The 72,089-nt window shown below is 48.2% G+C and overlaps 1 long non-coding RNA gene across 1 annotated transcript; it reads left to right on the top strand.

The window, feature by feature from the left end:
* Positions 1–51,436: 51,436 nt before the first annotated feature.
* On the top strand, positions 51,437–59,775 carry LOC134935699 (uncharacterized). Its single transcript, XR_010180351.1, has 2 exons — positions 51,437–51,769; positions 59,475–59,775. It is a non-coding gene; the product is annotated as an uncharacterized LOC134935699 (long non-coding RNA).
* The last annotated feature ends 12,314 nt before the right edge of the window (positions 59,776–72,089 follow it).

Genomic DNA, 72,089 nt, shown 5'->3' with positions numbered 1-72,089 from the left:
TTCGTTTGGAAGACTGAGAGACAGCACCTTTGAGATGACAGCAGAAAAAGAAGAACAACAAGACTAGAGAACTTAATTATCGTAACAAGTTTCTCTCCCCCTCAAACTGTTTTTCTGTACCCCATTACAAATTTCTTCTTTTCTCCTCCTGTAAGATGGACTTGCCACAAGAGACTGTGATATGGATTTTCCTGTTGACCATGACGTTGACCAGAGCAGTCTGTTCCGGCGAGAGTACCATGGAGGTCGAGAGAGGTTCTGGAATGGGTTCTGATGACAGAGATGGAGGCGTAGTTTTCCGAGAACAACATAATCAACAAGCAAAGGCGAGTATCAGAAAACGATCCGATAGCATTGACCATAGAAGGAATTGTGAAGGATTGTTAGCTGAAGAAAACTGTATCTGTAGGCTCTGTGACAATGTAGTTGAGGATGGATGCATCAAGAAATGCCAATCCAGTTTTAATATCCACATGGACCGGCATCCCTTGAGTGACTATCACTCCTTAGTGGGTAGTGTGCTAAATCAAACAGATTGTTGGGTATGCTCTCAAGTACCTCAAGGTCATAGCAAATCAGGACTAGTACCATTTCCTTTAACGATAGGGGAGGTACTTGAGCTAAGTGGTGGGAGGCCGGTGGACAGGAGGTTTAATATCTCCAGTCCTCCTAGTTTGAAGCTCCACCAATATCATGTGGATAGATCCCTCATATGTTTTAACATTTCCAATCCCCGAAAGCCGGGAAATTGGGAAGTGTCATGGAGTAACCAAACCATGACCTTTTCATATAGAGCAGATAGAATGCCGACAGATACAGAGCTTATACGCCACATAGCCAGTAGAGGAAAATCTTTCCGATATAGGTATACCCTAGGAAATAGGATCACGAGAGTTGGAGAGGTATCACTAGGATACAGTGCACAGATCGTACAAACTGATAGGTGTACTAAACAGATGGGAGAATTAGGGTTAGGAGAGTTCACATGGAAGATGTGTAATATGGTAATGTCCTACTCCGTCCCATATGTTCTCCCCGATGATGCATATTTCATATGCGGGAGGAAGGCGTATAAAGTGGCTTGCCCCAAACTCTGAAGGATTGTGTTATATTGGAAAAGTACTACCTGAGGTAATGAGTCTAAGGAGTGAGGAAATTGTAATTCCAATAGATTTGATTTATGACCCAACTGTAGAAACAATGATGTGATGAAAATGCGATTATACGGTCCGTTTCTTTCACCTGTTTTTCCGTTTTCCTCCAAGGTAAAAAGACCCACTTGGACGAGGAATTTGATGAGCCGATATACAGACAACTGATGGATTAAAGAAGAAGTTTTGACAACCTTATACACAGATATTTGATGAACTATGCCATAGATCCCCAGTTTCCCTAGAAATTTTAAAACTACGCTAGCCCAACACTTTTGTAAATCTATGGACATTGACAAAGCTTTCTGCTCGCACCTTATGGGCAAAAGCAGAAAGAAGACTGCAATCAACAGACACCGAACAAGACTTCAACCGACAAATGTACATTAACCCGACATAGAATACCACTGCATTTACCATAAGTGTTCTTTATCTTAATTTCTACAACCCTCAGGTAGTGACACACATAGTCGATAGGGAATACAGGCACAGATATCAGCAATCACATACCTCCCCCATTCATGTATCATCAACTAAAATGTGCTCCCCCATTTTGTTACAACCACAGCCGAAAAAGAGCTCGGTAGAGTTTGACAGCCCATCCACAGACCCTTAATACGGGATAAGAAGGAATTCAAATGTATACTTCGCAATACCTCGAAGCTTGATTTACAACACGTACGGCACGATGATACATGACCCCCCAAACATGGATTCATACACACATGCTTCTGCTATCTCACTAGGTCATACCCTCTTCACACCTTCTCCTCTCTCCTCCCTTACCCAACCATGGAAATGTATTAACCCCTGACATATATTTTTCTCTTTTTGAAATGTTTTAGAAGGTGGCAGTTATTGTTGACTGCCAAAGGGTGGACTGTCAAAGTCAGAAAAATATCACGCTGCACGTTGCCATATATGCACCTCATGCGTGTGCACGCTACATATTTAATCAAAATAATGGATTTTATAAGTTAATATTCCCCTGAGTCCAGCAGGTATCAGTGGGTCTCAAATGGCTCTTTGACCTTAGAGATTCCCCAAACAATAGTTTGCATGTTGGGAGGGCTTCACATCTTCATATGCATAGGTAAGCACAGGAATAGTAATTGAAGATTAATTGTATTCCAAATCAGTATCTTTCCTGCAGACGGAGTACAATAGCCTTTAATTACACTGAGCTTTGAGACTCAATGAGGAGGGCCAACACCTGTGTTTACAAATGGGGCTGGATTTGTCTCCAGAAGAATGATTGCTGAGATGTCATTGTCTCAACTGAGAGTGGACAGTGAGATAGTATTCGCCAAACAATAGCTTCCCACAAGACAGGAATGTGTTGGTCATCACCCATTGTTTTGCATAACCAAGGCCACTGATGCAGCTGGCTCACATGCTGTGAGGGACACACACATCTTGTTGTTGACACACCCCCACAGCTGGAATGCAGGTATGATATTATCCACTGGAAATCACAGGGCTCACTCACTCACACAGCTACCTGGCACCCAGCAGCATGGCGGCTACATCCCCAGGACTGACCTCCAAACTAAAGGCTAAGTATTGAATTCACATGGCTAGATAAGGAAATATAGACAGATTGCTTTAAGGTCAATGGTGCTGGTTTAAATAGGATATTGTAACTTGGTTGTGTGATTGTTGGGTGTTTGTGTTGATACTCTGTGAAGTCTGTGATGAATTGGAACAGTAGACAATCTGTAGCATAGTATTTGTGGTATTTGTTTGCCTATGGTGATTTAAAATAGATTGTGCTGGTTAGTTATAATATATCTTGTTAATCATAAATACCACCATGCAGTTACGTTTGAACATGTGCTGGTAGCAATGGCAGGCTGATATGTGTGGTTACATTGTGATCTGGTCTTGTGATGAATATGCTCTGGTTATTGAGATACTGAAGTTGTTTGGAATGTGAAATTGAATAAGATGGTTCTAGGAAGTTGTTTGGGATGTGAAATTGAATAAGATGGTTCTAGGAAGTTGGATTGAAATTGTGAAAGGTGATTTAGATGGTTTGGAATTGTAAAATCAGAACATATGCATTGTTCTGAGGCTTGGACATTTTGGAATAAAATGGAGTCTTGTGTCTTCTGCTATGTGATTGTGGTGTAGCAGAGAGTGCCATGTGTTTGGACCTGCAAATCTAAAATGGCTGCTGTTGGGTATTTTCCCCTCCCCCTTTCAACCATGTGGTGCAGTCTTTGGAATCATGGGAGCTTTCCCAAAATGGAGTCTAGCTTCTGTCCCATGCGGTATTGTAGGGTTGTGTATATAGGGACAGCCAGTATGGGTAAGGTCAAGTATTTTCTCCACAAAGATTCTCAGCATTGACTAACTGCGCAGCGATTGTTCCTCACATGTGTAAGTTTTCTCCGCAATCATATTGATCTTACTGTTATTGTGAGCCATATCTCTCTCTCTCTCTCTTCTCCTCTTTCTCTCTTATTTTCCCTTAAAACGTAATTGTATTGTATTGTATTTCCCGTGTAGTTATCTGGTTAGTTAGTCTATGTTATATTGTAGTGTATGACTTGTATTGTATTAATTCTTTTGCAAGTATAACATTCATAATATATATATAAGGCGTTGGACCCTAAGCACGGTATCTGTGTATTTCTTATAGTGTTAAGTATTCTCAGAGCGTCTGTGACGCTCAAACAGCTTTGAAGTTAATAAGGTTACACTGTGTTGCATCTACACTCTACCACTACACAGAGGTTTACAGTATAAGTACATTCCTTAAGGTATAGTTATTCTAGTTTAATTCTGTAAGTATCTGCAATGCCTGTGTTCACACCCTGTGCACAGCGTCTGCACATACCCTTGCGGTACCTTTTGCGCCAATTGCGTACTGTGTTCTTTAACCTTTAACGTGTTTTTAATAGGACAAATATTATAGACATTGTCACTGTGTTCCTGTGCTGCCACTTGTCCATGTACTGCTGTGTTCCTGTTCTGCACTTGTCCATGTAGTGCTGGGTTCCTTTGCTGCAGTTGTCCATGTACTGCTACGTTCCTGTTCTGCACTTGTCCATGTACTGCTGTGTTCCTGTGCTGCCACTTGTCCATGTACTGATGTGTTCCTGTGCTGCACTTGTCCATGTACTGCTGTGTTCCTGTTCTGCCACTTGTCCATGTACTGCTGTGTTCCTGTGCTGCACTTGTCCATGTAGTGCTGTGTTCCTGTGCTGCCACTTGTCCATGTACTGCTGTGTTCCTGTTCTGCACTTGTCTATGTAGTGCTGGGTTCCTTTGCTGCAGTTGTCCATGTACTGCTGTGTTCCTGTTCTGCACTTGTCCATGTGCTGCTGGGTTACTGTGCTGCACTTGTCCATGTACTGCTGTGTTCCTGTGCTGCCACTTGTCCATGTACTGCTGTGTTCCTGTGCTGCACTTGTCCATGTACTGCTGTGTTCCTTTGCTGCACTTGTCCATGTACTGCTGTGTTCCTGTGCTGCCACTTGTACATGTACTGATGTGTTCCTGTGCTGCCACTTGTCCATGTACTGATGTGTTCCTGTGCTGCACTTGTCCATGTACTGCTGTGTTCCTGTGCTGCCACTTGTTCATGTACTGCTGTGTTCCTTTGCTGCACTTGTCCATGTACTGATGTGTTCCTGTGCTGCACTTGTCCATGTAGTGATGTGTTCCTGTGCTGCCACTTGTCCATGTAGTGATGTGTTCCTGTGCTGCCACTTGTCCATGTACTGCTGTGTTCCAGTGCTGCCACTTGTCCATGTACTGCTGTGTTCCTGTGCTGCCACTTGTCCATGTACTGCTGTGTTCCTGTTCTGCACTTGTCCATGTAGTGCTGGGTTCCTTTGCTGCAGTTGTCCATGTACTGCTACGTTCCTGTTCTGCACTTGTCCATGTACTGCTGTGTTCCTGTGCTGCCACTTGTCCATGTACTGATGTGTTCCTGTGCTGCACTTGTCCATGTACTGCTGTGTTCCTGTTCTGCCACTTGTCCATGTACTGCTGTGTTCCTGTGCTGCACTTGTCCATGTAGTGCTGTGTTCCTGTGCTGCCACTTGTCCATGTACTGCTGTGTTCCTGTTCTGCACTTGTCCATGTGCTGCTGGGTTACTGTGCTGCACTTGTCCATGTACTGCTGTGTTCCTGTGCTGCCACTTGTCCATGTACTGCTGTGTTCCTGTGCTGCACTTGTCCATGTACTGCTACGTTCCTGTTCTGCACTTGTCCATGTGCTGCTGGGTTACTGTGCTGCACTTGTCCATGTACTGCTGTGTTCCTGTGCTGCCACTTGTCCATGTACTGCTGTGTTCCTGTGCTGCCACTTGTCCATGTACTGCTGTGTTCCTGTGCTGCCACTTGTCCATGTACTGCTGTGTTCCTGTGCTGCCACTTGTCCATGTATTGCTGTGTTCCTGTTCTGCCACTTGTCCATGTACTGCTGTGTTCCTGTGCTGCCACTTGTCCATGTACTGCTGTGTTCCTTTGCTGCACTTGTCCATGTAGTGCTGTGTTCCTGTGCTGCCACTTGTCCATGTACTGCTGTGTTCCTGTTCTGCCACTTGCCCATGTATTGCTGTGTTCCTGTGCTGCACTTGTCCATGTAGTGCTGTGTTCCTGTGCTGCCACTTGTCCATGTACTGCTGTGTTCCTGTTCTGCACTTGTCCATGTAGTGCTGGGTTCCTTTGCTGCAGTTGTCCATGTACTGCTGTGTTCCTGTTCTGCACTTGTCCATGTGCTGCTGGGTTACTGTGCTGCACTTGTCCATGTACTGCTGTGTTCCTGTGCTGCCACTTGTCCATGTACTGCTGTGTTCCTGTGCTGCACTTGTCCATGTACTGCTACGTTCCTGTTCTGCACTTGTCCATGTGCTGCTGGGTTACTGTGCTGCACTTGTCCATGTACTGCTGTATTCCTGTGCTGCCACTTGTCCATGTACTGCTGTGTTCCTGTGCTGCCACTTGTCCATGTACTGCTGTGTTCCTGTGCTGCCACTTGTCCATGTACTGCTGTGTTCCTGTGCTGCACTTGTCCATATACTGCTGTGTTCCTGTGCTGCCACTTGTCCATGTACTGCTGTGTTCCTGTTCTGCACTTGTCCATGTACTGCTGTGTTCCTGTGCTGCCACTTGTCCATGTAGTGCTGTGTTCCTGTTCTGCCACTTGTCCATGTAGTGCTGTGTTCCTGTTCTGCCACTTGTCCATGTAGTGCTGTGTTCCTGTGCTGCCACTTGTCCATGTACTGCTGTATTCCTGTGCTGCACTTGTCCATGTACTGCTGTATTCCTGTGCTGCACTTGTCCCTGTACTGCTACTTTCCTGTGCCAACACTTGTCCCTGTATTGCTACTTTCCTGTGCCAACACTTGTCCCTGTATTGCTAATTTACTGTGCCAACACTTGTCCCTGTGTAAGAGGCACGGGGGTGGGGGACCTGTGGAAGGGCTACGGCGCGCTCACTTACCAGTACTACGTACTTCACGCCTCCCTTCCTCCACCTTCAGTCCGTCGAGGTAGCTCAGACGATACTGGCACACGTCCAGACACACTGAAGAACTTCCTGGGGTGACCTGAAAAGAATGGGGGACACACTACGCAGGGGTGGCCTACACTGGGCTCAGTGAAGGGTCATAATTGGCACTTGTGGCCTCAGACTGGGTGCCCCCGTAGTGGTGCGAAGCACCAGGGGCGACCCTGAACGAAAACGCCCAAAGGGGAGGTGGGGGAGGGGGCAACATACACCACGAACACACACGAAACACCTTTATGCTCACCAGCTATATACTCGGCTTCCGCCTAGCGCCGGATCAATAGATACCACGGCCTAGCGCCGACTTACCACACCTGCGGCGTAGCGCCGACTTCAGCGACCTGCGGCCTAGCGCCGACTTCAGCCACCTGCTGCGTATCGCCGACTTCCCATACACACAATTGCGTTGGGTTTCCTTGCCCTGGATGCCCCCTACCTATGGCTGCCTATCTGGGGGGTAATGGGGGCCTTGCGCCCTCTGCTACTCAGGCCATGGGCCTGCCTAACTGTGGGGGGTAATGGGGGGGGGGCTGGCGCCCTCTGCTGCTCAGGCCGTGGGGCTGCCTATGTTGCCTCAGGCCTAGTGCCTGCCTAACTGTGGGGGGTAATGGGGGGGCCTAGCGCCCTCTGCTGCTCAGGCCGTGGGCCTGCCTATGTTGCCTCAGGCCTAGTGCCTGCTTTGCCCCACAGGCCTAGTGCCAGAATACCTGGTGGTCTGGGGAAAGGGGGGGGGGGGGGAGGGGGCACCACCTGTACTTACCCGTCCAAAGGGCCACGTCTGGACCAAGCCTGGTCAAGCCGCGCCCACCGCGTTGTCTTCACCGGAGGCGGGATGGCTCCCACCACCTCCGGGCTTCACCTGGGCAGCGGTGGCCCGTGCAAGCTCTTTTGCGTTGCACACCGCTGGCCCAGGGCTTCCGACGTCTTCCCCGACGGGTGTCGGCTCTTTGTACTTCACCCGGCGGGCGGCGGCGTGTAACAGCTCTTTCGCAACCGCCGCCGCCCTCCAGGACTTCCGGCGCCGTCTTCTCGCTGCAGTCTTCAGGAGCTCTTCTCTGCTCCCTCCCGGCCGACGAACTGAGCCCTCGCGCCCGGCGCTGGCTAATACAAGCCAGTGCCAGGGGCGGGGCTATGACGCGGCGAGCCGGGATTGGCTCGCCGCCGCCACTCCTGATTGGCTGCCAGCTCACGAGCCGCGATTGGCTCGCGGCTGGCGCCAAATTCAAAAAGCTGCACGGTGATTGGCGGGGCCTGAGTCCCGGAGGATGCAGGCCCGCCGCCATCACCCGTGTGGAGCGGCGGTGGATACGCACTGCCGCCCCCACGCCCGCTGCCGAACTCTGCATTCCGCTGGGCAGGTGGAGACCGGACCAGGTCCGGTCCCCAGTGCCGCCCGAAGCCAGCGCTACCTCCGGCCCTATGGGACGGCGCCGGGCCGTCCCAGGTGAGGGGGACGCGCATGCTAGTAGCAGGGCCAGTGACCGCACGAGTACACTGGCCCTCGCTACATTCCTCCATGCTTTTTCCTTTGTGGTCCCCACAAAGCTGGCCATCACCCTGGTTCCGGCGTCGGAGCCTCCATCACCTGTCTTGGCGGTTGGCCCCTGTTCAGGTGCCCCATCCGGTGTATCTGCGCCTGCATCTGTGGAGGGAAAACTCACCTTCCCCCTTTGGCCTGGGGGTGTTATCCCCTCGGGGACCACCGTGGGTGGTAGACCCTCCATGGTGATGGCGGTGGCCTCCTGGAGCTGGTTCCGGCTCTCTAGGACAGAGAAATCCCCATCGGATGGCATATCCTCCCATCCGTTGTCGTCATCCGGGTTGTCTGCAGGTTGGTCAGCAACACTGGGTTCCTCATCTGATGACATAGTCTCCCACCCATCGTCGTCGGGGTCTTCCAGGTCTGTCCAGCTGGAGGATAGGCCATCCCTAGGCCAGGGGCACTCAGGCCGTTCGTGGTCGCGATCGCGGCAGCCCGTACATCTCTCTACCTCCCCTTCGCTCCGGTCGTCGTCCCAGGTGCAGCCCTTGTGGTCGCCGTTGTAGTCGTCACAGGCAGACCAGTTGACCTCCTGCTCCTCCTGGCACCTGTCCGACGCTCCCTTTCTCTCGGCTTGCCCTTGGCGCCAATTCCTAATCGCCCGGGATGAGGCGTGTGGGCAATCCGGCGATTCATGGTCCACTTCTCCACAGAGCGCGCACCAGGGCTAGTCCAAGCTCTGCTGGGTCCAGTGTGGCCCCTCCGATTGGACGGCTTGGTCACTGCACTCTCGGGGCCAATCCCTATGTTCCACGGGGATCGTTGATCTTGGGGGCTCGGATGTGAAGTAATGCCCGCTGCTATGGATCCCTGCGACCAACGGCTGCGTCTCGACATCCACTCTAGCAGCAGGTGGCCGGGGGTACTCCGCCGTCTGCTGGCCCGTAGTGGTGGCTTTCTGACGCTTCTTCTGGCGGCGCTCCTCTCGGTTACGCTTTACGGCTTGCTGCACTGCCCGTAGTAGGTCAGCGGACGTGAGGACGGGCCAGTTACTTCTATCCTCACATGCCAGGGGGTGGATCCGTTCTGGTGGCGTTCTCCACATCGTGTCTGTCGTCCGCAGATCCTGTCAGCTACGCCAAATGTAAGAGGCACTGGGGTGGGGGACCTGGGGAAGGGCTACGGCGCACTTACCAGGCCTACGTACTTCACGCCTCCCGTCCTCCACCTTCAGTCCGTCGAGGTAGCTCAGACGATACTGGCACACGTCCAGACACACTGAAGAACTTCCTGGGGTGACCTGAAAAGAATGGGGGACACACTACGCAGGGGTGGCCTACACTGGGCTCAGTGAAGGGTCATCATTGGCACTTGTGGCCTCAGACTGGGTGCCCGGGGAGGTGGGGGAGGGGCAACATACACCACGAACACACACGAAACACCTTTATGCTCACCAGCTATATACTCGGCTTCCGTCAGGCGACTGGCCCTTCTTCTTCTTTGCTCCTGTAAGAGAACACACAACACAGCCCACGGGACGTGGCGCTGCTTACGCTTTATGATGGAGAGACACTTATACAGAGGTTATAGCATGACACCGTAATACTGTTTCAACCTTGTGGTACTCACCAACGCGTACTTCCGACAGCCTACCTTTCATGGGGGCCTGGCTGTGGGGAAAACTGAGAACTCATCACACATGCGGCGTAGTGCCAACTTATGCGAACCGCGGCCTAGCGACGACTTCAGCCACATGCGGCGTATCGCCGACTTTACACACCCTGCGGCCTAGCGCCGGATCAATAGATACCACGGCCTAGCGCCGACTTACCACACCTGCGGCGTAGCGCCGACTTCAGCGACCTGCGGCCTAGCGCCAACTTCAGCCACCTGCGGCGTATCGCCGACTTTACACACCCTGCGGCCTAGCGCCGGATCAATAGATACCACGGCCTAGCGCCGACTTACCACACCTGCGGCGTAGCGCCGACTTCAGCGACCTGCGGCCTAGCGCCAACTTCAGCCACCTGCGGCGTATCGCCGACTTTACACTCCCTGCGGCCTAGCGCCGGATCAATAGATACCACGGCCTAGCGCCGACTTACCACACCTGCGGTGTAGCGCCGACTTCAGCGACCTGCGGCCTAGCGCCGACTTCAGCCACCTGCGGCGTATCGCCGACTTCCCATACACACAATTGCGTTGGGTTTCCTTGCCCTGGATGCCCCCTACCTATGGCTGCCTATCTGGGGGGGTAATGGGGGCCTTGCGCCCTCTGCTGCTCAGGCCATGGGCCTGCCTAACTGTGGGGGGTAATGGGGGAGGGGGCCTGGCGCCCTCTGCTGCTCAGGCCGTGAGCCTGCCTATGTTGCCTCAGGCCTAGTGCCTGCCTGTGGGGGGTAATGGGGGGGCCTAGCACCCTCTGCTGCTCAGGCCGTGGGCCTGCCTATGTTGCCTCAGGCCTAGTGCCTGCTTTGCCCCACGGGCCTAGTGCCCGAATACCTGGTGGTCTGGGGAAAGGGGGGGGGAGGGGGCACCACCTGTACTTACCCGTCCAAAGGGCCACGGCTGGACCAAGCCTGGTCAAGCCGCGCCCACCGCGTTGTCTTCACCGGAGGCGGGATGGCTCCCACCACCTCCGGGCTTCCTGGAGGCTTCACCTGGGCAGCGGTGGCCCGTGCAAGCTCTTTTGCGTTTCACACCGCTGGCCCAGGGCTTCCGACGTCTTCCCCGACGGGTGTCGGCTCTTTGTACTTCACCCGGCGGGTGGCGGCGTGTAACAGCTCTTTCGCAACCGCCGCCGCCCTCCAGGACTTCCGGCGCCGTCTTCTCGCTGCAGTCTTCAGGAGCTCTTCTCTGCTCCCTCCCGGCCGACGAACTGAGCCCTCGCGCCCGGCGCTGGCTAATACAAGCCAGTGCCAGGGGGCGGGGCTATGACGCGGTGAGCCGGGATTGGCTCGCCGCCGCCACTCCTGATTGGCTGCCAGCTCACGAGCCGCGATTGGCTCGCAGCTGGCGCCAAATTCAAAAAGCTGCACGGTGATTGGCGGGGCCTGAGTCCCGGAGGATGCAGGCCCGCCGCCATCACCCGCGTGGAGCGGCGGTGGATACGCACCGCCGCCCCCACGCCCGCTGCCAAACTCTGCATTCCGCTGGGCAGGTGGAGACCGGACCAAGTCCGGTCCCCAGTGCCGCCCGAAGCCAGCGCTACCTCCGGCCCCATGGGACGGCGCCGGGCCGTCCCAGGTGAGGAGGGACGCGCATGCTAGTAGCAGGGCCAGTGACCGCACGAGTACACTGGCCCTCGCTACACCTGTACTGCTGCTTTCCCGTGGCAACACTTGTCCCTGTACTGCTGCTTTCCCGTGGCAACACTTGTCCCTGTACTGCTGCTTTCCCGTGGCAACACTTGTCCCTGTACTGCTACTTTCCCGTGGCAACACTTGTCCCTGTACTGCTGCTTTCCCGTGGCAACACTTGTCCCTGTACTGCTGCTTTCCCGTGGCAACACTTGTCCCTGTACTGCTACTTTCCCGTGGCAACACTTGTCCCTGTACTGCTACTTTCCCATGGCAACACTTGTCCCTGTACTGCTACATTCCCATGGCAACACTTGTCCCTGTACTGCTGCTTTCCCGTGGCAACACTTGTCCCTGTACTGCTACTTTCCCGTGGCAACACTTGTCCCTGTACTGCTACTTTCCCATGGCAACACTTGTCCCTGTACTGCTACATTCCCATGGCAACACTTGTCCCTGTACTGCTACTTTCCCGTGGCAACACTTGTCCCTGTACTGCTACTTACCTGTGGCAAAACATACTGTGTCCCTGTGACCAATAGATCAAACTTCACAGTTTATTCCAGACTCCGGTTGTGCAACACTGATACCACCATTCCAGAATCAGCGCTGTGCCAGCTATCCAGAATTCCTGATCTACGGCAACCAGTCAGGAAGGATTCCGCCAGGGCAACCAGCAAAACAATTCTGCTGCTGCCAGACATTGCCCAAAAGGTGTCAGTGGTTCTAGGTGCTGGTGAAGTAGCCTGGTGGTGGCAACAATTACCAGAGTGATAAAGTGGAGAGAGATAAAGAATCAAACAATCAGCTCCTAACTGCCAGGTTACAGGTTGTGTTTGAAAAATGACAGTTAGGACCTGATTGTTTGATTCTTTATCTCTCTCCGCTTTTTCACTCGCTAAGGCTTAGTACATATGCCCATAGTCATTAAACTATTGGATGTGGGCACTGTCCTCCTGGAAGAACCCTCTCCTCTAAGAAAAGAAAAAACGCAAAACATATAAAGAATATGGTCATCTTTTCCTGTGATAGCCACCATAAGATTTAAAACAGTAAAACTCTTAACGCTTAGGGATAGATTTACTAAAGCTTCTAAACCAGACAAGTGGAAGTGTTGCCCATAGCAACCGATCAAATTCTATCTATCATTTCTCTATTGCATCCTAGAAAATGATAGCCAGAATCTGATTGGTTGCTACAGGAAACACCACTACTTGTCTGTCTTTGAAGCTTTACTAAAGCTACCCCTTATAGTCACCCACATCCTAGTAAATTATATACAGCATACATCAGGCGTTCTCTCTGCTTAATGTATTACCCTGGCATTTAGAAATTCACACCAGGACATACTGTCAGTGGTGCTGAGAGAGGGGGAAAGAGGTTACAAATTACCTGGGCCCAGGTCTGATGTAGGGGCCCAGTGAAGTCCCAGTGGGGGCCCACTGCTGAGTGCTGGGCTGCAGTGTGACCATGGAGGCACTTAAAATTCCTTTTTTTTAAATCAGTATATTTTTTTTAAGGGTGCATGACCACGCCTCCTGTGATTAGGCCACACCCCTGAAAAATACCTGGGCCCAGCCAGGCTCTCAACTGCCCTCCATACTGTAAGGGGTCAGTGTCAGTAATAATTAGCCCATGATCTCCCTTCCAGCTCAGAGGGATGCATTCATCCTCCCAGACTAAATAGAAAGGTAATCCTTCCCTTTCCTGTGCGCTGTTTTACATGAATTTCCCACAAAGAAACGTTTTATAAATACTCACAGAGTCACATTAGGAACTACTGTCTGGATTTCCTACACGCTACTCTCAGGTTGTGATAAATACTCCTTGGTTTATTCACTTACATGGTAAATGGATGCCTAGAACAGCAAGTAAAGAAACTACTGGAATTTAAAATATAAGTAGTAGGGAAAATATGGAAGCAGCATAAAATCACTTAAAAAGCAATGTATTCCACTGCAGCCAATACCAGTGCTGTATGTACAGTATATGGGGCCTACTTCAGACGTTTTTTTGCACTGCTGCGAACAGACAGTCGCCACCCAGAACTAGTTTGCAGGAATCTATGACCTGCAAACTGGATTTGTTCTAGGGAACGGACTGCCACCTAGCAACAGCAGGTGGGTAGGAAGCAAGCCTTCCTGGATTTTGCTGAGGCAGAGGGGAGTGAATAAAAAGAAAATTCACCCCCCTGCCTATAAAACGGACCGGGAGCGCGCGCATGCCCGCGGACACGTGCACGTTAGTCACAGGCACGCTCACGGCTACGTGCACGCGCACGTCGGGTCGGCTGATCAGATTTTTCCGGAAGCTCACTGGTGGCAAACCCTTTCCCTACAGAGATAGTAGAGAAGAACGGTAAGTGTTGGCCTGACAACTGACGCATTACTGAGTGTGTCTATCAGGACCGAAGGAAGGAAAGGACACAGTTATTACTACCATGTATGCAAGCAAGAAACAAAAGTTTATTAAACTTTAAATGCAAGCTAAAGGACTGAGATTGCATGTTTGTTCAAACTGGAAGGTAGAAGAACTGAGGAGACATCGTTGGCTTTAAACTGCGCGAAGTAGTCCCAATGCTGGGAAGTGAAGGTTATTTCTGCTCGTTACTGGTTGAGGCTTCTTTTGACACTTCGCTGCGCCTTCGAGAGTAATAAGAAAGATATTAGAGACTGACCCGGGTGTACCAGAGTACAGTAGGGTGGGAAAGGGTTAGCTGTTGCTAGGTGGCAATCCTTTCCCTAGAACAAATCCACGGCTGCTAAAACTAGCCAGCGAGCGATCAACTCGGAATGACCCCCATAGACCGAATCGGATTGTTCTTAGTAACCACCTGTCTGTGGTAATGTTCAACCATTCCGGATATGACACCCTGTGAGTACTGTGGGGAGAAAGGCGTATGGGTAAATTTACCATAGTTGTGGCCTTTTCTGGCATTGTTCCTTGCGCCTGAGGTTGATCCTCTAGAGTTGTCTCTAGGTCTGTTGCTGAAACCTCCTCTATGGCCTCCTCTTGTGCCTTGGAAGTCTCGGGCCGGACCTGCGGCTTTTGAAGTCCGACTACCTTGGGGAAAGAGCCTCTTGAAGCTCTCTTCGCCCTTTTTAAGGTCAGAAAAGTATTTTTGGGCTTTGTGGCGAATTTTGACCTCCTCTATAAACTGCGGATCGAATAGGTTGGCATCGGAGAGGTTTGAAAACTCCAGGGATTTTGGTGCTAAATCAGCAAACCCTGCGCTAGATAACCACCTAGCTCTGCGGGTATTGGTGATATTATTAAAAGTTTGGCCTATTATTAGAGTAGCTCTGCTAATGGCCTTAAGTAGGGCTAGTTTTGATGCCACTAAAGAATCTAGGGAGGTACTAGACTCACCCTCTCTTTCTGCTTTATCTAGCACAAATAGCAGAGGACCGGCTGCGTCCGCTATTTTATATTGTATCTTTTTTAATATACGGTCTGTGGCGTCATTTTGCCTTTTGTCTGCCACAATAGAGGTTAATGCCGGGTCAATGTTAGGGAGCAGGGGCGAATAACGCTGGTACATCGGGCAGCCCCGTATGGGAACGCATTACCAACTCCTCTTCTTTAACGAGAGTTGCTCTAAAAGCCAGTTGTGCAAACTTCTGGACTTCTGAGTCGGGTTTTAGGGCCCAGTGTGTGGAATACAATTATGATGGTGGAGCTTTCCTTGCTAAAGCTACTCTAGCCATTTGTATTTCACTAAATTCACCACGCTAGGATGAGGCAGATGTTCTCATGACTTCCTCTAATTCCCAGTCTACTGTGGAACTATATTTAGGGGAGAGGTGTGACTCTGGCGGGTGACCCCATAACCTGAGTACGGGCCCCTTTGTGCTGTTGGCTATGGACAGAAGTGGTTTGCCAGCTACAGGCAGAAAGCGTGTGCTTGCTCCGAGCACTAGATTGTTGTCTGCTCCGGACAATACCAGGCAATGGGGGAATATCACCTGAACAGTTGTCCCTGGGGTAAAGTTTACCTTTATTTTTACTTTTGTGCTTTCTCTTATGTGCCTTCAGGCTTTCCGAACTGGATGAAGAGATGGCAGCTTCCTGAGGTTTATTATTTACCTCAGACTCTGAGGAGCTGGAGGAGCACAGGTCCCTAGCTGGGACTACCTTTTTCCTTTTATAGCTAATAATTCCCTCAGAGGAGTCAGAAGAGGAAGGGGAAGACCTTGGCCTTTTATGGGCTCTCTTCCCCTTAACACTGCCAGCAACAGAGGACATATTAAATTAATCTGTCGCAGTGACAGAAACTGTGTCCTCCATTTGTGCTGACAGGAAAAATCTGATCAGCGGACCGGCGTGCACGTGCATGTAGCTGCAAGCATTCACGTGACCTAACGTGCATGTGCAGTCTCTGAGTAGCCCAGGACTTACTCAGCCGCTGCGATCACTTCAGCCTGTCCGGGACCGGAATTGACGTCAGTAACCCTCCATGCAAATGCTTGGACACGCCTGCGTTTTTCCAACCACTCCCAGAAAACGGTCAGTTGCCACCCACAAACGCCTTCTTCCTGTCAATCTCCTTGCGAACGCCCGTGCGAATGGATTCTTCATTGCTGAGCGGTGATCCTCTTTGTACATGTGCGACGCGCCTGCACATTGCGGTGCATACGCAGTTCTGACCTGATCGCAGCGATGCAAAAAACGCAAGCAAGCGATCAGGTCTGAATTACCCCCATGGTGTACAGGGGCTCATATGCCTCCATCCCGCCCACCCCCACACATACATACACTATTGCTCCAGGTGGCACCATCTTTCCTGTGATGTATTCGGAAAAGAGTCTGGGGTCTATTCATGAAGCAGTGAAAAGAGTGGAGAAGTGAGCCTGTGGAGAAGTTGTCCATGGCAACCAATCAGCTGCTCCGTACAACTGTATAGTATGCAAATTATAAATGTTACTTCAATGCTGGTTGCCATGGGCAACTTCTCCACTGGCTCACTTCTCCACACTTTTCACTGCTTCATGAATAGACCCCTATCTTCTTTGCAGGTGTCAACTTTCTGAATACATCACCGGAAAATATGGTTACACCGTGAGAAATAAGTATAGGTGGTGGTGTAATTGGCTTTGCATGGACCCCCCTGCCAACACAGGTATGTGTGGGCTCGCTGCCCAGTGTGAGTCTCACTGCACATGAACCCTTTCACCTCTTATAATGCCCCTGGACTAATGTCTCTAATTACACAGCAGAGATGCAGCAGTGATCTTCTAGGAAAACATCACAGATGAGTTCCTTATGTTCTCCTGTTTCTCCTAGATTTGCAGTATATTACAGTTAGTGCCGATAGAAAAAGTCTTTCTGTTTTGTATACATATATGGCATTAATACTGCCACGCAGCTGGTACCATGTACATTATGGGTAAATCTAAGTGCTGGCATATTTCTTTTCTATAACAGCAAATACTAGTGGAATCCAGATACAGGTACACCACCGTTATACACTCAGTGGATCTCAGATTGATTAGAAGAACATACAGAGAGGACTGTCATGTATGAGGGTAGCGGTGCAGCAATCTAGTGGTATTTGCAGGATACTAGCAGCAGGGTCTCTAGAGTAGAACACATCTAAAATGTGCATGCACAGAAGACAAATGGCAGCCATTTTGGTAAAGGAGAATGCTTTACTTATGGAGCATTCATGGAGGTAGCCCAGTAGACCACTCCATAGTTCAACAGATAAAAGTAACAGAGCTTGTTGTGTGTCAGGATTAGGTTGCAGTGAAACAACGGTGTCCACTCTACTGGCAGTCCCCACATGGGGGCAGGACTCAAAAATATCCATCACTGGGAAGATGGAGGTGCCCAGTATATGTAATGCTCAGGCAGGGATGCTTCTTGCCCCAGTAGATACTGCATCCACCCACTCCAGGCTCACATCCAGCTGATCGCAGCACCAGGGCACAGCAGCTGTAGTTATTATTGTTGGTGGTTATGAACTGAGCTGGAGCGCTGCCCACATTCTGTAAAGCGTGCTGTGTTCTGGAGTGCGCGACTTGCAGTTGTTTAGTCTACACAGCTTGGACTTGGTCATGGTCCAAAAATTAGAGATGAGCGCCTGAAATTTTTCGGGTTTTGTGTTTTGGTTTTGGGTTCGGTTCCGCGGCCGTGTTTTGGGTTCGACCGCGTTTTGGCAAAACCTCACCGAATTTTTTTTGTCGGATTCGGGTGTGTTTTGGATTCGGGTGTTTTTTTCAAAAAACCCTAAAAAACAGCTTAAATCATAGAATTTGGGGGTAATTTTGATCCCAAAGTATTATTAACCTCAAAAAACATAATTTACACTCATTTTCAGCCTATTCTGAACACATCACACCTCACAATATTATTTTTAGTCCTAAAATTTGCACCGAGGTCGCTGTGTGAGTAAGATAAGCGACCCTAGTGGCCGACACAAACACCGGGCCCATCTAGGAGTGGCACTGCAGTGTCACGCAGGATGTCCCTTCCAAAAAACCCTCCCCAAACAGCACATGACGCAAAGAAAAAAAGAGGCGCAATGAGGTAGCTGACTGTGTGAGAAAGATAAGCGACCCTAGTGGCCGACACAAACACCGGGCCCATCTAGGAGTGGCACTGCAGTGTCACGCAGGATGTCCCTTCCAAAAAACCCTCCCCAATCAGCACATGATGCAAAGAAAAAGAAAAGAAAAAAGAGGTGCAAGATGGAATTATCCTTGGGCCCTCCCACCCACCCTTATGTTGTATAAACAAAACAGGACATGCACACTTTAACCAACCCATCATTTCAGTGACAGGGTCTGCCACACGACTGTGACTGATATGACGGGTTGGTTTGGACCCCCCCCAAAAAAGAAGCAATTAATCTCTCCTTGCACAAACTGGCTCTACAGAGGCAAGATGTCCACCTCATCTTCACCCTCCGATATATCACCGTGTACATCCCCCTCCTCACAGATTATCAATTCGTCCCCACTGGAATCCACCATCTCAGCTCCCTGTGTACTTTGTGGAGGCAATTGCTGCTGGTCAATGTCTCCGCGGAGGAATTGATTATAATTCATTTTAATGAACATCATCTTCTCCACATTTTCTGGATGTAACCTCGTACGCCGATTGCTGACAAGGTGAGCGGCGGCACTAAACACTCTTTCGGAGTACACACTTGTGGGAGGGCAACTTAGGTAGAATAAAGCCAGTTTGTGCAAGGGCCTCCAAATTGCCTCTTTTTCCTGCCAGTATAAGTACGGACTGTGTGACGTGCCTACTTGGATGCGGTCACTCATATAATCCTCCACCATTCTATCAATGTTGAGAGAATCATATGCAGTGACAGTAGACGACATGTCCGTAATCGTTGTCAGGTCCTTCAGTCCGGACCAGATGTCAGCATCAGCAGTCGCTCCAGACTGCCCTGCATCACCGCCAGCGGGTGGGCTCGGAATTCTGAGCCTTTTCCTCGCACCCCCAGTTGCGGGAGAATGTGAAGGAGGAGATGTTGACAGGTCGCGTTCCGCTTGACTTGACAATTTTGTCACCAGCAGGTCTTTCAACCCCAGCAGACCTGTGTCTGCCGGAAAGAGAGATCCAAGGTAGGCTTTAAATCTAGGATCGAGCACGGTGGCCAAAATGTAGTGCTCTGATTTCAACAGATTGACCACCCGTGAATCCTTGTTAAGCGAATTAAGGGCTGCATCCACAAGTCCCACATGCCTAGCGGAATCGCTCCGTGTTAGCTCCTTCTTCAATGCCTCCAGCTTCTTCTGCAAAAGCCTGATGAGGGGAATGACCTGACTCAGGCTGGCAGTGTCTGAACTGACTTCACGTGTGGCAAGTTCAAAGGGCATCAGAACCTTGCACAACGTTGAAATCATTCTCCACTGCACTTGAGACAGGTGCATTCCATCTCCTATATCGTGCTCAATTGTATAGGCTTGAATGGCCTTTTGCTGCTCCTCCAACCTCTGAAGCATATAGAGGGTTGAATTCCACCTCGTTACCACTTCTTGCTTCAGATGATGGCAGGGCAGGTTCAGTAGTTTTTGGTGGTGCTCCAGTCTTCTGTACGTGGTGCCTGTACGCCGAAAGTGTCCCGCAATTTTTCTGGCCACCGACAGCATCTCTTGCACGCCCCTGTCGTTTTTTAAAAAATTCTGCACCACCAAATTCAAGGTATGTGCAAAACATGGGACGTGCTGGAATTTGCCCATATTTAATGCACACACAATATTGCTGGCGTTGTCCGATGCCACAAATCCACAGGAGAGTCCAATTGGGGTAAGCCATTCCGCGATGATCTTCCTCAGTTGCCGTAAGAGGTTTTCAGCTGTGTGCGTATTCTGGAAAGCGGTGATACAAAGCGTAGCCTGCCTAGGAAAGAGTTGGCGTTTGCGAGATGCTGCTACTGGTGCCGCCGCTGCTGTTCTTGCGGCGGGAGTCCATACATCTACCCAGTGGGCTGTCACAGTCATATAGTCCTGACCCTGCCCTGCTCCACTTGTCCACATGTCCGTGGTTAAGTGGACATTGGGTACAACTGCATTTTTTAGGACACTGGTGAGTCTTTTTCTGACGTCCGTGTACATTCTCGGTATCGCCTGCCTAGAGAAGTGGAACCTAGATGGTATTTGGTAACGGGGGCACACTGCCTCAATAAATTGTCTAGTTCCCTGTGAACTAACGGCGGATACCGGACGCACGTCTAACACCAACATAGTTGTCAAGGACTCAGTTATCCGCTTTGCAGTAGGATGACTGCTGTGATATTTCATCTTCCTCGCAAAGGACTGTTGAACAGTCAATTGCTTACTGGAAGTAGTACAAGTGGGCTTACGACTTCCCCTCTGGGATGACCATCGACTCCCAGCGGCAACAACAGCAGCGCCAGCAGCAGTAGGCGTTACACGCAAGGATGCATCGGAGGAATCACAGGCAGGAGAGGACTCGTCAGACTTGCCAGTGACATGGCCTGCAGGACTATTGGCATTCCTGGGGAAGGAGGAAATTGACACTGAGGGAGTTGGTGGGGTGGTTTGCGTGAGCTTGGTTACAAGAGGAAGGGATTTACTGGTCAGTGGACTGCTTCCGCTGTCACCCAAAGTTTTTGAACTTGTCACTGACTTATTATGAATGCGCTGCAGGTGACGTATAAGGGAGGATGTTCCGAGGTGGTTAACGTCCTTACCCCTACTTATTACAGCTTGACAAAGGGAACACACGGCTTGACACCTGTTGTCCGCATTTCTGGTGAAATACCTCCACACCGAAGAGCTGATTTTTTTGGTATTTTCACCTGGCATGTCAACGGCCATATTCCTCCCACGGACAACAGGTGTCTCCCCGGGTGCCTGACTTAAACAAACCACCTCACCATCAGAATCCTCCTGGTCAATTTCCTCCCCAGCGCCAGCAACACCCATATCCTCCTCATCCTGGTGTACTTCAACACTGACATCTTCAATCTGACTATCAGGAACTGGACTGCGGGTGCTCCTTCCAGCACTTGCAGGGGGCATGCAAATAGTGGAAGGCGCATGCTCTTCACGTCCAGTGTTGGGAAGGTCAGGCATCGCAAACGACACAATTGGACTCTCCTTGTGGATTTGGGATTTCAAAGAACGCACAGTTCTTTGCGGTGCTTTTGCCAGCTTGAGTCTTTTCAGTTTTCTAGCGAGAGGCTGAGTGCTTCCATCCTCATGTGAAGCTGAACCACTAGCCATGAACATAGGCCAGGGCCTCAGCCGTTCCTTGCCACTCCGTGTGGTAAATGGCATATTGGCAAGTTTACGCTTCTCCTCCGACAATTTTATTTTAGGTTTTGGAGTCCTTTTTTTTCTGATATTTGGTGTTTTGGATTTGACATGCTCTGTACTATGACATTGGGCATCGGCCTTGGCAGACGACGTTGCTGGCATTTCATCGTCTCGGCCATGACTAGTGGCAGCAGCTTCAGCACGAGGTGGAAGTGGATCTTGATCTTTCCCTAATTTTGGAACCTCAACTTTTTTGTTCTCCATATTTTATAGGCAGAACTAAAAGGCACCTCAGGTAAACAATGGAGATGGATGGATTGGATACTAGTATACAATTATGGACGGACTGCCACGGTTAGGTGGTATAAAAAAACCACGGTTAGGTGGTATATATTATAATAATAATACAATTATGGATGGACGGACTGCCTGCCGACTGCCGACACAGAGGTAGCCACAGCCGTGAACTACCGCACTGTACACTGGTTGATAAAGAGATAGTAGTATACTCGTAACAACTAGTATGACACTATGACGACGGTATAAAGAAAGAAAAAAAAATACCACAGTTAGGTGGTATATATTATAATAATAATACAATTATGGATGGACGGACTGCCTGCCGACTGCCGACACAGAGGTAGCCACAGCCGTGAACTACCGCACTGTACACTGGTTGATAAAGAGATAGTAGTATACTCGTAACAACTAGTATGACACTATGACGACGGTATAAAGAATGAAAAAAAAACCACGGTTAGGTGGTATATATTATAATAATAATACAATTATGGATGGACGGACTGCCTGCCGAGTGCCGACACAGAGGTAGCCACAGCCGTGAACTACCGCACTGTACACTGGTTGATAAAGAGATAGTAGTATACTCGTAACAACTAGTATGACACTATGACGACGGTATAAAGAAAGAAAAAAAAATACCACGGTTAGGTGGTATATATTATAATAATAATACAATTATGGATGGACGGACTGCCTGCCGACTGCCGACACAGAGGTAGCCACAGCCGTGAACTACCGCACTGTACACTGGTTGATAAAGAGATAGTAGTATACTCGTAACAACTAGTATGACACTATGACGACGGTATAAAGAAAGAAAAAAAAATACCACAGTTAGGTGGTATATATTATAATAATAATACAATTATGGATGGACGGACTGCCTGCCGACTGCCGACACAGAGGTAGCCACAGCCGTGAACTACCGCACTGTACACTGGTTGATAAAGAGATAGTAGTATACTCGTAACAACTAGTATGACACTATGACGACGGTATAAAGAATGAAAAAAAAAACCACGGTTAGGTGGTATATATTATAATAATAATACAATTATGGATGGACGGACTGCCTGCCGACTGCCGACACAGAGGTAGCCACAGCCGTGAACTACCGCACTGTACACTGGTTGATAAAGAGATAGTAGTATACTCGTAACAACTAGTATGACACTATGACGACGGTATAAAGAAAGAAAAAAAAATACCACAGTTAGGTGGTATATATTATAATAATAATACAATTATGGATGGACGGACTGCCTGCCGACTGCCGACACAGAGGTAGCCACAGCCGTGAACTACCGCACTGTACACTGGTTGATAAAGAGATAGTAGTATACTCGTAACAACTAGTATGACACTATGACGACGGTATAAAGAAAGAAAAAAAAATACCACAGTTAGGTGGTATATATTATAATAATAATACAATTATGGATGGACGGACTGCCTGCCGAGTGCCGACACAGAGGTAGCCACAGCCGTGAACTACCGCACTGTACACTGGTTGATAAAGAGATAGTAGTATACTCGTAACAACTAGTATGACACTATGACGACGGTATAAAGAATGAAAAAAAAACCACGGTTAGGTGGTATATATTATAATAATAATACAATTATGGATGGACGGACTGCCTGCCGACTGCCGACACAGAGGTAGCCACAGCCGTGAACTACCGCACTGTACACTGGTTGATAAAGAGATAGTAGTATACTCGTAACAACTAGTATGACACTATGACGACGGTATAAAGAATGAAAAAAAAACCACGGTTAGGTGGTATATATTATAATAATAATACAATTATGGATGGACGGACTGCCTGCCGAGTGCCGACACAGAGGTAGCCACAGCCGTGAACTACCGCACTGTACACTGGTTGATAAAGAGATAGTAGTATACTCGTAACAACTAGTATGACACTATGACGGTATAAAGAATGAAAAAAAAACCACGGTTAGGTGGTATATATTATAATAATAATACAATTATGGATGGACGGACTGCCTGCCGACTGCCGACACAGAGGTAGCCACAGCCGTGAACTACCGCACTGTACACTGGTTGATAAAGAGATAGTAGTATACTCGTAACAACTAGTATGACACTATGACGACGGTATAAAGAAAGAAAAAAAAATACCACGGTTAGGTGGTATATATTGTAATACAATTATGGATGGACGGACTGCCTGCCGAGTTCCGACTGCCGACACAGAGGTAGCCACAGCCGTGAACTACCGCACTGTACTGTGTCTGCTGCTAATATAGACTGGTTGATAAAGAGATAGTATACAATACATACAACAATATACTACTATACTGGTGGTCAGGCACTGGTCACCACTAGTCACACTGGCAGTGGCACTCCTGCAGCAAAAGTGTGCACTGTTTAATTTTAAATTAATATAATATTATGTACTCCTGGGGGCTCCTGCTATAACAACCTGCAGTGCTCCCCAGTCTCCCCCACAATTATTATAAGCTTTGCCTTTTATACATTGATGTGCAGCACACTGGGCTGAGCTGAGTGCACACAGACTGAGTCACACTGTGTGACTGGCTGCTGCTGTGTATCGTTTTTTTTCAGGCAGAGAACGGATATAGCAGAGAACGGATATATATTATATTAAAATAAATAAAAGTTAACTAACAACAACTGCACTGGTCACTGTGGTAAACTCTGTCTGACTCTGCACAATCTCTCTCTCTCTTCTAATCTAATTTCTAATGGAGAGGACGCCAGCCACGTCCTCTCCCTATCAATCTCAATGCACGTGTGAAAATGGCGGCGACGCGCGGCTCCTTATATAGAATCCGAGTCTCGCGAGAATCCGACAGCGTCATGATGACGTTCGGGCGCGCTCGGGTTAACCGAGCAAGGCGGGAGGATCCGAGTCTGCTCGGACCCGTAAAAAAAACATGAAGTTCGTGCGGGTTCGGTTTCAGAGAAACCGAACCCGCTCATCTCTACCAAAAATGCCTCCAAACAGGGGTCCAATCAAGTCCTTTGCTTCCAGAACGAAGCTGCTGTTCTAGAAACCTATTGGGTTAATGGGATAACATCACTAAAACACAATTACCTTCACTTTATTGTCAAATTTAGCAAAGATATATAAAAACATTTATTTGAAAGCTGATAAAGGTGATTTACTAACTTGCTATCAAAGTGCTATTCAGTTGTTTGCCAATCAGGTGTATGATTTCTACTGGCTGCCTCCTGAGGTGACGAGTGGAAATCTGCAAAAAGTCAGCTGTTTGGGTGCCCCGTACACAACACATGGCATTTGGGCATGACAAGTGCAATAAGTAATGCAGTTGCGCAAAATTAGCAAAACAATGGAACAGCTCCGTCGGGCGCCATTACTTATTGCCGCCAAAAAACTATTGAATTCCTCCCTTTGTGTGATTGGTTGCTTTGTGGCCTTTGTTGCATGAGTCAGATGTGGTGTATCAGGATTTTTGAATGGAGAGAGTACCAGCCAACCAGCTCCTGTCATTTTTCAAATCCAGCCTGTGATGTGGCAGTTAGGAGCTGATTGGCTGGTACTTTATCTCTGTCCTCTTTATCGCCATCCAAGGCTTAGTAAATAGACCCATAGACAGAGCAGATATGAGCTACTATAAAGGACTGGAAGAGCATATGGATGCAAATCCACATAAGTCTAAAGCTACACATTCCCTCCCACTTATTTAGTTGACAGTGCAGTATTTCAGAAGTAGGTAATCTCTTGCCCTTAGCTGATGTGGAACTACAAATCTCAGCCTGTCCTTCTTGACGTTTATTAACATATGCCTGTTTATTGGAAGTCCATACAGGTCATACCCATCCCTTCTCAATAGATCTTGCTAATACAGATCTATGAAAGATTCTATCTGCAAGATCAATCAAGGTTATAATTGTGTAAATGGTGCCAGAACACCTGGAAGGAGATACTATACATGTATTATCATTATATAATTAATGATGTCATTTAGATATGAGAATTTGGTGGTAGGCCAAATTATTTGCATAATCAAGTGCTCAGCAACTTGCAGGGCAAAAAACCTCCACAGCTGGTTGAATAATTAACAACACCCAATGACAATGGGTGGCCGCCTCAGGATTTTACTATAATAATTCAATACCTGTCACAATAAGCCTTTCCCTGTACTGGGCTCAGTTATTATTACAGTATGATGCTAAATCTGAGAATCAGTTCCTAATTTCATAGGTTCAGCAGCTGCAAATAAATTACTGAATTGTTCCTGATTTGACGGCTATTTTCAGAAGGAAGACAACCCACTAGAGAACTGGCCAATCGCAGCGCACGGAATGTGAGGATCAGGGCCGGTTCTAGCCCTTTTGTCACCCCGGGCGGAAAATGGGGGTGTGGCTTCATAAAGGGGGCGTGGTCAGTTACGCCCCCATTTGTGCCCCCTGTAGGAGTAGCGCCGCTTACACACCAAAAAAAATTAATACTTACAATCCCCTGCTCCTGATTCCCGACCGCTGCAGACCTCCCCCTGCGCCGCTCCTCTCCTCGGATATATGGGAAAGACGTCATGACGTCTCTCCCATAGCACAGCATAGACAGACACTAGAGGTCAATTATGACCCCTAGCGTCTGTGTCAGTCCCACAATGCTGTGCGGTGCGCGCACAGCAAAGGTCCTCTCCACGAAGGGAAACTAGACGGCTAGCGTCTAGTTCCCTTCACAGTGGGAGGGACGGGGGGGACAGCGGGCACAACGGGGCGCACAGTAGCTGATCCTGCCATTGTGCGGCGCCCTCCGCATGGTGCCGGCGCCCTCCGGAAGGCGGCGCCCCGGGCAAAAGTCCTGCTTGCCCGTGGCAAGATCCGCTACTGGTGAGGATATAACTCAGCAACAATCAACACATGTCATAGATCAGTAGCCTTATAATAGAAGCTTATAGCCTGTACTGTACTAGGGAAAAGATCTCTGTGACTGTGTCCAGTATTTGTCCAAGCGACTGTATCCTTGCGGGTGCAGGGCTGGTGCGACCATTAGGCTAGGGCACATGTTTAGTCACTGAATGAATGACATGATGTCCCATGGCAGAGAAGCAGAGAAGGTCTACAGACATATCAAGCACAACTACAGTAGTCTGGCCCAAAATATTTAACAAGAGTCCAGCTTGGATGTGGTGCTATGCCTCCCAGACCCAGCTCGGTATTAAATAATACTGGTGAGAAGGGACTGTGGGCCTAATTCAGAGTTGATCACAGCAGCAAATTTGTTAGCAGTTGGGCAAAACCATGGGGGTAATTCCAAGTTGATCGCAGCAGGATTTTTGATAGCAATTGGGCAAAACCAGGGCCCTCATTCCGAGTTGATCGGTCGCAAGGCGAATTTAGCAGAGTTACACACGCTAAGCCTACGCCTACTGGGAGTGTATCTTAGCTTCTTAAAATTGCGACCGATGTATTCGCAATATTGCGATTACAAACTACTTTGCAGTTTCTGAGTAACTTCAACCTTACTCTGCCTGTGCGATCAGTTCAGTGCTTGTCGTTCCTGGTTTGACGTCACAAACACACCCAGCGTTCGCTCAGACACTCCCCCGTTTCTCCAGCCACTCCTGCGTTTTTTCCGGAAACGGTAGCGTTTTCATCCACACGCCCATAAAACGCCGTGTTTCCGCCCAGTAACACCCATTTCCTGTCAATCACATTACGATCGCCGGAGCGATGAAAAAGCCGTGAGTAAAAATACTATCTTCATTGTTAAATTACTTGGCGCAGTCGCAGTGCGAATATTGCGCATGCGTACTAAGCGGATTTTCATTGCGATGCGATGAAAAATACCGACCGATCAACTCGGAATGAGGGCCCATGTGCACTGCAGGGGAGGCAGATATAACATGTGCAGAGAGAGTTAGATTTGGGTGGGTTATTTTATTTCTGTGCAGGGTAAATACTGGCTGCTTTATTTTTACACTGCAAATTAGATTGCAGATTGAACACACCACACCCAAATCTAACTCTCTCTGCACATGTTATATCTGCCTCCCCTGCACTGCACATGGTTTTGCCCAATTGCTAACAAAAATCCTGCTGCGATCAACTTGGAATTACCCCCCATGTGCACTGCAGGGTGGGGCAGATGTAACATGTGCAGAGAGAGTTAGATTTGGGTGGGGTGTGTTAAAACTGAAATCTAAATTGCAGTGTAAAAATAAAGCAGCCAATATTTAACCTGCACAGAAACAATATAACCCACCCAAATCTAACTCTCTCTGCACATGTTATATCTGCCCCACCTGCAGTGCACATGGGGGGTAATTCCAAGTTGATCGCAGCAGGACATTTTTTAGCAGTTGGGCAAAACCATGTGCACTGCAGGGGGGGCAGATATAACATGTGCAGAGAGAGTTAGATTTGGGTGGGTTATTTTGTTTCTGTGCAGGGTAAATACTGGCTGCTTTATTTTTACACTGCAATTTAGATTTCAGATTGAACTCACCACACCCAAATCTATCTCTCTCTGCACATGTTATATCTGCCCCACCTGCAGTGCACATGGTTTTGCCCAACTGCTAACAAATTTGCTGCTGCGACCAACTCTGAATTACCCCCTGTGTAATGGATGAATAAGTATCTGTTTGAAATAAAAACTTAATTAGCTTATAACAGCATGCCCACATTGATACGCCTTTCACACCGCACAAATAACCAGGTATATTTCCGGGTCGATGCAGGTCGCTGTGCGGTGTGAAAGGGTCACTCCCGAATTCCTGGGTCGCCTAACCCGGTAATTCAACCCGGGAATGAAGAAGGGTTATTCCCGTGCTATTACCGGGTCAGGTGCAGTGTGAATGGGTTTCCCGGGCCGATGCGACCCGGTACCCGTGCACGGCATAGGGAGAGGCGATGCAGAGGTGATCTCATCTCCTAGCGCCGCCCCCATCCCCAATGATGCCGCGGCCCCCGCCCCTGATAGAAGCCAGTTCTCAGGGTCCTATGCTGGGATGGACCCGTTTCCAATTCCCGGGTGCGACCCGGCATTAGCGACCTGGAAGTGGTATCGGAGAGCTACATGTTTTCTGGTCATGCCTATTTTCTCAATGTCGTTCTCTTTATTTCTATCATTCAAGGATGACATCTCTGTGTTGGTGATCCAGTGAAACTATAAGAACACCTGTATGCCTTTAGATCTGATATCTTCCCTGGTGTCAAACTGTCAATACATCTATCCTACAGCATTACTAAGCTTAAGAGATAACACCAGTGCCAGAGCACGGCAATTTTCCACCCTGTGATGGCCCAGAACCTAGACCCCCTCCCCCCTCCTCGAACGTCATGATGTCACCTGGAAGGAGCTGGTCTGCAGCACCAGGATGTAAAAAAGACTGCAAGGAGGTGACTCTACAGGCACAGGGTACGTGTCTAGAGCATCCTTTGGTGCCATGGGGGATTGTTGACAAGGACAGATCAGGAAGGGGGGGGGGGGGGGGGCAGTCAGGGTCCTAGTGCCCAACGGCTGTCTTTCTCTCTATTGGCCGGGCCACCAATCAGCAACATCGCCCACACACCCCTTCCCTTCCCCCCTGTGAGAGAAGTAGGACTGGGGCACCTAGAAGCTGGCCTGCCCACTGGGAACTGTCCAATGTTTCTGGTGGGCCAATCCACCCTTAGCTCTGATTACACCTGCCCCATCAACACAAGCAGTTAGGGAGAGGGGAGAAGTTAGGATTGATTCTTAAACTGCCCCTTATATAAGAAAAATGTATCTCTGCCCCTAATTAGCCAAGTACACTCCAGAATAATTATCTGCTGCTACACTAATTAATTAAATAATTTTATATTGTTGCAATGAGTGGTGATGGAAACTAGGACTTTTCAGGGATTTGTTTAATGACTAGAGTCCTAGTCTTCTTGGTGTGGTCATGTAAGTCATCCAGTCGTGAAGTGGTTAATGTCACCCAGATTTGTTGTGTATATCGTGCCTAATTCAGTAAGGATTGCAGAATTTGCAATCCTTTTGCTAGCATGCTGGGGGCCGCCCATCACAGGGCAAGGCCGCCCAGCATACTGACCGCCGCCACTCCCCCCCTTCCCCCTTCAACAAGCAGAAATTGCGAATGCATTGCAATTTCTGCTTGTTAGCAGAAATAGAGGATGCCTCCTGCCGGCGCCCGCAGGGGGCCCATAGCCATCTTCCCGTTCACAGCGGCTGCAGGTGCCGCGATCACGCCCCCAACACGCCCCCATGTGCACCGCACCGCTCCCTCTCTGCCCTGAAAATGGAGCGTTGCCGCCCCGCGACCGCCTCTGCCTGATTGACAGGCACAGGCGATCGCATTTTCTGCGCAACACCCCCCCCCCCCCCCCCCCCCGGCGCGCGCAGAAAGTGCTGACGCATGCGCAGGATGGGCGCTGCACATGCACCTGTGGGGCCATCGTAATAATTCCGGTTGTATTGTTATTTGCGATCCAACCTGAATTAGCCCCATTGTAAATAATTTTTCCCACTTTGATTTATGGTGTGATTCCACTGCAGCATACATTATTATGTTATTATAATCGTGCCTGGGAGACATTTCAAAGGATTGAACCATTCAGTTCCATAAAAAACATCTCAGCATTGGCCATTCTCTAATACCGCTTTCACATTGAAAATGCCGGTCACACCCGGGAATTGTAAGCGGGTCATTCCTGGGTGCGACCCGGCATTCAACCTTTTTCAACTGGCTTCCCGACCCCGGCACATTGCCCGTGTTAAGCTGGAGGTAACTTTTAAAGGATATTCAATAAGGACATTTTTTTATTACAACCATCGGAATTTTCTTTTCGGATTAGCAAGTTGGCCTGTAACAGACGCATTGATGATTGTGGATGTTCCAAATTCTTCTCGGCACAGACTGAAATGAAAACAGGACTCAGCTGGATGAATTCCTCATCCACCCCTTCATCCTCTTGAAGCAAATAGGGAGTTCTTTCGCTCTCCACGGACAGTAAGAGAACAGTGGGAGAGCTGGTCAGGGGTTCCCATGCTATAGACATTTTCTGCACCTCTCTCATGATCTTTCCCTTTGCATAAAAAGGATGTTCTCATCGGAGAAGTAACAACACTTTTAAACAAGCGTATTGTCAAGAGGAGTGCGAAATAAAGTATTATAGCCATGGGGGTTGACGGTAGGTCCAACATAGGTGATCCTATAGCAAGTGCAATTTTGTTTTTTAGATTAACTCAGTGAAGGTCACAGAAAACTAAGGGGGTATTTATCAAAGCGTGTAGAGCGATAAAGGAGATTAAGGGGTTAATTCAGACCTGATCGCACACTAGGTTTTTTTGCAGCGCTGCGATCAGGTCAGAACTGCGCATGCGTATGCGCCACAATGCGCAGGCACGTCACACGGGTACAAAGTGGATCGTTGCTGTGCAATGGGTTTTACGAAGAATCCATTCGCACAGCGGATCGCAAGGTGATTGACAGGAAGAAGGCGTTTGTGGGTGGCAACTGACCGTTTTCTGGGAGTGGTTGGAAAAATGCAGGCGTGTCCAAGCGTTTGCAGGGCAGGTGTCTGATGTCAATTCTGGCCCCGTACAGGCAGAAATGATCGCAGCAGCTGAGTAAGTTCTGAGCTACTCAGAAACTGCACAAAACTTTTTTGTACCACTCGGCAGCACATGCGATCGCACACTTGCAAATCAAAAATACACTCCCCTATGGGTGGCGACTATCTGCTCGCAGCGCTGCAAAAAAAAACCTAGCGAGCGATCAGGTCTGAATTAGGCCCCATGTGCACTGCAGGGAGGCAGATATAACATGTGCAGAGAGAGGTAGATTTGGGTGGGTTATATTGTTTCTGTGCAGGGTAAATACTGGCTGCTTTATTTTTACACTGCAATTTAGGTTTTAGATTGAACACACCACACCCAAATCTACTCTCTCTGCACATGTTATATCTGCCCCCCCCTCCCCCCTGCACGGCACATGGGGGGTCATTCCGACCCGTTCGCTCGCTGCGTTTTAAAGCAGCAGAGCGAATGGGTCTCTGCTGCACATGTGCCGGCGCCGTAGTAGACAACGATTGCCTCTGCCTGATTGACAGGCAGAAGCGATCGATGGGCGGGAGGGGGCGAATCGGCGGCGTTTTCCCGCCGTTTCATAGGTGCGGTCTGGCCAACGCAGGCGTGGCCAGACCAAACGGGGGGCGGGCCGCAGCGGCTGCGTGACGTCATACTCAGCTGCTGCGGGCCAGGAAGCGAGGAGTAGCTCCCGGCCAGCACGCTAAAGCTGCGCTGGCTGGGAGTTACTCCTGAAGTGCAAAGGCATCGCTGCTGTGTGATGCCTTTTCACTTCTGCGAGGGGGGCCGGACTGACATGCGGGTCGGACTAGCCCTGTGCTGGTCCCCCCGCGTGTCAGGAAAGATGATCGTAGCGATGCAAAAATTTGCACAGCTACGATCAACTAGGAATGACCCCCATGGTTTTGCCCAACTGCTAACAAATTTGCTGCTACGATCAGGTCTGAATTACCCCCTAAGAACAAGCCAATCAGCTTTTAACTGTCATTTTTCAAACACAGATTTATGAGAGCATGGAGAGAGATAAAGCAATAATCAATAAGCTTCTAACTTTTATTTTACAGACTGTGGGGGAGATGTGTCAAGCCATGGAGAGAGATAACCTAACAACCAATCAGCCCCTGTCATTTTTCAAGCAGAGACTGTAAAATGACAGAAGCTGATTGGCTGGTATTTTATCTCTCTCCACTTTATCTTTTTCCAGGCTTTGATAAATCTCCCCCAAAGTGCCAATCAATTAGCTTCAAACTGTCATTTTTCAAACACAGCCTGTACATGGCAGTTAGGAGCTGATTGACTTGGTACTTTATCTCCATCTTTAGTTTTGATAAATCTCCCCCACAGTCTTTAAAATCAGAGTCAGAAGTTGATTGGTTAGTGCTTTATCTCTCTCCAAATATCTCTCTACATGATTTGATAAATAGCCCCCAAAATCAGCAATATATGTTCATATAATAATAATAATAATAATAATAATAATAATACTATACACATTTCCTACATTAATGTAAGTAGCAGAGGTAGATGCCAAGGTCACAATGATGAAAGTGCACAGGGGGCAGTATTGCGCACACCAGACACACTGGCATCGCCAGCTTCTGGCAAGACATTACAAACTTCTGCTGTTAACAGCAATCAGCAACACCCGATTGCAAAGTACGTCTCATATACATTGTATATATATCATGTACGCTGGTTTTCGACCTTTGCATTGCACAGCTGCTGTGCTCCCAGCTCCCTTTTACAGAACTGAACGCTGTAAGCGTTGGATTCGAGCTCTTTTATTGCTATTATAACAATATATATATATATATATATATATATATATATAAAATCGTATGTATGTATGTATGTATGTATGTATGTATGTGTATATGTGTGTATGTATGTATGTATGTATGTATGTATGTATGTGTATATGTGTGTATGTATGTTCCATCATAACTCTGGAATGCCTGGAGCAATTTACACCAAACTTGGTACACATACGTCTTACAATCTGGAAAGAAATACTGTGGTGGTGAGACACCCCTAGAACCCCTAGGGGTGGGGGGTGGGAAGGGGGTGACATGTAAAAATCCATAGTTTTCGGTCATAACTCTGGAATGTCTGGAGCAATTTACACAGAGGCACCCACGGTTTGGGGCAGAGGCACCCACAAGTAGCAGCAGAAGCACACACAGGTAGGGGCAGAGGCACCCACAGGTAAGGATAGAGGCACACACTCGTTGGGGAAGAGGCACCCACAAGTAGGGGCAGAGGCACCCACTAGTAGCGGCAGAGGCACACACGGGTAGGGGCAGAGGCACCCACAGGTAAGGATAGAGGCACACACGGGTAGGGGCAGAGGCACACACAGGTAAGGATAGAGGCACACACGGGTAGGGGCAGAGGCACACACGGGTAGGGGCAGAGGCACCCACAGGTAAGGATAGAGGCACACATGGGTAAGGGCAGAGGCACACATGAGTAGGGGCATAGGCATATGGGTAGGAGCAGAGGCACCTACGGGTAAGGGCAGATGCACACACGGGTAGGGGTACAGGTACACACGGGTGGGGGTAGAGGCATACTGTAGTTTTGAAGCTAAGCAAGGAGACCTAGGGCCCTTTGACATAGAGTCAGGCTGCAAACCTGACATATGTAACATACAGCGGGCGGAGCTTGTCCTGTCGTCCCAGCATTTACAGCACTGAGCAGGGCAGCATCAGAGGCGGGACGGGGCAGAGAAGGAGGCGGATTATTCTCCTCAGCACCAGCATTTTCACAGCATCAGTCTGGGGAAGCCCAGAGGTGCGGCCTGACAAAGATTCCTATTATTCTTTACATTCCGTAGTGAAACACGGGTATTCAGCTAGTAGTAATGAGAATAAACAGGCACAAGTAAAGTGTAATTGGCTGAAACGCTCCTCAATTCCTCGTTTACAAAAATGTTTATTTTCTTCTTTCTTCCTTCTTGATCTGTCATAGGGGGTAATTTATACCTGAGCGCCAGGCTGCGTTTTCGTACAGTGGACGATCAGTTCTAAACTGTGCATGCGTATGCACCACAATGCGCAGGCGCATCGTACGGGTACAAAGCGGATCGCCGCTCAGCGATGGGTTTGTGAGTAAAGTGGGTGGTCCGGGCAGTCGATGACGTGATTCTTGTTGAATCGCGTCATCATAGCCACGCCCCCTGCAGTATTATGTTAGAACTTGATGGACCTGCGTCTTTTTTCAACCTTACTATGTGACTAAGATGTGGTCAGTAGGCTTTGATTTAGTGGGTTGCTGTAATTTCTTTTGATGATTCCTTGTAATTCCTGTTCTTTAATTAGACATGTTCTGCGGCAATGGACAAGTGCTGCAACAGGCAACTGTCCTAATTATAAACAGCCTGGTAACTTTTATACCCGGCGCGGAGGCTGCTTCATGTCCAAACAGATGTTATTCCCGTGACGGCTTCACGATGAAGCTTCAGAAATTGACTATGATGTTTTTCCTTCGTAGCAACAGGATTTATAAATACCGCATTTTCTGAACATTGTGCAAAAGTGTCACATGACTCAAGTAATGAGCATTATTACAGGGGCACGTCATCAGGGGAAGGGACTGTCAAACACATCTTCTTAGGAGCTGAACACATGACAGTTGGGAGCTGATTGGCTGGAGCACCATTTATCATAGGCAACGAGTTTTACCATTAACAACAAGTTTTATCACTCGTTGAAAAATGAAGTCTTAGGTTCTCCTGGGTCCTAAAGAGGGTGGAAGCATGCAGTGATGTTATGGGTATGACAGTGATTCCAGGGAATGACAACCACCTAAGGGGATGCTACAAAATAGTTTTAGGGTCAATTCATGAAGCAGTGAAAAGACTGGAGAAAAGGTCCAGTAGAGAAGCAACCAATCAGCTTTGAAGGAAGCCTTTGTCAAGTACATTCTATGAAATGTAAGGGAGATGCTGATTGGTTGCCATGGTCAACTTCTCCACTGGCCTGTTTCTCCCCTCTTTTCACTGCTTCATGAATAGACCCCATAGACTGTAATAGTTGTGTGGAGTAAAGATAATGGAACCACGCAGTCAGTTGTTACTCTAATGTACTCAGCTCTCATTTCTTTTTTTCGTTGAAATGTACAGTAGATGGTGGTAGTGTCAGAGAGCGGATCCTGCCAGAGGATGTACAGTATAATAGGTAGCAGCCGCCTATGTTAATGAATTGCTTCTGGATTTTATTTATACATAGTCTACTAAGCCAGACACACATGTTGTGACACCCAGGACTATTATACACTGTCTGGTGCTCATTTCCATGAAGGTAGGTTATTTCATGACTGACTCCGCTCTAAATGGAGCAGATTCCTGGAAGTCATTAAACTGATTCCTCTGGCTCCCGGCCCTGCCTCTAATTTTATTTTTTCCTCTTATAACAAATATTTATATCCTTAGATCCGTGCTCTCTGTATAAACACAACCAGAGGGTCTGTTGCAGGTCAGAGTGCTCTTACTTTAATCTCCTGCTAATAGCCTGCAAAAACATTGTTTTAATTAGTTTACAATTTAAAGCTTTTGGAAAGCACAAAACACATGCCACAGAGATATTCCAGTGTGATTCTAGTGATGCCGCAGCGATACACCAGTGTGATTCCACAGCGATACACCAGTGTGATTCCACAGCGATACACCAGTGTGATTCCACAGCGATACACCAGTGTGATTCCACAGCGATACACCAGTGTGATTCCACAGCGATACACCAGTGTGATTCCACAGCGATACACCAGTGTGATTCCACAGCGATACACCAGTGTGATTCCACAGCGATACACCAGTGTGATGCCACAGCGATACACCAGAGTGATTCCACAGCGATGCCGCAGCGATACACCAGTGTGATTCCACAGAGATACACCAGTGTGATTCCACAGCGATGCCACAGCAATACACCAGTGTGATTCCACAGCGATACACCAGTGTGATTCCACAGCTATGCCACAGCGATACACCAGTGTGATTCCACAGCGAAGACGCATCTATACACCAGCGTGATTCCACAGCGATACACCAGTGATTCCACAGCTATGCCGCAGCAATACACCAGTGTGATTCCACAGCGATACACCAGTGTGATTCCACAGTGATACACCAGTGTGATTCCACAGCTATACACCAGTGTGATTCCACAGCGATGCCACATCGATACACCAGTGTGATTCCACAGCTATGCCACAGCGATACACCAGTGTGATTCCACAGCTATGCCACAGCGATACACCAGTGTGATTCCACAGCGATGCCACAGCAATACACCAGTGTGATTCCACAGCTATGCCACAGCGATACACCAGTGTGATTCCACAGCTATGCCACAGCGATACACCAGTGTGATTCCACAGCGATACACCAGTGTGATTCCACAGCTATGCCACAGCGATACACCAGTGTGATTCCACAGCTATGCCACAGCGATACACCAGTGTGATTCCACAGCTATGCCACAGCGATACACCAGTGTGATTCCACAGCTATGCCACAGCAATACACCAGTGTGATTCCACAGCGATACACCAGTGTGATTCCACAGCTATGCCACAGCAATACACCAGTGTGATGCCACATCGATACACCAGTGTGATTCCACAGCTATACACCAGTGTGATTCCACAGCGATACACCAGTGTGATTCCACAGCTATACACCAGTGTGATTCCACAGCGATGCCACAGCGATACACCAGTGTGATTCCACAGCGATACACCAGTGTGATTCCACAGCAATACACCAGTGTGATTCCACAGCGATGCCACAGCGATACACCAGTGTGATTCCACAGCGATACACCAGTGTGATTCCACAGCGATACACCAGTGTGATTCCACAGATATACCCCAGTGTGATTCCACAGCGATGCTGCAGTGATACACCAGTGTGATTCCACAGCTATGCCACAGCGATACACCAGTGTGATTCCACAGCTATGCCACAGCGATACACCAGTGTGATTCCACAGCGATGCCACAGCAATACACCAGTGTGATTCCACAGCGATACACCAGTGTGATTCCACAGCGATACACCAGTGTGATTCCACAGCTATGCCACAGCGATACACCAGTGTGATTCCACAGCGATACACCAGTGTGATTCCACAGCAATACACCAGTGTGATTCCACAGCGATGCCACAGCGATACACCAGTGTGATTCCACAGTGATGCCACACAAATCTCAGCAGTGTTGGGTCAATTCGTATTGAGATATACTGCCATCTAAAGCCAGAAGCAGGTCTATTTGAAAGTTCTATTTGTGTACGAATTCAATCCATTTCCGGCAGTGTATGGCTATTGTCGGCAGTGATTGACAATACGAATCCTTAGTAAATTCCCGTGTTGTATGAAGTGTATGTGAAAATCCAACTGTGTTTGGTTGATGGTCTATTGATTCGTATTTGTGTGGACGGCAGTGTATCTCAATACGAATTGGCCCAACACTGCCAAGATTTGTGTTTAGTAAATGTCCGAGTGGCATTTTCGTATGAAAATGCAATCTCGAATCAAATCGTGACTTTAGTAAATTTCCACAATAGACTTTGGTGGCAGATAAGAACCACATGGCCCATCAAGTCTGCCTCTTTTTTTAACCTTTATTTAACCTGAAACCTTAGTTCTTTGTAAGTATATTCATGCCCGGTAGATGAACCAATGCATGAGTAATAGAGGAAAGGATTGGACATAAGTGAGGTCAATTTAGAGATCCTTGACTACCTTTTATAATTGGTATAGTAAAGCAAAATGCACGCTGTCTCTTGCGTTGCTAATCTGGAGCCTGCAAGAAAGGCTTTGTGCTAAAACCGTATGATGTTTCATTCATTAGGTTTATGAGCAAAGTTACCTATTATATTGATTATGTTGGTTGCCCTCTGTACCTACAGCATAAATCTATCGGTATAGCTTGCAGATACGTTATCTTAATATGTATCATTAATTGTCACTGAGATTATTTTTTTCTAGTTTTGTTTCCTTAAGCAGAGTGGTGTAAAGGACACAGAAAATGCAGCGTCACGGTTTGCTCGCAATTAAAACAGAAAACTGACTAAAGGAACTATTATTTTCATTCTTTTTAAAGACTCAGCAGAGACGGCCTTAGGCATAGGCAGACCAGGCAAATGCCTAGGGGCACTCATTCCAAGCCTGGGGCCGGCTCAGCGTCAGCTTGACCCAGGGGGCAGCGGTGGGATGGGCAGACGGCACCAGCAGCTCTGCATTTGCTGCCCTACCACAATCAGAGCTTTCAGCTAAGCTCCGATCTGGAGGCAGCATATACAGCTGAGTCAGCAGCGGGAGCATCTGAGTGGGGAGCAGTGACTAGGGGCATCAGGCAGTAACAGAAATGCTATTGAAAAAGTCTCTCCCAAAATGGCCGCCACCTCAGAGGAGACAATTGTGGCAGACGCTAGAGGACCAGTAGAAACTCTAGTAACAGAAACTAGCATACATCTCTGAATGTGACTCTCCTTTATATGTTGTATGTAGTATTGTAATTTTTGCCCTTCCCTTTGCTAATTTGTGATGAACACAAAGGGGGTTATGTAATAGGGTCTGAGATGAAGGTGTGATTTTGACGCTAAATTTAAATTGACAGTTATAGGGCTGGTTTTGCCTTATAATTGACTGTCGCTTTAAATTTAGTGGAGAACTCGCCAAAATCAAGCTGCTTGCTTTATCTATGGAACCTATTACACACCTCCCAATGCCTTTCTTTCGCATCTGTCATCCATTTTTAACTACTTTTCAAATATAACATAAAAGACTGGTACTGGTAAAAACTGCGGTCAAGATTCCACCGGACGGAATCCCGGCTGTCGAAATACCGGCGCTGGAATCCCGACCGGCACAATCCCGACATATCCTCCCTCCGTGGGTATCCACGACACCCATAGAGGGAGAATACATTAGTGTGCCGAGCGTACCGAGGCACCGTTCCCGCAGGGTGGCGAGCGAAGCGTGCCCGCAAGAGGCTGCGCTCCGCTTGCCACCCCTGTCGGGATTGTGTGGTCGGGATTCCGGCGTCGGTATTTCGACCACCGGGATTCCATCCGCGGGATTTAGTACTGATCCCGCAGTACCATCAAGTGTAAAAACGGGCGGAAGCTGGCAATACCCTGATGTCTACCAAATGGAAACGGTTTAACAATAATTGCACTGGTATTATATTTTCCCCGCAACACTTTTTGGACTCTTAATGGCAAATTTACACTGTTTTTAAGGAGTCACAGAAGTTCATTTGTAGAGGACTTCAATGTCCAGCGCGATTATGTTTCAACAAGTCTCCACTTGAATACACACAGACCACATATGGCTGTGAGGCCATGTACAATTAATAATGCAGGGACTGTCTCACTGGGTCACAAAGTGGATATACTGTTAAATAAAAGTTATCCTGCTTTTACCCAAATGAGTAGAACAAACTGCTGCAAGAAGATTCTGTAGTCGTGAGACATAGTTACCACTAAACCCGGAAATATCTGATATGTTATAATCTACGAAAGCAGCGAAATATCCTGTAATTTATATAAAGTGTCAAATACTGTATAGTGGGCTAGATGTGCATCATCGCTTGAAGTGTGATCAAATGGAGAGACAAAAAGCACCAGCCAATCAGCTCCTACATGCCATATTACAGGCTGTGTTTGAAAATGACAGTTAGGAGATGATTGGCTGGTACTTTATCTCTCTCCATTTTATCACTCCCCAAGCAACGACGCATCTCACCCTGTGTCTTTTTAAAAGAGGATTTTACACGGAGAAAAGTAAAGGAATTAATGGCAGGTTAATTGGGATTCCAGGTCAGGGTAACATTCTGTCATGGAAACAACAATACTAGAGGTACTGTAAGAAGGGCTGCCAAGAGTTATGCCAGGCCTTGCTGCAGCCTAGGATAGCTTAACGTATAGGCACACTGGGCAGATGCCAAGGGCCCCACAATTCTAGGGATCTTTGAGCAAGGTCGGGTGGTCACACAATCAGAGCAGCAAGGCCTCACTCTCTACCTGCCTCCCAGCCTGTAGCCAGACAGTGAATGGCTGTCAGCATTCCGATTGGTGCATGGCTGGAGCTATCCACCAATCAGATTACTGACAGACATTCACTGTTTGGAAGCATGTGGAGATAAGGCGCAGGACCGCAGGAGGAGCGTGCTACTGTATGATTTATATTTTTTATTTATTTATTTATTTATTTCTGAGTATAATTAACCCTATACTCATAGGCGTTTCTATAATGGGTGCAGTGTGTGTGTGGTGCACACGGGCCCCTGGGCATGGGAGGGCCCACAGCGCACACACTGCACTCATAGAGTATACTTACCCCTCCAGAGTCCCGCAGCGACAGCCCTGTAATGCGGGCACAAATCACTTCGAAAATGGCCGCCTCTGTGATTTGCGCAGGCCGCCGCGAGTGATTTGCGCGGGCACCATGTTACCGGAGACCTGCGCATGTGCAGTACACTCTGGCACTATGGCAGAGTCTACTAGCTCCTGGGGGGGCCCGCAATGGAGGCTGCATGCGTGTCCCCTCCTCTCTTAAAATGCCCCTGCATGTACTATAAATGTAAAGTCCATAAATTCAGTATTAAAAAAAAATTGCTGTTTGCAAGACAGCATGAGAGATCCACAGTTTCAGATGAAAAAACAGAAGTGTTTTGCATTTAATATTATTGCTAGAGATTTGCACTTGCCCATTTGGGTTTTGACAAAACTGCATCACTGGTTTTGAATCTGGATTTTTTATTTAAAATCCGAATTCCGAACTGCAGGTAGATCCGAACCCAGACTCTGTTCGGTTCCGATCTTCTCCAGAGATCCAGACCAGGTTTTGGCTCACTTCAGATCCACAAAATGTGGGTGGAGAACCGAACCGCACATCTCTAATTATTGCCATATTAAATCTCGGAGCCAGAACCACCAACAAGACTTTTACAATTCTTCTGCGTCTTTTCCTTCAATTAACCAAATTGTCACAGGTATAATCGACACATTTAGTTTAAAAAAAAAAAGTGGGCAACCATATGTATTAAAAGATATCATTAATTTATTTAATCAGAGTAAAATTTAGTTATGCATACCAAAAGAACACAATTTGGCAGCATATACTCGTAAATCAGTCAAGATTGTTCCTGATTTTGGAAACTTGACAAACAGCAGTTCAGGAGGCAAAGGCATACAATACCAGCATTCAGCAGGAAATCGTCTTAGTATGTGAAAGACTACGCGTTTCTCCACTCCAGACTTGGCACTGTGCACCTTAGGCACATAAAGGGCAAAAGCTAATCAGAGTCAATGATGTCATAATAATTATACAGCATTTTAGGTACTGGCATGGCAACTAGGAAGTAAAGACGTTGTTGCAGCATGAAGTTACTTCATTGTCCGTTCACTGCTGGTCTGCTTAGCAACTGGTGTGTGTGACAGTGAAAGGGTAATAGGATGGAGGGCAAAGGCAGGTAAGGGGTACTCAGGTACCTTTCACTGGTCACGGCCATGCCACCATCATATTGCAGACGACCTGACCTTGCCCCCATTTGCTCATATCCAATGATGGGAGGCATCTTCTAAAAGCTTGCACGACTGCCTTCTCCTCTTTCTTAAGGATCCTAGGCTCCCCCCCTCCCACATTCCCCATTTCTCTATCGTCCTAGTGGATGCTGGGGTTCCTGAAAGGACCATGGGGGAATAGCGGCTCCGCAGGAGACAGGGCACAAAAAGTAAAGCTTTAGGATCAGGTGGTGTGCACTGGCTCCTCCCCCTATGACCCTCCTCCAAGCCAGTTAGATTTTTGTGCCCGGCCGAGAAGGGTGCAATCTAGGTGGCTCTCCTAAAGAGCTGCTTAGGAAAGTTTAGCTTAGGTTTTTTATTTTACAGTGAGTCCTGCTGGCAACAGGATCACTGCAACGAGGGACTTAGGGGAGAAGAAGTGAACTCACCTGCGTGCAGGATGGATTGGCTTCTTGGCTACTGGACATCAGCTCCAGAGGGACGATCACAGGTACAGCCTGGATGGTCACCGGAGCCTTGCCGCCGGCCCCCTTGCAGATGCTGAAGTAAGAAGAGGTCCAGAATCGGCGGCAGAAGACTCCTCAGTCTTCTAAAGGTAGCGCACAGCACTGCAGCTGTGCGCCATTTTCCTCTCAGCACACTTCACACGGCAGTCACTGAGGGTGCAGGGCGCTGGGAGGGGGGCGCCCTGGGAGGCAAATGAATACCTATTTTGGCTAAAAATACCTCACATATAGCCTCCGGAGGCTATATGGAGATATTTAACCCCTGCCAGAATCCGTTAAGAGCGGGAGACGAGGCCGCCGAAAAAGGGGCGGGGCCTATCTCCTCAGCACACAGCGCCATTTTCCCTCACAGAAAGGCTGGAGGGAAGGCTCCCAGGCTCTCCCCTGCACTGCACTACAGAAACAGGGTTAAAACAGAGAGGGGGGGCACTAATTTGGCGATATGCTTATATATATATTAAGATGCTATAAGGGAAAACACTTATATAAGGTTGTCCCTATATAATTATAGCGTTTTTGGTGTGTGCTGGCAAACTCTCCCTCTGTCTCTCCAAAGGGCTAGTGGGTCCTGTCCTCTATCAGAGCATTCCCTGTGTGTGTGCTGTGTGTCGGTACGTGTGTGTCGACAGGTAGGAGGACGATGTTGGTGAGGAGGCGGAGCAATTGCCTGTAATGGTGATGTCACTCTCTAGGGAGTCGACACCGGAATGGATGGCTTATTTAGGAAATTACGTGATAATGTCAACACGCTGCAAGGTCGGTTGACGACATGAGACGGCCGACAAACAATTAGTACGGTCCAGACGTCTCAAAAACACCGTCAAGGGTTTTAAAACGCCCGTTTACTTTAGTCGGTCGACACAGACACAGACAGGGACACTGAATCCAGTGTCGACGGTGAATAAACAAACGTATTCCTTATTAGGGCCACACGTTAAAGGCAATGAAGGAGGTGTTACGTATTTCTGATACTACAAGTACCACAAAAGAGGGTATTATGTGGGATGTGAAAAAACTACCATAGTTTTTCCTGAATCAGATAAATTAAATAAAGTGTGTGATGATGCGTGGGTTCCCCCCGATAGAAAATTATGGGCGGTATACCCTTTCCCGCCAGAAGTTAGGGCGCGTTGGGAAACACCCTTTAAGGTGGATAAGGCGCTCACACGCTTATCAAAACAAGTGGCGGTACCGTCTATAGATAGGGCCGTCCTCAAGGACCAGCTGACAAGGCTGGAAAATATAATAAAAAGTATATACACACATACTGGTGTTATACTGCGGCCAGCGATCGCCTCAGCCTGGATGTGCAGAGCTAGGGTGGCTTGGTCGGATTCCCTGACTAAAAATATTGATACCCTTGACAGGGACAGTATTTTATTGACTATAGAGCATTTCTATATATGCAAGATGCACAGAGGGATATTTGCACTCTGGCATCATGAATAAACGCGATGTCCATAACTGCCAGAAGATGTTATGGACACGACAGTGGTCAGGTGATGCAGATTCCAAACGGCACAGTATGGCCGTATACAGGAAGAGGACTTGTTTGGGGTCGGTCCATCGGACCTGGTGGTCACGGCAACTGCTGGAAAATCCACCGTTTTTTACCCTAAGTCACATCTCTGCAGAAAAAGACACCGTCTTTTCAGCCTCAGTCCTCTCGTCCCTATAAGATCATATCTGCCCAGGGATAGAGGAAAGGGAAGAAGACTGCAGCAGGCAGCCCATTCCCAGGAACAGAAGCGTTCCACCGCGTCTGACAAGTTCTCAGCATGGCGCTGAGACCGTACAGGACCCCTGGATCCTACAAGTAGTATCCCGGGGGTACAGATGGGAATGTCGAGACGTTTCCCCTTCGCAGGCTCCTGAAGTCTGCTTTACCAAGTCTCCCTCCGACAAGGAGGTAGTATGGGAAAAAATTCACAAGCTGTATTCCCAGCAGGTGATAATTAAATTACCCCTCCTACTACAGAAAAGGGGTATTATTCCACACTATATTGTGGTACTGAAGCCAGAAGGCTAGGTGAGACTTATTCTAAAAATTTGTTTTTGAACACTTACAAAGGTTCAAATTAAGATGAAGTCACTCAGAGCAGTGATAACGAACCAGGAATAAGGGGACTATATAGTGTCCCGGGACATCAGGGATGCTTACCTCTATGTCCCAAATTTGCCCTTCTCACTAAGGGTACCTCAGGTTCGTGGTGCAGAACTGTCACTATCAGTTTCAGACGCTGCCGTTTGGATTGTCCACGGCACCCTGGGGTCTTTACCAAGGTAATGGCCGAATTGATGATTCTTCTTCGAAGAAAAGGCGTCTTAATTATCCCTTACTTGGACGATCTCCTGATAGGGGCATAGTCCAGGGAACAGTTGGAGGTCGGAGTAGCACTATCTCGGATACTGCTACAATCAGCACGGGTGGATTCTAAATATTCCAAAATCGCAGCTGATCCCGACGACACGTCTGCTGTGCCTAGGGATGATTCTGGACACAGTCCAGAAAAAGGTGTTTCTCCCGGAAGAGAAAGCCAGGGAGTTATCCGAGCAAGTCAGGAACCTCCTAAAAACAGTGCATCATTGCACAAGGGTCCTGGTAAAAATGGTGGCTTCCTACGAAGCAATTCCATTCGGCAGATTTCACGTAAGAACTTTTCAGTGGGATCTGCTGGACAAATGGTCCGGATCGCATCTTCAGATGCATCAGCGGATAACCCAATATCCAAGGACAAGGGTGTCTCTCTTGTGGTGGTTATAGAGTGCTCATCTTCTAGAGGGCAGCAGATTCGGCATTCAGGATTGGATGCTGGTAACCACGGAGCCCAGCCTGAGAGGCTGGGGAGCAGTCACACAAGGAAAAAATTTCCAGGGAGTGTGATCAAGTATGGAGACTTTTCTCCACATAAATATACTGGAGCTAAGGGTAAATTTATAATGCTCTAAGCTTAGCAAGACCTCTGCTTCAAGGTCAGCCGGTATTGATCCAGTGGGAAAAACATCACGGCAGTCGCCCACGTAAACAGACAGGGCGACACAAGAAGCAGGAGGGCAATGGCAGAAACTGCAAGGACTTTTCGCTGGGCGGAAAATCATGTGATAACACTGTCAGCAGTTTTTCATCCCGGGAATGGAAACTGGGAAGCAGACTTCCTCAGCACGACCTCCACCCGGGAGAGTGGAAACTTCATTGAGAAGTTTTTTCCACATGATTGTAAACCGTTGGGAAATACCAAAGGTGGACATGATGGCGTCCCGTCTGAACAAAAAACGGGACAGGTATTGCGCCAGGTCAAGAGACCCTCAGGCAATAGATGTGGACGTTCTGGTAACACCGTGGGTGTACCAGTCGGTGTATGTGTTCCCTCCTCTGCTTCTCATACCTAAGGTGCTGAGAATTATAAGACGTAGAGGAGTAAGAACTATACTCATGGCTCCGGATTGGCCAAGAAGGACTTGGTACCCGGAACTTCAAGAGATGCTTACAGAGGTCTTATGGCCTCTGCCGCTAAGAAGGGACTTGCTTCAGCAAGTACCATGTCTGTTCCAAGACTTACCGCAGCTGCGTTTGTCGGCATGGCGATGGAAAGCCGGATCCTAAGGGAAAAAAGGCATTCCGGAAGAGGTCATTCCTACCCTGGTCAAAGCCAGAAAGGAGGTGACCGCACAACATTATCACCACGTGTGGCGAAAATATGTTGCGTGGTGTGAGGCCAGGAAGGCCCCACAAAGAAATTTCAACTCGGTCGTTTCCTGCATTTCCTGCAAACAGGAGTGTCTATGGGCCTCAAATTGGGGTCCATTAAGGTTCAAATTCGGCCCTGTAAATTTTCTTCCAGAAAGAATTGGCTTCAGTTCCTGAAGTCCAGAAGTTTGTCAAGGGAGTATTGCATATACAAACCCCTTTTTTGTGCCTCCAGTGGCACTGTGGGATCTCAACGTAGTTCTGGGATTCCTCAAATCACATTGGTTTAAAACCAGTCAAATATGTGGATTTGAAGCATCTCACATAAAAAGTGACCATGCTCTTGGCCCTGGCCTGGACCAGGCGAGTGTCAAATTGGTGGTTTTTTCTCAAAAAAGCCCATATCTGTTTGTCCATTCGGACAGGGCAGAGCTGCGGACTCGTCCCCAGTTCTCTCCCTAAGGTGGTGTCAGTGTTTCACCTGAACCAGCTTATTGTGGTGCCTGGCACCTACTAGGGACTTGGAGGACTCCAAGTTGCTAGGAGTTGTCAGGGCCCTGAAAATATGTTCCAGGACAGCTGGAGTCAGAAAATCTGACTCGCTGTTTATACTGTATGCACCCAACAAGTTGGGTGCGCCTGCTTCTAAGCAGGCGATTGCTCGTTGGATTTGTAACACAATTCAACTTGCACATTCTGAGGCAGGCCTGCCACAGTCTAAATCGGTTAAGGCCCATTCCACAAGGAAGGTGGGCTCATCTTGGGCGGCTGCCCGAGAGGTCTCGGCATTACAACTCTGCCGAGCAGCTACGTGGTCAGGGGAGAACACGTTTGTAAAATTCTACAAATTTGATATCCTGGCAAAAGAGGACCTGGAGTTCTCTCATTCGGTGCTGCAGAGTCATCCGCACTCTCCCGCCCGTTTGGGAGCTTTGGTATAATCCCCATGGTCCTTTCAGGAACCCCAGCATCCACTAGGACGATAGAGAAAATAAGAATTTACTTACCGATAATTCTATTTCTCGGAGTCCGTAGTGGATGCTGGGCGCCCATCCCAAGTGCGGATTATCTGCAATACTTGTACATAGTTACAAAAATCGGGTTATTATTGTTGTGAGCCATCTTTTCAGAGGCTCCGCTGTTATCATACTGTTAACTGGGTTTAGATCACAAGTTGTACGGTGTGATTGGTGTGGCTGGTATGAGTCTTACCCGGGATTCATAATTCCTCCCTTATTGTGTACGCTCGTCCGGGCACAGTACCTAACTGGCTTGGAGGAGGGTCATAGGGGGAGGAGCCAGTGCACACCACCTGATCCTAAAGCTTTACTTTTTGTGCCCTGTCTCCTGCGGAGCCGCTATTCCCCCATGGTCCTTTCAGGAACCCCAGCATCCACTACGGACTCCGAGAAATAGAATTATCGGTAAGTAAATTCTTATTTTCCTATACACATCCCTATATCTGCCACCTTAAAATTTGGTCCTCATAATTTCTCCCATATACAGTATGCCCTCTTCTTCTCCCTTTCCTACTGAGCAGGGCCAAGCCTGGATATCTTAGCACGCAGGGTAAAAAACCACGCCAAGCCCCTCCTGCAGTTCTCCAGGATCCTTTCTTCTTATATTTTCATCTTTCTTCTTCCTATCTTCTATTCTTATTTGTCTTCTTCGTCCCAGGATCTGCTGGTCACTCCAATAGGCTTCCCTTTACTGTCATTGATACAAGATGATATCAAATGCTGCCTGGTTGCTATGATAGGCACCAACCCATCCCTGCTTAAAAGCAGGGCCGGTCCTAGTTCTTTTGGCGCCCCGGGTGGAGAATAGGGGCGTGGCTTCATACAGGGGGCGTGGTCAGTTACGCCCCCTGTAGAGTTGTGCCCCCATTTGTGCCCCCTGTAGCGTAGCGCCCCTTGCACACACAAAAAAAAAATACTTACAATCCCCGCTCCTGACCGCTGCAGACCTCCGCCGGCGCCGCTCGTCTCCTCGGATCTATGGGGGAGACGTCATGATGTCTCTCCCATAGCACACCATACACAGACACTAGATGTCAAATATGACCCCTAGCGTCTGTCAGTCCCACAATGCTGTGCGCGATGATGTCATCGCGCACCGCACAGCAAAGGTCCTCTCCACGAAGGGAAACTAGACGCGTAGCGTCTAGTTCCCTTCACATCTGGGGACCAGCGGGGGACACAGCGGGGGTCACAGTAGCGGATCTTGCCATGGAGCGGCGCCCTCCGGAAGGCGGCTCCCGGGCAAAAGTCCTGCTTGCCCGTGGCAAGATCCGCTACTGCTTAAAAGCCCCTAAACTATCGGTTCCCTGGGCAGCTGCCCAGTGTGCCTATATGTTAAGATTGCCCTGTCCTTGTGCCCCGTGTATAGTAGGAGGTCCTTTGAGTCTCCTCTATACCATTTCCCTACTTACATATATTGGATGCAAATAGCACCAGCCATTGAGTGTTTAAGTCAAGTCAATATGAGTTCTAGGAGGGAGACTTTGGGACTTAAGGGCCCTACACACTGGGCGATTTGGCCAATGAAACCGACCAACGATATTATCGTTTGTTGATATCTTCATCAACAATTTTTGCATATACACTGGACGATATCGATGGCCGATTTGGACAATATGACATTACATACATCAATATCGTCCAAATTGGCTTGCATGTTTAAACGATGATTGTTTATAGTATAGGACACATGGGCACTTACTGAGGTTAGAGGAGAAAAAATTCCGCACACAACGTAGGAAAGTGTTCTTCACAGTTAGGGCAATAAAGGTTTGGAACTCCCTGCCAGAGAAGGTGGTAATGGCAGACTCGGTAAATACATTCAAAAACGGATTACCGTATATACTCGAGTATAAGTCGCCACGAATATAAGCCGAGGCACCTAATTTTACCACAAAAACCTGGGAAAACTTATTGACTCAAGTATAAGCCTAGGGTGGGAAATGCAGCTCTAGCCGTACACAGCCCTCACACTGCCAGATATGCCCCCACAGTGCCAGATATGCCCTCACACTGCCAGATATGCCCCCCACAGTGCCAGATATGTCCTCACACTGCCAGATATGCCCCCACAGTGCCAGATATGCCCTCACAGTGCCAGATATGCCCCCTCAGTGCCAGATATGCCCCCTCAGTGCCAAATATGCCCTCATAGTGCCAGATATGCCCCCTCATAGTGCCAGATATGCCCCCTCACAGTGCCAGATATGCCCCCTCAGTGCCAGATATGCCCTCATAGTGCCAGATATGCCCCCTCATAGTGCCAGATATGCCCCCTCAGTGCCAGATATGCCCCCTCATAGTGCCAGATATGCCCCCTCATACTGCCAGATATGCCCCCTCAGTGCCAGATATGCCCTCATAGTGCCAGATATGCACCCCCCCAAGTGCCAAATATGCTCCCCCAGTGCCAGTTACTTACCTTCCGCCGCTCCCGTGCTGTCTTGTGAAGGAGGGACATGGAGGGCACAGCGCGCGCCTCTCCTGCGGATCCGGCGGCCGCGGCGGGTCTGTAAAATGAAGTGCCGGTTCGTGAGCCAATCAGAGCTCACGAACGGGTACTTCCTCTAATAGACCCGCCACTGCCGCTGGAGACGCAGGAGGGACACAGGAGAGGCGCGCGCTGTGCCCTCCTCCGTGTCCCTCCTTCACACTGCACTGACTGCTCTCCGTGTCCCCACTCCTTCCCTGTACTGACTCGAGTATAAGCCAAGGGGGATTTTTCAGCACAAAAAAAAAGTGCTGAAAAAGTCGGCTTATACTCCAGTATATACGGTAGATAAATTTCTAACTAAAAAAGATATCCAAGGTTACAGCATTTAAAACATTTTTTTTTTACATGAATTATAGTTGTTAATTAATCCTAAAAACATTACTTCAGCAGGGACATGATAGTGAGCTCAGCTAATACAGAATACAGGTTGAACCCGATGGGCATTTTGCCTCTTTTCAACTTTATTAACTATGTTACTATGTTACTATTAACTATGAACAATTGCGGGGACGCGCATCGTTCATCGTTGTAGCATACACACTGAAAGATATGAACGATATATCGATATCAGTTATATCTTTCAAAAATATTGCCCAGTGTCATGTGTAGGGCCATGATGAGTTTGATTATGTAAACGGAGGTTCTGGAATCCAGTGATGGTGAGAGGAGTCGGTACTGAGTGTTAGCACAGGTTGAGTCTCCCATATTCAAAAATCCGAAATATGGGATTTTGGTGAGTACAGAATCTTTTCAGTATGACTGAGATAGTTATAGAAAAACACTGAGCTTGGGACACTGGAACACTGATAGACACTTGATTGATTTAAAGCGCCGGTACCTAAACAACCTGTAACCAAGGTCTCCGTTTGTTTATTTTTGTTTCAATGTCTGAGATAGTGTCACTTTGCCTTCTGATGGCTCAGTGCACACAGACTTTGTTTCATGCACACAATTATTATTGTACAAAATTACCTGCTGTGGGGGTAATTCAGATCTGATCGTAGATGTGCTAACTTTAGCAAATCTACGATCATTTACTCAGACATGCGGGGGGACGCCCAGCACAGGGCTAGTCCGCCCGGCACTTCTGGCTCTGTACCACACGCACAGGTGCAAAAGCACGACAGCAGTGCTTTTGCACCTGGCGAGTACCCCCCTTCCTGCGCATCTCCTGCGCACTGGCAGGGAGCTACCCGCCGCATCCCGGGACGCAGCGGCTGCATGTGAAGTCACGCAGACACCGCGGGCCACCCCCGCAATGGACCGTACATGCCTGCGTTGTCCGGACCGAGCCCCGCCAACGGCGTTCTAGCTCCATTGACACGACCCCTCCCGTCCCCCTGCGTGTGCGCACTCCACAAAGTAATTCAGACTGCAATCGCTGCCGCTGCAGCAATCCAATCTGAATTAGCCCGTGTGTATAAGGTGTATGTGAAATATAAATGCATTTCATGTTCAGACTTGCATCCCATCCCCAAGATATCTCATTATGCCATGCAAGCAGAGTTGGACTCGCCCAGAGGGGAACAGGGGAGACCACCAGTGGGCCCCACTACCTGGGGGCCCCACCTCCTCTAAGAAATCAGGTTTCATTATACATACAGTATATTACCTTATATTGCACAGGGCTATGGTGTAGTCTCTACAGTGCATTTCTGTTATTAATCTGGTACATTATAAATGCATGCACTAGCAGTCCATGCACTCTTTAATGGTTAGCCAATACTCTGAAGTTTGGCCACACCCCTAAACATGGGCCCCTAAAAATGCATTCCCCCGGTAGGCCCTTTATGCCCCAGTCCAACACTGCATGGCAAGTATTCCAAACTACAGGAAGTCCGTCCGGGAGGAGCGTGTGTCGGAACTGTCCACCCAACAGTATCAAGTGTATCAGAATGTAGCAGTTAAGGTGAAGACATCACCTGAAAGCAGAGGCGTCGGAACTGGGGGGGCAAGGGGGCAGCTCGCCCCCCCCACCAAACATAGAGGCGCCGATCATTTACAGGAGGAGCGATGTGCGCTCAGGTGAAAGACCGCACATAACATCCTCCGCTCTTCGCTACCCGCCCCGCAAGGTCTGCAAAGCAGGGAGGCGCTGTCCCTGCTCTGCTACCTTGCTGATATGCAGTGTTGCTGCCGGAGCTGCGCCTGTCACACTGACAGGCAGCGCGTCGGCAGCATGAGCGGAAGCTCTTCACACTCTGGTCTCCCACCCACTGCACGCTCCTCCCCGCTGCACTAGCCAAAACAAGCAGCAGTGTCGCCCCTCCAGTCCTCCCTCCCCTCCCCACTGAAGACACAGCAGTCTTCAGCAGCACTCACCCCTCCCCTGCTATCAGCGGTGGGTTCACGTACGGGACAGCAATGCACAGACAGGAAGTCATGTGATGTACACCTGACTGGAGGAGCCAGCAGCCACATGAAGAGGAGCAGCCCTGTTAGTGCACTATCAGCCAGCTACACAGCGGGACAAAGACTCCGCAGAGGCTCAGGTACTGTAGTGCTGCCTCAGATAATTAAGGGGAGCGAGGGGAGGAGAGAAACTATCACATTAATGTGTGTTGGGGGGAGGGGGTGTCATAATAATGTGTGCTGGGGAGGGGGGTCATAATAATGTGTGCTGGGGAGGGGTGGGGTCATAATGATGTGTGCTGGGGAGGGGGGGGTCATAATGATGTGTGCTGGGGAGGGGGGTGTCATAATAATGTGTGTTGGGGGAGGGGGGGTCATAATAATGTGTGCTGGGGAGGGGGGGTCATAATAATGTGTGCTGGGGAGGGGAGGGTCATAATAATGTGTGCTGGGGAGGGGGGTGTCATAATAATGTGTGTTGGGGGGAGGGGGTGTCATAATAATGTGTGCTGGGGAGGGGGGTCATAATAATGTGTGCTGTGGAGGGGAGGGTCATAATAATGTGTGCTGGGGAGGGGGGTGTCATAATAATGTGTGTTGGGGGGAGGGGGTGTCATAATAATGTGTGCTGGGGAGGGGGGATGTCATAATAATGTGTGCTGGGGAGGGGAGGGTCATAATAATGTGTGCTAGGGAGGGGGGTGTCATAATAATGTGTGTTGGGGGGAGGGGGTGTCATAATAATGTGTGCTGGGGAGGGGGGTCATAATAATGTGTGCTGGGGAGGGGAGGGTCATAATAATGTGTGCTGGGGAGGGGGGTGTCATAATAATGTGTGTTGGGGGGAGGGGGTGTCATAATAATGTGTGCTGGGGAGGGGGGATGTCATAATAATGTGTGCTGGGGAGAGGGGGTCATAATAATGTGTGCTGGGGAGGGGGGATGTCATAATAATGTGTGCTGGGGAGGGGGGGTCATAATAATGTGTGCTGGGGAGGGGGGTGTCATAATAATGTGTGCAGGGGAGGGGGGTGTCATAATAATGTGTGCAGGGGAGGGGGGAGGTCATAATAATGTGTGCTGGGGAGGGGGGGTCATAATAATGTGTACTGGGGAGGGGGGGTCATAATAATGTGTGCTGGGGAGGGGGTGTCATAATAATGTGTGTTGGGGGGAGGGGGGGTCATAATAATGTGTGCTGGGGAGGGGAGGGGGTGTCATAATAATGTGTGCTGGGGAGGGGGGGGGGTCATAATAATGTGTGCTGGGGAGGGGGGAGGGGGGTCATAATAATGTGTGCTGGGGTGGGGGGTCATAATAATATGTGCTGGATGGATCATAATATGTGCTGGGGAGGGGGGGTCATAATAATGTGTGCTGGGGAAAGGGGGTGTTATAATAATTTGTGCTCGGGAGGGGGGTCATAATAATGTGCGCTGGGGAGGGGGTGTCATAATGTGTGCTGGGAAGAGGGGTAGTGTGATATTAATGTGTGCTGGGGAGGAGGGTAGTGTGATATTAATGTGTGCTGGGGAGGGGGGGTAGTGTCATATTAATGTGTGCTGGGAAGGGGGGTAGTGTGATATTAATGTGTGCGAGGGAGGGGGGGGTAGTGTCATATAAATTTGTGTTGGGGAGGGGGTAGTGTCATATTAATGTGTGCTGGGGAGAGGGGTCATACTACGGGTTGCTAATGAACAAAAGAAACTGGGTCACTGCGCATATGTAACAGAAACCTAATGCAGCATCTTTCTATTCCATGGAACCTTCACCTTGGTTCCAACAACAATTAACCAATAGAAAAAAAGGAGTAATAGAAAATTGCGCAATCATCTCTTACCACACGTTCTCACTTATTAAAATGAATAGAAAAAACATGTAATCACTTGTAAATATGTTGTAATTTCCTCATATTGTCGGTAAGTTCATAGGATATTGCCAATATAGGGGGTCATTCCGACCTGATCGCACACTGCAGTTTTTCGCAGCGCAGCATTCAGGTCACTACTGCACATGCGTATACACCGCAATGCGCAGGTGCTTTGTACGGGTACAAAGCGGATCGTTGCTGAGCGATGGATTTAACAAAGAATCCATTCGCACAGCCGATTGCAAGGAGATTGACAGGAAGAAGGCATTTGTGGGTGGCAACTGACTGTTTTCTGGGAGTGGTTGGAAAAAGCAGGCGTGTCCAGGCCTTTGCAGGGCGGGTGTCTGACGTCAATTCCAGGACCAGACAGGCTGAAGTGATCGCAGCAGCTGAGTAAGTTCTGACCTACTCAGAAACTGCATAAAATGTGTTTGCTGCGCTCGGCTGCACAGTCGTTCGCACACTTGCAAAGCGAAAAATACACTCCCCTGTGGGCGGAGACGATGCGTTTGCACGGCTGCTATAAACAGCTAGCGAGCAATCAACTCGGAATGACCCCCATAGAGAGATCCTTCAATCCCTTATGTTGTGCAATTCATAAGGTGAATTCACATTTCCACAACATATAGTGATTCTCATAAAAGAGAAAGAAAGACCAACAGTGTAGATAACTCAAGATAATTGGCTCCAGTGTCTGAAGGCGCTTTGTGTTCCAGCGTGCGTTGCACCTATGTGCGCATAACCGGAAGTTAAGTCTTTCTAGGTTCCTTATCATACCAATGGAAAGACTTGACTTCCGGTTATACGCACATAGGTGGAACACATGCGGGAACGCAAAACGCATTCAGACACCAGAGGCGATCGGACATTCTGCATTGCTTAACACTTTATAATGTTTAAGTGTGGGCACCTGCTCCTCATTAGAAAAGGTATAAAACCTCGATCAATGTCACTAGCCACCAGACGCTTCTGAGGAAGAACCGCAAGGTTTGAAACCCATTAAGCGTGAGTGGCTTCTAACACTGACCAACTGAGTTATACTACCCTGAGCTTGGATACCACGTTTGGGTTGCTGGAGTGTCCGGGCACCTTTTTTTCCTACCGATTACCATTAGGTCCAGTTGGGTTATGAGATGAACCATCGCCAGTCAGGTGTTTTTTACATGCTTGTGTATAATATATGAAATGTGAGTGCTATGTACATTAAATTTGTCCAATTACCTTTTAGTTATCTGCACTGCTGGTCTTTTTTTTCCTGTTGTGGAAACGGGAATTCACCTTATGAATTGCGAAAACTCATTTTATGGACAGTTAAAGATCTCTTTATATTGGCAATATCCTATGAACTTACAGACAATGGGGGTCATTCTGACCCAATCGCACGCTGAGCTTCTTTGCAGTCGTGCGATCGGGTCGGAAATGCGCAGCGACGCCTCCAATAAAGAAAGCTGTCGCAGCGGTGACCGCAAGAAGAATGACAGGAGGAAGGCGGATCCATCAACTCACCGTTTTCGGGGCGTGGAGAGCCGAACGCAGGTGTGTCGAGGCGTTTGGAGGGCGGATGTCTGACGTCAGTTCCGGGTCCTGCAACGCTGAAGTGATCGCACAGGGTAAGTAAGTCTTACCCTAGTCTAGTTCTGCACAAAACTTTTCTTACATAGCAGGGCTGCTCAAGCAATCGCAGCCTTGCTATGCAAAAATCCATACCCCCCATAGGCGGTGTCTACTTGATCGCACAGGCAGCAAAAAGTTGCAGCATGCGATCAGGTCAGACGTTCCGCTAGACGTTCACGGCGCGCTGTGAGGAAGTCTGCCGGCAGACATCACCATCTCCCCCAGAGAAGGACGATCACCATCAAGGGACATCCGGGCATTCGGAACGCACCACGGAGGAGGTAAGGAATTCATCCCCACCTCACTCTATACAGAGCAGCTATACGGGTAATACAGTATACCCACACATGACACATCATACCAATTGCCACACGGGGCTTTTGCCTAATTAAGGACGCGGTTTATACATGGGCTAATCCCACACATTTGGTAATCTAGGGACATCACCTAACTGGTTCAGTAAAGCTGTACCTATTACAACGGCATATGAGAGTAAGATGCAGCATAGCGCTTCACACTGCCATTCACATAGGTTGTTTGTATATGTTTGTGTTCTGTCTGTGTCTCTGACAATATATGTTTGTTTGTCAAGTGTACCGGTACTAGGATTGTACACTATCATTCCTATTCCCTATATACCAAACCTCCCAACTTTTCCCTTCTGTAAAGAGGGACACACGTGCGCGCTCCCGAAAAGGGGGCGTGGCCTACAAAAGTGGGCGTGGCTTCACCCCGTTTTCGTCACTGAAGGGGCATGCCCAGCGCTCTGTGAGCTGCTGGCATGCCCCCTCTGCCTCTGTCTCCAATGAATAGACCCTGTGTGCATGTGCACAGCGTCTATTCACCGCTGCTCTGCTAAGCAGGGCAGCGAGAGACAGAGCCTCCCAACTGCCCCCCCCCCCCTTCCCCGCCGCGGGACACTGCGGCCCGCGGGTGGGACAGCGGGACAGTCCCCAAAAAATGGGACAGTTGGGAGGTAGGATATACTTATATAGGAACCACCCATTCATATATCACGTCCATAGCCCCCCATGGCCATTCCAGTAGAACAGGCACATGCTACGGGTACATGAGTACTTTATATTTTATTCCTGTTGGGTAGTGCGCAGGGAGCAACCACCTATTTTTTCCTCCCTCTAACTCCCCTGTCAGCATCCCTGCCCTCACCCTCCCTCTAACTCCACTGTCAGTGCACCCGCCCTCACCCTACCTGTAACTACCCCCCAGTGCCCCTTCCCTCACCCTCCCTGTAACTCCCCCCTCAGTGCTCCTCACACTCCTTCTAGCTCCCTTTAAGCATCCCTGCCCTCAGCCTCTCTGTAACTCCCCCTCAGCATTCCTGCCCTAGCCCTCCCTGTAACTCCCCCTCAGCATCCCTGCCCTCGCCCTCCCTGTAACTCCCACGGCCACTACAATCAGTCACCTCAGTGCCAGCACTGCATTGGTCACTGCCAGTGTTTGATCTACTCTCCCTGCTACATGGGGCATATGGTGGGAAACTAGAGGGACATGGGAGAGCTGAAGTGACATCATACAATCAGACATTCTGGTCTCTAATTACAGATGTTGCCACGATGCATATGCATGGGCATATGCATCGCAACAAGCTGCAGCGTACGCTGTGCTGCAACTAGTCACAGCTGGTGATTGCACCATTGAAGTCTATGGCGTGCATGCCATAGATGCGGGAACACTAGCCACGCCATCCATCTCGTGATGATGAGCGTGGTTACATCTGTACATGAGGCAGCCCAAAAAATTGTATGCTTTTCTGGGTGTGGGAATTTAGTGTGGATCTGGCCTTCTCGATGTATTTTATGTGGATCTGGCCTTTAGCGATTCAGCAATGTAGGGGCGCCAAAATGAGATTATATCTTGCCCCCCCAACCTAAAAACGTTCTGACGCCCCTGCCTGAAAGGGTTAGTGAAAATGGCATATGAATTATGAAGTGCCCTGGGAGTGAGGCAATTCTAACCACACACATCACCTCTGGGTATTCCTCAGCTGCAACCAAGAACTCTGCCTTAGTGATGTAACGACAGTGATGGTTTCTGTCATCAGAGAGATGGTCTGGTGGTGCCCACTTACTGGTCAGCTGTGATCGCACTGTTCTGATGTGCCTGTGTCTGCTTCTCCCTATACTTTCTTCTTACTAAACCTACATGTGCTGGAGCATCTGTACACATAACTACTGAGCCTTGTTAAGAGTGAGGCATAAATGAGATCTGCACAGTTTTTTGCCGTCAGGTTGCATTTTTGTTAATGCAATTGTGCAATTTTGATAATGTGTCTTTTTCATGCATACACCCGATCTGTAATTGCGTATGACTATGTAGCTTAGACTGGGCCTGGAATGGTACAGTAAGCGGGTGAGCATACAGATGTGAAGTACGACTAAAACATCTGTATGTTTTAGTCGCACATACAGAAAAAAACCGCATGCGCACAGCATCTGTTCACCGCTGCTCTTGAGTGGCAGGGGTCCTCCCAACACCCCCCCTTGCCTCACCGCGGGACACTGCGGCCAGCGGGTGAGAAAGCTACACAGTCCAGGAAAAATATGACTGTGCTGCAAAAATTGGGACAGTTGGGAGGTGTGGCCACCTGGAGGATTCTGGACTGGACGATCGCAAGAAGATTGACAGCGGGGAGGTGTTCCGGGGCGGGTACTCGCCGTTTTCCAGCCGTGGAGATCCGAACGCAGGCGTGTCCAGGCGTTTGGAGGGCGGTGGTCTGACGTCAAATCCGGGACCTTCATCGCTGTATCCATCGTACAGGGTAAGTAACTGCAGGGCTAGTCTAGTTTTACATGAAACTTTTTAGCATAGCAGGGCTGCACAAGCGATCGCAGCCCTGCTATGCTAAAATACACTCCCCCATAGGCAGCGGCTAGTTGGTCGCATGAGCAGCAAAAAGTTGCTGCGTGCAATCAACTCGGAATGACCCCCTATAACTGTTGCAAGCACGTTTATAAAGTCACTTTACACTACACTGAACTTTCATTTATATAAAGAATGCCTCGTACTCATTTCTCAGAAGGGGAAACCTGCAAGTACATTGTTAAGTGTGGCCATGAAAAATAAAAAAATGAAATATATTTGTGTCTTCTTTGCTTTGCATTTTGAGATGTTTCAAGCCACTTGGGAGCCTGTTATCGGCACTGTCCTGCCATAATCTGCACTGCGTATCCATTGTGTTCTGCGATTTCCAGCATTTTAAAAACTCTGGGGTCTATATACTAATCCTTGGAGCGAGATAAAGTGGAGACAAAGTGTCAACCAATCAGCTCCTAACTGCCATGTTACAAGCTGTGTTTGGAAAATGACAGGAGCTGATTGGGTGGTTGGTACTTTACCACTCTTTTTAAGGCTTGGGGTTCTATTTATTAACATTATTTTTACTAAAATAATGTGAAAAAGGGTGTTTTGTTTTCACACCCTTTTCACATTATTTTAGTATCACCTGAATGTATTAAAGGGAATTTGGAGCAGTTCTCATGAAAAACTGCCCCAAACCCTTTAATTCACTTTTTTTCCCCCGTAACCCACATCGCATTCCCCATACTTAGAATGGGAAATGCGATCTGACCAGATTTACAAAAAAATTAAAAAATGTGAAAAAATACAGCAGTGTGCCCTGTAATAATCCCGCCAGCTCGGGCTGGCGAGATCACAGGGCAGCACTGCGATAATGTGGCATTTGCCCAGCTTTCTCTGCACCTGGCAGAGAAAGTTGAGTAAGACCGGGCTCCAGTGATCAGCTATGTGTGTCCGAGTGTAAAAAGAAAAAAAAAAGGAAAAATAACCCCAAAAACATACTTCCCTGTCCAGAGAGTCGGTGTCCGCTGCTCCTGTGAGTGCTGCCGGGTGCCGGGTCCCCCATGTGCTGCAATGTGACCCTAGTGCTGTAAAGTGACGCTGCAAAGCGACAGCGCACTTTACAGCACCGGGGGTCACCGCAGCACACAGGATCCGGCAGCCCAGCAGGAGCAGTGCGGACCGGCTCCCTGGACTGGTAAGTATATTGATATGCTGGGGAAGGGGGGGGGGGGGGTTCCGTGTTGCGGCGGCAATAGTGGCGGGGGCGGCACATGTGCATCAGGACATCAGGGTATTTTTTACGAAAAATACCCCGATGATGCTGCGGAGTGTTCCTGCATGCGATAATTGATACATCCCTGCGATGTAATCAATTATCGCAGTGCGAGTTTGGGCGATTTTATCACCTGTCATCTGCATCCTGGATGCGGATAGTGATAAATAGGCCCGTTAGCCCATCTTTGGGCTATAAGTAGTATAATTTTAATTTTATGTAGAGATAACCTTTAAAAAACCCCTGAATATATTTTTTATTTTTGCAGAGACTGATCCACTTTAAGCCACCCAGCTGTGTGAGCAGCAGCTTCTAGCAGAAAGGAAACGCACTGTCGTAAGTGCAGAAGAGGATGTCTCTGCCCAGATTATTATCGCATCATGCCAAAACTGTACACAAATGTCATAGTTATTTAATCTGGACATTAATTATGAGCCCTCTAACATATATATCTGTAGCCTGCACAGAAATATGTAGGTCAGTGCCAAAGTATATTTTTGATAACAGAAGAAACGTTTGCATTCATATAACAAATAAACTTTCATTTCTGTGACAAATAACATAAGAAATACGGAGCTGGTCTGGATCTTGTTACATTTGTGTTTCATATTAATATTTATAAACAATTGTTGAATATGGAAAAATTCCAGATGGCATTTTTCATTGCTATGCAAGATTTAATTGCCTGATTAAATATATCGCAGACTGGGACCAGTAAGAAATCCTCTGAGCAGTCTCACAGGTCATCCGATGCCTTTAGCGTACGGTACAGTATGTCTAGATCTAGAATCTATGTCTAGCGATCTGAAACAGCTGATACCAACTGCTGGAATAATAAGGAATGTGGGAGATGTGGGAGAGAGTGGCTCGGAAAATCTTCATATGTTTTTTTTTTAGCAAATACCACTCAAAAAATGTATCCGTTTTAAAAAGCCTGCAATGGTTTCTAGCAGCTAGCTGTGGGCCTAACTGAGACCTGATCGCAGCATCAAAATTGTTCTCTAATGGGCAAAATCATGTACACTGCAGGTGGGACCGATGTAACATGTGCAGAGAGAGTTAGATTTGGTTGGGTTATTTTGTTTCTGTGCAGGGTAAATACTGGCTGCTTTATTTTTACACTGCAATTTAGATTTCAGTTTGAACACACCCCACCCAAATCTAACTCTCTCTTCACATGTTACATCTGCCCCGCCTGCACTGCACATGGTTTTGCCCATTAGAGAACAAATTTTCTGCTGCGATCAGGACTGAGGGGGTCATTCCGAGTTGATCGCTCGCTAGCTGTTTTTTGCAGCCGTGCAAACGCCTAGTCGCCGCCCACAGGGGAGTGTATTTTAGCTTTGCAAGTGTGCGAACGCATGTGCAGCCGAGCTCTGCAAAAACATTTTGTGCAGTTTCTGAACTTACTCAGCCTTTGCGATCACTTCAGCCTGTCCTGTCCCGGAATTGACGTCAGGCACCCGCCCTGCAAACGCTTGGACACGCCTGTGTTTTTCCAAACACTCCCAGAAAACGGTCAGTTGACACCCAGAAACGCCTTCTTCCTGTCAATCTCCTTGCGATCGCCTGTGCGAATGGATTCTTCGTTAAATCCATCGCCCTGCAACAATCCGCTTTGTACCCTTACGACGCGCCTGTGCATTGCGGTGCATATGCATGCGCAGTAGTGACCTGATCGATGCGCTGCGAAAAACGGCAGCGTGCGATCAGGTCAGAATGACCCCCTGAATTAGGCCCTTTTATTGCTGGCCATATCTACGGACTGATTCTAGCGATATGCACTTAGAAACTCGCAGCTGTGAATGAGTACGCAGCAAATACGCGAAAATATGCTTATGCAGCAGGCTTACCTACTTTGCTGCCTCCTCCTCCGGAAGGAGGCAGCGTTGTAGGTGAATGGGGGCGTGGCCGGCAGCAGGACGGGTGGTTCTTGGGCGTGTCCGGCAGCAGGATGGGCGGTCCGGGGGCGTTGCATCAAGGTCGCGTCATCGTGACTCCACCCCCTGCTGTGCTGTGCCGAGAAACGAGGCGCTGCAAAGCGGGGGGCGGAGCTACAATGACGCGATTCAGCGCGAATCGCGTCATCGGACCCCCTCGGCCCGCCTACTTGTTCACTGCTGCGGGCGGCCGAGGGGGAAAGCGGGAGGCTTGCCCACCTTTCCGGGGGGGCGGGAGGGTCACCCGATTTTCGGGAGCCTCCCGGCCATTCCGGGAGGGTAGGCAAGTATGTTATGCAGCCACCGCCTGGAAATGTACTGAGACGCACACTGGCGGATTGGGAGCCCCAGCGGCGCCGTACAATGTTACAGGCTGTGTTTCAAAAATGACAGAAGGTGATTGGTTGGTACTTTATCTCTCTCAACTTTATCTCTGTCCAAGGCTTAGTACATAGACCCCCTACCCTGAAACCACACCCCCAGCCAGACTCCAGCCATCTCTGACCTGGGTGTATGAAGATGAGGAAGTCCCAGCCACAAAGTTACATTGACTCTCAATCAATCGCAAAGATGCAACTTATTTTATTGATTTTTTTGTCAAACTCCCGTCCCAAAAGAGGTTTAGAACCTTGCCAGCCACACAAGTAATGACAATAAAGTAAAACTTTGAACTTTGAACAAAGACTCAGCGTTGCTTGTAGTCGGAGCCCTTGATACTGAATACGGGATTGCAGATCATACTCACCCGAAATGGCCTTAAGGCTCACGAAAATCAGGTGGCGCTCCCGGCCACCAGGAAGAGTGGGCAAGTCTCAAATCATCGTAGCTACACCCCCCAATTTACAATGCTATGTATCTTGGCATTGTAAAGTAAGGGGTGTGGCCATGGCGATGCAATTGTGCAGCCATGCCCCACATGGTCTCCTCAGTCACGTCACGCCCCCACACCCAGAGCCGGATTAAGGGGGGGGGGGTGACAGGGGGTATTTACCATGGGCCCCACTCTCTCAGGGCCCCCCATCCCTTAAATACAGTTGCAGTACAGGGCAGGACTGCACTGCCAGCTGGAGAAGAGATGGGATTGCGCCTGTCCCTTGTACAGATGCGGCCACTGGACTAGCCTCTCTCACACACTCTCCCTTGCTGCTTGCTCTACCTGTGACACCTGATGTCACCAGGAGGCGGGCCATAAGTCTGAGATGGCGTCAGGCCTGGAGACAGGTATTAACTCCGGATGGAGCTTACACCTAGCGCAGCTAGGTACTACACATTCTGTGTGGTTTTTTTTGTATTTTTGTTTCCTCAGGTTCTGTATGTTATCCTCATCCTCATCCCTTTGTTCCATATCTCACCCTTTCTCTTCTTCACTAATCTGTTTTCTCTGTCTATTCTCTTCCCCCTAATCTTTATCCCTCTGTCCTATCTCTCTCTGAAATTTAAGACCTGATTGGTCTGTTGTGGCTTTACCCCAATTCAGTAACATCTTCACTACAAAACTTCATTATCTTATATTGTTTCAGGGACTGATGTCTAAAAATATTGAGATTTTGGTTCTGCTAGCGTTCTGTAAAATGCAAGAACCAAAGTAATCTTCCCTCCCCTGTTCCCCTGTTGTTTACCGCAGAAGTCTTTCTGTAGCTCAACTATATGTGTATATATATATATATATATATATATATATATATATATATACATAGTACTGTATATATATATATATATATATATATACTGTATATATATAGATAGATAGATAGATAGATAGATATATATACATACATATATAAACTGCCAGCCCTGAGTTGGGCAAGCAATATGCATTCCAACCTCTACTTGGTACTGATGATGTGTAATTGGGCCGCAATGTAGAATGCAATGTTCAGTGTCAGCAGAACTGCAGGGCCAGAAGGGCGCGTAGTATTCAGACATACTGTAGGGATGGTGCAAGTGCGCACTGATAGCAAAACAGGTTCTCAGGCTAAGCCAGCAGATAGGCGCAGTCTTATATCTAGAGAATACGGAATGTGTGGTGCGTTCTGGCTCACTGTTACAATCCCTCATGCTTCCTGACAGAGACGGAACAAGAGGAGACAATGACTCTGCAATGGAATTTGTCAGCTATTTAACTTGTCAATGTTCTCCCAGTCAATGGAACAATATTTTGGTGTTCCGTATTGCACTATACAATGGGGCAAGGTTACCATAACCTAATTCTAATAGTTGTTTTAGTTGGATTAATTATGACGTCCTTCTTGAGGAATGATGGGAGTGAACAGTGGGTGGAACAGGCTAGATCTAGATGGGGCAGCCAGGACAGAGCACATGGGAGATAGTTAGCACAGGCCTGCACCTTCTTCTGAGCATGTGGTGTTCTTAATAGTATAGTTTTAGGGTTGATCTGGTCTACAGGGGTACAGGCGAAATCCCTGGTGGGTCTCACTGCCTCTCCAGCCCCGTAACAAAGCAGCAGTGCATCCTGGGAAACCACTGGCCTCCCTCCTAACCTTATGCCATCATAAAGATAAAGCTTGCATCCTTCAGGGTGGGTGGACATTACGGTCCGGCCAGCAGTCCAGTAGGAAAACTGGCTGCAGGGCACCATGTGGGCACTCTGCTAGCTTGATGCAAGGGCTGAGGGTTGGCGACAGTGCCACCCCTAGGACTCATGTAAATTTGCACCCTCCTGTATTAAAACACCTCTGAAAAGATATATTCCATGTACTCAGTAGAGCTGCCTCAGGAGAATCTTGGTTTGACATGTTAGATATAACTGTCTTAGCACTACAATGATTACAGTAGGCGGCTTGTTCATTTTATAGGTCTCTGATATAGCTGAACGTTACACAAAGTGCACGTTATGTGTGGACCTTCGCACCTTGTTATTACAGCTGGCCCGTGGCTGCTGATGTATTTCGGATTTATCTATGTTTTGCTTTTTTTTCCATCAGTGGCCGTTCCAGCCATCAATGTGGTATTGTACTAATTAAATAAAAAAATATGCTTTATTTCTGTGGTTTTTTTTTTAAGAAGTCTGGGCCCTCACAGGACATTTTATTCACTCTGGTCAGTGTGGGTAATGTTCCGTATCTTCCATGCATGTCTGTATTGCTTGTGTGCATTTTCTAATGTCTTACTGCTAAAGAAGGAGGAATGCTGGGGCAGCTGTTATTCCGGGATGCAGTCACTATACCAGCTGTCCGGATCCCGGCATTCAGAAGACCGACCCAGGAATCCCAGCAGCCAGTGAAATACTGTACCAACAGCCGGAATCCCATCAACCACTGGGTATTCCCACTCGATTGGTGGGTCCACACCACCAACTCAGTGGAAATAGAACCCTGATCCCTAACTCTCCTAACCCACCTTTCCCACATCCTAACCCTCCCCCCCTGCAGCCTAATCCTAACCCTCCCCAGTTGGTCCTAACCCTAACCCCCCCTTCCTACAGCCTAAACCTAAGCCTTCATCCCCCGCAACCTAACCCTCCCCCGGGTGTCTAACCCCGCCTACCTGCAGCCTAACCTTAACCCTCCCACCCCCACAGCCTAAACTTATCTTCCCCCCTCCCCGTGTTTTACCTATCTAGAGTCCTGGCATCTCTTTGCTCAGGATTCTGAATGCCAGAATCCTGACTGCATACCTCATAACTTTAGAAAGCTGGGAGGAGGGACATAGATGCGCGCCGGAAAATAAGTGGTGTGGCCTCACAGATAGGGCGTGGCCTCATGGATATGGTGTGGCGATCACGGGCCCCACCCCCATTGTAGCCACTGTGAGGGCATGCCCAGCACACTGTGAGCAGCTGTATGCCCCCTGGCCTTCTCTCTCAGTGCAGAGCATCTATTCACTGGTGCTCTGCTAAGCAGGGCAGTGAGTGAGAGAGGGTCTCCCAACTGTGCCCTCATGGGGCACTGCGACCTGTGGGTGGGACAGCGGGACTCTCCCAGAAAAACAGGACTATCCCGTCAAAATTTAAACAGTTGAGAGTTACTGTATGTGACTGCATCCCGAGTGGCACAGTATTTGATAGGGCTCGGAAGACAGCAGGGTTGTCACCTGCTGGTAAATTTACTGACAACCAGTATTAACTGACTCAAAAACGCTTACAGTAATACATTTCATAAAGCAGTCACTGAACCAATGGTTTTCGTCCGAACGGTTTCATGTTTACCCCTCCCCGGGCTTCTTTCTCCTCGAGATCCTATTATTTTACCATTTTTAATTGCACGGATAAGGTGTCAGTAAAAAATGTTGGTTGTCTGCAAGTTTTTATGAAATTCACATTTTTTCCTGGCTGGACAAACAACCCTGTAAGGCAACCTAATATGGTGTAGCCTAGTAGCAGGTGATTGAATAACTTATGACGAAAAGGTGTGGGCAAAAGGTTCTGTTACAGGGGAAGCGCCAGAGGGAGTTTAGGAGCTCATGGGAGGTGGAATTCACAAATACCAATGTCATTCATTATTGGGACACTTGCCACTACTACCGTTTTCTAAAAGAGTGAAACTATCATGGACTAGTCTAAAGAATGTAGTTTGTCAAGGTGGTGCCCTACCACTATCTGGCTTTGACCTAATAATGATATCCTATAAAGTGCACAAAACTCCACAACAGCGCTAAAGGCTAATGCAAAAAATCTGTAACTTGGTTCATTCATTCCCTAACACATGTACACGCACAGACGTTCACGCTAGGGTTAATTTTGTTGGGAGCCAATTAACCTACCAGTATATTTTTGGTTTGTGGGAGAAGAAAACCCACGCAACTTTTGGCCTAGGGGTGCCATGAAAAAACTCTGATGCGCAGTGATTCAGAAAAGTCTAGGAACCACTGACCTAATGGTTAAATATTTGATGTCATAAATAAAGGTTTAAATTAAATGATACCAAATCTGGGCTGTCGGTTTCGCTGCACGTGCAGAAGAGGGGTGTAGTATGGTATGCCGGCGGCCAGGCTCCCAACCACCGGCATACCGATAGCTGGGCGAGCAAAAATGAGCCCCTTGCGGGCTCACTGCGCTCGCCACGCTGCGGGCACGGTGGCGCGCTACACACGCTACGCTATTTATTCTCCCTCCAGATGGTCGTGGACCCCAAGAGGGAGAAAAGTGGTCAGTATGCCGGGTGTAGGGATTCCGGCGCCGGTATACTGTGCGCCGGGATCCCAACAGCCGGCAACCTGAAGACCACCCGCAGAAGACAGCAGATAAGTCCTGCATAGCAGTATGTTGCCTTACCGCTTGGATCCAGGCTGGTATCGTCGGGGCAGCTGAGTATTACTCAACTGTCTCGACCATAATTTTTTTTTTTATAAGCGATTAAAATCTTACTTATTGACACAAACGTCTTCATTTCTGGAACATCTCTGAATATGTTCCCTCACCCTCTTGGCTGAATATTTCTCCTCACAAAGCATCATTTAATTGTTGCATTCATGCGCACAGTCATTATGTTGGATATCCAGCCTTTTTTATGGAACGCTGCAATCACTTGCAGTAATTTGGGGATTATTGGATTTCCGCTACATAAGCTATGTAACTCCTTAATATCTCTTGGATTTTTAATAGTTTTCCCTAATAAAACTCACAATGACATGTACAATTCCCTAAGCATGTAAATGCACAGTTCTGTATTTAATGCTGACAAGTACTGTAAATATAAATCCGGAACGAAAAAGCATCAAAGGCAGCGTACTACTGAGCTAAATTATATACTAGAAAAAAAGGATGTTAATATTTGACTAGATTTGACTACGACTTGACTTTAGCAATAGAAGGTAATGCAATGCCGGCAGTCATGTGACTCAGGAGACTGGCGCAGGATCACGACAGCCGGCATCCCGAAGGTGAGTATCAGGGTTCAGGCTTAGGGCTTAGGGGGAGGGTTTGGCACCAGTGGAGTTAGCCTTAGCCGCCACGCCCCATGGTTAGCCGCAGCCATCCCCAAGGGCTAGCCCTAGGCACCACCCCCAAGGGTTAGGGTTATGGTAGGGGACAGGGAAGGTGGGGTAGAAATACTTACCCGCTCCGAAGTTGGCATATTCAGTGTCGGTATGCCACGGTCAATCATGTGACCACCAGCATCCCTTCCACCGGTAAAACGTATATATATATCCCCTTGGGACGGTGGTGCTTCTCTATCATGGTCAATTTGAGGAAGAAAGAAATGATTGAAGGAAGATTAAAAAATGTTTTCATGGTTTGTGACTTCACTCTAAGAATAACTGACAAGCTATGATTTATGCTTTTATATTTTTGTCCAATACCAAATAGTATTCGCATCTAAGGGCTGTGGGAGTGTCTGTAGATGATTGAGATAAAGGGTGGAGAAAATGTTTCCAATTAACATAATAATAAAGCTGCAATAGAATATATGACTTGTTGTAATCTTTGTCACCTCTAGAACATTAATAAAACTCCAGTCTCTCCAGGAGGTAGGGCTGTAGGATTATCTGTGGATTTATGTTAAACTGGAAACATTGGGGGTAATTCAGACCTGGTCGCACGAAGGCTATTTTTTGGGGGTAAGGGCTGTGCAGGGGTGCAATGGGCTGTGCAGTGAGCTGCACAAACAAAAGTTTGTGCAGTTTCCGCACAGCCCAGGACTTACTCACCCGCTGCGATGATCCAGGAAGCAGCTGACATCAGGGACTCTCATCTGCAATGGCCGGACGCGCCTGCGTTTCTTCCTACACTCCCAGAAAACGGCTTATTATTATAGCTGATATTCTCATATATGTGTCAGGTGCAAGTATACAATATACTGTACGCTGGGAATGGTATACCGAATGCAATGTCTGTATATCCTATTATGATTCGTTTTCTTCTATAACTAATAAAAGATTCCGATGTTAATGGTGAAATGTGGCGCAGAGCAGCCATACCTGTGTGACAGTCACCTCCCCATCAGTTATGCTGCATAGTAAGAGGCACAATCCCAATGGAACACCAATCCCGGGGGCACTGTAACACAAGAGGGGGCTTTTTGGCAGATTTCCGAGATGCTCTGCCCTAGAAAAAATGCTGCTGGTGCATTAGATAACACAATAACACTGGGGATCATTCCGACCCGATCGCCCGCTGCAGTTGTTCTCAGCACAGCGATCGGGTCGGGACTGCACCGATGCCGTAGTGCACCGGCACATGCCGGAAGACCGAGGGCCATCGTTCCCTAGCGCTCGCCTCTGCCTGATTGACAGGCAGAGGTGGTCGATGGGCGGTAGGGGGCGGCACGGCGGCGTTAGGACGCCGTTTTCAGGGTCGGGCTGCAGTGGCTGTGTGATGTCACACGCAGCCGCTGTGACCAGGGGCAGTGAAGAGCAACTCCCGGCCAGCCGCAGGCGCTGCGCTGGCCAGGAGTTACTCAACAAGTACAAAAGCATCACCGCTGTGCAATGCTTTTGTACTTGTGCGGGAAGGGGGGGGGGGGGGGCGGACAGACATGCGGGGCGGACTAGCCCAGTGCGTCACCCTGCATGTCAGGGAAGCTGATCGTAGCTGTGCTAAATTTAGCACAGCTACGATCAACTTGGAATGACCCCCACAATCTCTTGCATTGTACCAGAGTCGTCTGCTCATGGAGGAAATGTATCAAGCCTTGGAGAGAGATAAAGTGAAGTCACCCAAAGCAACCAATAAGCTGCTAGTGGTCATTTATCTAGCACAGTCTATGAAATGGCAGTTACAAGTTGTTCAGCTGATTTGGGCAACTTCCCCACTCTCTCTAAGGCTTGATACATCTTCCCACCCGTAGATCACATTCTAACCAGTGCTGATAAAACCCTTACTTACAATAAATTCACTGATGAGAACTGCCACCGATCCTGGCACCCAGAGCATTCTGTCTATGGTGATTCATAATGCCGCTCTGACCTTGGGATGTCCTATTGTGCAAGAGACAGGAATACGGCAACATTACACCAACGCCTGTGTCCTGCTGGCCAACTGGGAGATTCAGAACAGCAATAACGCAGAGATTGCAGCAATAATAACATCCACCATAAAACAAGTAGAGGCTCTACTGACTGCACCATCTATGGGGAGTGCCGACCAAGACAGCACCAGAACGCCGCTAATTCCTTATGGTACTGGCAAATTAATCAGCAGACTGCACCTGATGCTGCGTTCACCGGATCTGTCTCTGCCGACGACTTTGTGAAAAGCCTAATTCAGATCAGGCACTGGCAGGAAATTATGGGTCACCTGATGCCATTATGCAGCTCGTGTAACATGCACTGCAAAACTACCATCGTTGGTATTTGCGCAGCGCTGATAGCGTATCCCAACTGCGTCACTGGGTCCTTGTACGACACTGTCATTACAGAGATGTTACACTTGTTGGGTGACACCGATACCGACATTTGCATCCAAGTACTGGAATGTATCACCAATTCCACCAAGGCATCCCTACAGCAAGCCCTGAGATTCAGGAATGCTATTATTACATCTATACTACAGAAACTGAAGGTGCGAAACCAGAAGCTGCTCCCTGCTCTGCTAGGAACGTTAGTGGTGGTCATACAGCTACGTCATCATAAAACACTGCAGAAGTATAAGGAAGTCCTCCAGCACATTACAGGCTACATGGACTCTTACCACCGCGACGTCCAGCAATACGCAATGATACTGTTTGGGGAGCTGGTAGACAGACACGATGTATTCCCCTGCAGTCCTATCAAGAGCTTAATTAAACAGCATCTCCCATCAGTGATGATAAAACTACAAAGCCGGAATAAGGACGTTGTGTCAGCTGCAGTCATGTGTCTCAATCGCTGCCTTCCCCACCTGGGCTGCACGGCCATGCTGCTGGAAGAGGACACTGAGTGGCAGGACAGCAGATACCTACAGGCTGTATACCGTAAGCTGGCAGAGAAATATCTACTGAAGCCTATACTGGTACAAACAGCAGACCGTCTGAGCAGAGCTACGGATATAGTGGGAACACTGAAGCATATTACAGCTATAATGGAGTATATACCCTACCAAGAGCCGACTGTTACTGACATCAGAGACATATGGCTTGGTCTGGAAAGGGCACACAGCAACAAATCTCCATATAAGCAGAAGGCCGCCAGGAAAGCATCACAAGCCCTGGGGAAGAAGTGGAAGAGCCTGGCCACAGTGATCAACTGAAGAAGACTTGTCTACACGGGTCCACAGTGACATCATAAGGATCCTCAACGTTACTCTACCAGAGTAATATTGCTGATGGTGGTTTAGGGTTGTCTCTAATACCACCACAGCTATCACCTGATGCCGTTACGCAAATTGTGTAACATGTGCTGCAAAATTACCATCGCTGGTATTTGCGCAGCCCTGATGGCGTATACAGACTGTCATTTATATTACAATAAACAGTTATATATTAACATCTTTAACTGACTTGACTTGTTATTGTGTAGAAAACATAAATAAATTGTGCAGTTACCTCTTTATTCCATCTAAATGGTCATGTGCCATCTTTCTCCCTAAATAATTCATGTATGTCCGCATTGGCGCATCTGCCCAGTTTGGCTCTATACTCAGAGGGCTGGCATTGATAACATAGCATAAAGTATAGGGGTCGTTCACATGTATGTTGTAGGGATTAGCGGTCCCTATGCTTTCTTTTATGGTCTGGTCAAGCGGTTTATATAATCCCAAATCAAGCAGAACTAACCTAACATGATGCAATTTCACTTGTCTGTATGATCCTCCATTATGCCGGCTGTATACGTCTCCTCTCTCATTTGCATAAAGTGCCACCAGCACATCGGAGACAGATAAAAACTTAAAAAGTGACACAGGAATTCTTGGGACTAATAGCTGGTACTATGCACTATATACTGTAGCTTGGAATGTGCTCTTGTATTAAAAAATGGTAATGCCATAATAAGAATACTATATACTGTATACATTTATGCAAAATTTGCTTTGGAGAATAGCCAATGGCTTTAATGGCATTAAAACAATATGGAGGTCTGGTGTAAATGCTCAATAAAGCGTATTAATATAGGGCCTAATTCAAACCTGATTGCTAGGCTGCATTTTTGTACATCCTGCAATCAGGTCTAAACTGCGCATGCGTATGCACCGCAATGCGCATGCGTGTCATACGGGTACAAAGCGGATCACCGCTCACCGATGGGTTTGTGCAAAGAATCCATTTGCGCGGGCGTTCGCAAGGAGACTGACAGGAAGAAGCCGTTTGTGTGTGTCAGCCGACCATTTTTTGGGAGTGGTTGGAAAAACGTTCATGCGTTTGCAGGGAGGGTTCCTGACGTCAATTCCGGTCCCGGACAGGCAGAAGTGTTCGCAGCGGCTGAGTAAGTCCTGGGCTACTCAGATACTGCACAAAATCTGTTTATACAGCTCTGCTACACATGCGTTCGCACACTTGCAAAGTGAAAATACACTCCCCTATGGGCGGCGACTATGCGAACACAGGACTGCAAAAAAACCCTAGCGAGCGAGCAGGTCTGAATTAGGCCCAAAATACATACCCCTACAGCCCATATTTTGAGGGATAAAATACGGTAAGAGAGAAAAGGGGGGAGAGAGAGAAAAATAAAACAGAGAATGATGTGGAGTGAAAGAAAAGAGGTAGAGAGAAAAACAAAAGATACAATAAAGGAAGAGAGAAAAGAGAGGAATAAAAAACAAGAGGGGGAGAGACAAGGTATAGAAGGGGCAAATTCAGCAGGGGGAGAGAGGTGGGATGTAGAGGGGGAGAAAGACAGGGAAAGAGGGAAAGAGAGAGGAAGGGAAACAGAAAGATAGAGGAAGGTAGGGTGAGGGGAAGAGACAGATGTGATAAGAGAGGGGCAGAGAGAGAGAGAAAAGATAAGAGGAGGTTGAAAGTGGGGAAAGACAAAAAACGCTGAGCAGAACAGATAGCGACCTGGTGAATGATGGGTTTAAAATACTGGCATCCATATAACAAGCCTATACAACAGTGATAGGGGTGTAT

This window comes from Pseudophryne corroboree, chromosome 6 (assembly GCF_028390025.1).
Source record: "Pseudophryne corroboree isolate aPseCor3 chromosome 6, aPseCor3.hap2, whole genome shotgun sequence".
NCBI classification, from domain to species: domain Eukaryota; kingdom Metazoa; phylum Chordata; class Amphibia; order Anura; family Myobatrachidae; genus Pseudophryne; species Pseudophryne corroboree.
Note: the sequence above shows the minus strand (reverse complement) of the source record. Positions and strands in the feature narration are given on the sequence as shown.